General features: G+C 41.0%; 1 protein-coding gene and 1 long non-coding RNA gene across 3 annotated transcripts; one reads left to right on the top strand and one right to left on the bottom strand.

Annotated features, from left to right (window-relative positions):
* Window positions 1-1919: 1919 nt before the first annotated feature.
* Window positions 1920-55186, bottom strand: FAM117A (family with sequence similarity 117 member A). Of its 2 annotated transcripts, XM_001367526.4 has the most exons (8): window positions 54813-55180; window positions 23228-23397; window positions 11658-11753; window positions 9485-9595; window positions 8833-8967; window positions 7883-8084; window positions 6371-6521; window positions 1920-3233 (listed from the first exon to the last, which is right to left on the bottom strand). In XM_001367526.4, exons 1-8 carry the CDS (start codon window positions 55009-55011, stop codon window positions 2933-2935), a joined length of 1365 nt encoding a protein of 454 aa, XP_001367563.1. In that variant the 5' UTR covers window positions 55012-55180; the 3' UTR covers window positions 1920-2932. The 2 variants fall into 2 exon arrangements, with proteins under 2 accessions (XP_001367563.1, XP_007482452.1); XM_007482390.3 differs by lacking the exon at window positions 11658-11753 and having other exon boundaries at window positions 54813-55186.
* Window positions 3450-43387, top strand: LOC103100171 (uncharacterized). Its single transcript, XR_462138.2, has 2 exons — window positions 3450-3827; window positions 42893-43387. It is a non-coding gene; the product is annotated as an uncharacterized LOC103100171 (long non-coding RNA).
* Window positions 55187-72089: the final 16903 nt, after the last annotated feature.

A 72089-nucleotide genomic window follows, 5' to 3' on the forward strand; every position in this document is an offset into this window, starting at 1 on the left:
ATTTGTAAAACTAAATGAACTCACATCCCAATCAGTAATCCTCATCAGCCTACATTTCAGCATCCTCTAACCCACCCTTGATCAGTCCCTTAGCCCCAGAAGTCTGCTCTTTTTTAAGGAAGCCTTCCTGGACTTCACTCTAATCTGATACAGCTGACAGTGACATATCACTGCCTCTTTGTGTAACTGGTTTCATCTATTTATTCTAGCAACTGTTTTCTCTGGGCAGGAATTCTATGGGTCCCAAATACTCTGCGACACATTGGTAATGCTTAAGCTCCAAACCAAATTGGACTGGATCCAGTCCCTGATTATGCCCTGGGCTTCCCTGCCTCTGCCCTTGTTGCTTTTTCATGCCTGAAATGTCATCCCTCTCTATACTTATTGAACACCTTCCCATCTTTTAAAGCCCAATTGGAATGCCCTCTCTTTGAGGAAACTTTCCTTGATCCTCTTCCTGAAATGTTCCCCCTTCTAATAGGGATAACACTTTGTTCAGCACCTCTCTAAAGTGGGTATGTAATACTGGATATTAGTTCTTGAGGAGTACTATGCCCTACCAGACTAAACTCCATACAGATGGGAAGAATCTTATTTAAACCCTAACTACCTCAGCACTTAGCAGTGTCTGGCACATAGCAGGATCATAAAGCATTTCTTTTATTATTTTTCTTTTTTTAAGTTTATTTAATCTAGAATATTTTTCCATGGTTACAAGATTCATGTTCTGTCCTTCTCCTCCCCCCAACCCCCTCCAGTAGCTGACTGACACACAATTCCACTGGATTTTACATGTGTTATTGATCAAGACCTATTTCCATATATTGATATTTATACTAGGGTGATCGTTTAGAGTCTACATCCCCAATCATATCCCCATTGAACCATGTGATTAAGCAGTTGTTTTTCTTCGGTGTTTCTGCTCCCACAGTTCTTTCTCTGGATGTGGATAGTGTTCTTTCTCATAAGTCCCTCAGAATTGTCCTGGATCATTGCATTGCTGCTAGTAGAGAAGCATAGAGCATTTCTTAAGTGCTTACTATGCGCCATGTTTATTGTGCTAGCTTCTAAGGATATACATACAAAAAAAAAATAAGACAGTTCTTACTCTCATGGGGATTACTTTCTAGTGGGGGAAGTAGCAGAGAAGTGAGCTGGAAATATCAAGTTGAAAGAAATCTCAGAGCCTATTTGGTCTCTGTCATTTTACATATGGGGAAACCAAGGCTCAAGGCTTTAACATGATGTGCTCAAGGTCCCCCGGGAAGTAAGCATCAGAGACAGGATATGAACCTAAGACCTCTGCCTCCAAAGTCTGTGCTCCTTCCACTGGACCACACCACTTTCTACTAACCTGTAAGATCCATCTTATCATTTTGACAAAAATGCTAAACAAATGAGCAAACCTTTAAAGGACAATAAACTGATTCTCTTGGAGTTGAAAGTATCCAGTCATTCATGTCTTAAATGAATGGTGCCTTCCTCCATTATTTGTAGTGTGGTATAAGTGCATAGGGAGCTCATTTCATTCCATGTTCCAAAATGTTACAGAAATGAAAGGATAATTTTCTTCTTTTTTAACCCTTACCTTCTGTCCTACTAACAATGAGATAAGGTCAAGGGGCAAAGGAGGTTAAGTCACTTGCCCATGGTTACACAGCTAGGAAGTGTCTGAGGCCACATTTGAATCCAGGACCTCCCAACTTTAGGCAGGGTGCTCTATCCATTGTGCCACATAAATGCCCTGAAAGGGTGATTCTGAAAAGAGATAAACTTCTGTGGGTCTAGACTTGCTGAGTTTAGGTAATTTGTACATAGTTCCTGAATCTGAATGTGAGATGCTTAGTGAGAACAATGATAAATATCTTTTTATCCCTGGATTCCTTCAACCCTCCAGAAGAATCTACCAGGACCCACAATCACTGGGAATATTTATTTATTTGTACTATTAACACCAAGATCTGCAAAAGACAAAACAAAAAAACAAAAACAAAAAAAACCACCTTAAAACACAGGACAAGGAAATTCTAACATTAACATTCCTTTTCAATTTCTCTGTGTAAGCTCTGCGGTACGGAAAATATACAAACTTCAAACAGCTGCAAAAATAGTGTCTTTGGGAGAAAATAGAGTTTCTACATCAATACAAGAAAAATAGGCATTTTTCAAATCCAACCTGAACCTGGGAGAGGCAAGAGGGTAGGCAGCAGCGTACATTCAGTCCTCGGGCCTCACCTTACAAGGGAAGTGCCAACTCTCCCTCCCCCTCCCCTTCAGGGGTAGGCAAGTTGGACCACGGCTCCCAACAATCTTCAGTCAGGATGAAGGCGGAGATGAAAATGTCACCAGGAACACTCTCCATTCCCCTCTCTGCCCATAGCTGGGCTGGTCCTGGTCAGGTTTTTGGCCCTTTGGGATTGCTTGGATCAACTCCTCCAAGGAGTAGGGTGTGGATGAGGGAGGACACATGAGGGAGGGGTACAAGGAGGGGAAGAGTAGGGGAGTTTCCTCTCCTGGCCTTTTCTTCTCTGCAGGGAAAGGGAAGGGATCCTCTCAAGTCCTACCATGCCCTCCCCTGAGCCAGGACCAGCTTCCTTGGTAGGGACAAATGTCTGTACTCACATGTCTGGGATGGAGGAGCCAAGGCCTCAATGGCCATTTCTCTTCCAAGGGGGTATCAGGAATGAGAACACTGACTTGAGGAGTGGTGAACTGCCCAGCCCAAGGGAGAAGGCAGGTTCTCCCCCTCCCCCCATCCCAGGAGCTCATACCCGACAGAAACAAGAACCAGGGCATTTTGATGTGGTAAAAGGAAGATGCTCAAAGGTCAAAGGAGGATGGGATCCTTGGTCCCCATCCAGGGTAGGGGGGAGCCGGCCACAAAGGCACTGGTCTGCGTGGTAAGGTGGGGGGGGGGTGAGAGGAAAGATCCTCAAACTACCAGAGAACTCTGGAAAAGCACAGACTCCTCAGAAGGTGGAGTGCGCTGCCAGGGTTCAAAGGGTAGAGGGGGTGCATCGGGGTCCTTTCGGGGAGAGGTCAAGAAAGGGCTTGGAGCTGTCGATGGACAGGGGGACCCTGGGGTGGTGGGGCAGTTTCGGAAGAGGAAGCCCATACTGGGAAAGAGGGGCTTCACCAAACTGACAGGACAGAAGGCGGAGCCAGTCGGGTTGAAGTGGACTTTGTTCTTGTCGGGGCAGGAAGGCAGGAAGGTCGGGTCAGGATTAAGGGACCTAAAGGGCAAGGAGAGAAAGAGAGATAGAGAGAAAAGCTATGAACAAAATGAGTGAAGCAGTCATAAATCTAGCCTGGCGAGAAGGGAGGCTCATTCATCTCTCGGAGCTGATTGGTGCCTTGGTAAAGATACAGCCCCTGGGTCTTTCATCTTCCTAGACATATCATTGAAACACAGTTCAGAAATAGACTGGGAACAGGATCAGGAGGGATTAAAGTTCCACAGGAAGAACTTCCTGAGACAATGGGCCTGGAACCCTAAGTGATCTCCCCAGCTTCAGGTGACCTGAAATCAATAATATGAATAAATGACATCTGCAGAATCTGCTCATTCTAGAGACCATATGGAAAGGATGAAGTACACACATAGCCCTATCTGAATATTCTTCAAAATCACCAAAGGAAACAAAGGAGAGGCATCTGTGGACAGGCTCTCTGTATCCAGCATGAGATTTGGAGCCATCCCACTGGGCTGCTTATCACTTCTGTGCCCTGGACAAGTCACTTGAGAAAGGGGAGAAAATCAGGAGGGGGCAAGGGGAGAAGAAGGGGAACACTACCAGGACAGCAGATGGAGAAAGAACAGCTCAAACGTGAGTCAGGAAAACAGGCCAGGTGTGGTGAGCCCAATACCTGGCACCTAACTTTTGGACTGAAGCTTCCCTAATCTCATTTTCTCAAGGATAGGGCAATGATGAAATGAAAAAACAGATGAGAAAATGTCAATTCAAGGGATAATTATGATAACCCTGGGCCTTGAATGTAAAGTCCTTTGAGATCCTGTATGAAGCAACTGAGAGAGTTGCAAAGACTTTTCTTGGAGAAAGTAAAAAATATAAAGTAAAAAGTAAAATCCAGGAAGGAAAAGTTCTAACACTCTCTATAATTGGTTATTATTCAAATTCCAGATTTAATCTTATTAATATGACCAGGCTCATATCTAGAGACTGGTTTCTAAAGTACTGAGATAAGAGGAAGAACTGAACAGGAAGGACATGAAGGTCCCAATTTCTGTGGGTTTGAGGGAGGGGACAGGGAGAGTCTAAGGCAAAGGGGTCTCCACTGTAAGTTTATGTGATTCCTGCCTCTACTTTTGTGACAGCCCAGGCAAGGGTCCTCTGAAAAGAAAGGAGCTGGAACAATTCTACGGGTGAGATTAAGATGGGGCAGAAAAAGGGAGCAGCTATATGTATTATAGTTAGGGGGAGAGGAAAGCTAGATTCACAGAACTCAGTGCCAAGGTGTGAGTTATTACGAGCTCACGTATTTCTCTGGAATATGTGGTCAGGTTCAAAAGGAAAGAGCCAAGGAATTAGAAATTATAACTAAATAGGAAAGGCAGCTACAACAAGTTTGAGGAACTTCTTCAAAGAAAGAGTTATGAGCTAATCAGAGGAGAATGTAGAATCTTTGGAATCTTTGCCTTGAGAGATTTTTGTTTGAACCCTTACCTTCTGTCTTAGAAATGATACTATCAGTTCCAAGGCAAAAGAGTGGTTAGACCTGGGCAATTGGGGTTAAATGACTTGCCCAGGATTGCAAAGCTATGAAGTATATGACATTAAATTTGAACGTAGGACTCCCATCTCCAGGCTTGGTTTTCTGAGCCACCTAACTTTGACATATCTTAAAAGTAGAGAGATAGAACTGAATTCTTGCCTAGAAGCACAGGGCCAAATTAGATAACCTCAAGGTGTCTTCTAATTCTATGAGTCAATAAAAGAACAGACAACTTAGTATCCTGGTAGGGAGATCTGTACAAAGCAACAGGTATATACAATTCTAGATTGTAGCTATGTATTCTAATGCTTTACTGAAAGTCAACTGGGAGTTTTTTGCTGTATTAAGATAAAATTTATCAATAAGATTTTTTTTAAATTAGCATTACAAGACCTCAAGAGAAAAACAATTTTCAGATGTATAGGGGCAGCCAAGGCTGGAGGAATAATTAATCACTCAATCGCATCAGCCTTTAAGAGAAGTCTAAGAGATAGGAGACAGCTAAGTCCTAGGAATAGTGGCTTTTGCCTCCAGTCTCTGCTCAGACTGTATCCATTTTTCATTATGACTGTTCCTCCAGCTATTACCACATAAGAAAAAAAAAAACTACCCTTAGGAGAAAGTAAAGAAGTATCACACCTAAATTTTTATGCTCTCTTGTCTCAAAGGCTGAAGTAGCCACCCTGAGCACCACCATTCATCACTCACACAAGCTTTTAAATCCCAGCATTCATTATTTGTTTGTCCTCTCCCCAGCAGGGGGTAAAGCTCTATTGGGGGTTTCACCACCAAAGAACAGCAAAGAATCATCACGTTTGAGTAGAGAAGGTTTCTGTACATAATAGCAGATCTGGAGCCATCCTACTCTGCTACTCACTACCTGTGTGGTCTTGGGGCTGGTCAAGTTAACCTAAGCCTCAGTTTTCTCATCTGTAAAATGACATATTTGACTAGATAACCTTTCCAATTTTGGATATAGGGTTATGGGAATCAAGATTAACTCCTGAGGTCCCAGCTCAAGGGAAAAATATAGGAGCCTAGTAAGGCAGAGCAAGCCCATCTCTCAATTCTCCCTGTAGAGAGAGGAAAGCTGTAGCAAAGATCATCCATTAAGTTCTAGCTCAGCTTTGGAACCTGCTATATTTTATATATATATATATATATATATATTATAACTAAGCTAGTTGCTCTGGGAAGTCATGAGACTTCAAAGGGCACAGGTAGGTAGGGAAGCATCTGAGAGGGGCTGGAAAGCTGTCTCTAACTTCCACCTTGACTGCTCTCTGCTAGGAATAGAAGGTTTCACTTTTGTGGCTGAGCAGAGCAAGCCACTGTATCCTATCTAACCCCTTCGATGAGGACAGAAGGCTAAGAGAAACAAGACCCTTTCAACATCTACTGCCATAACAGCCCTGGACAGGGTATAAGTATTCAGAGAGGAATAACAAAGATCTTCAGTTCCTATAATCTAGGTAATTTTAAAAAATAATGGTTACAGGAAAAATGGCAAATTGGATGAATGAAGGGGTTGAGAGCAGGTGCCATGCTGAGACTCAGTGGGAATCTCCCTCTACCCCATTCCCACCCCAGGCCCCAGGGTCACCTCCCTTCTTCCCATTCCCTCTGAACAACTCACGGAGCTTCTTCAAAGGCCCGGACTTTCTCACAGCCCTCCGGGGGCTCCCGCTTAAACACGTAGCTGTGGTTGGGCCGAGGGGATGAGGCAAAGGCCAACACTGGAGATGGACCATCATCCTCGAGCAGGGCTGCATGGGGTGGAGAGGGTGCTGGAAAGAGAGGAACCTGGCAGGTCAGGCTCAGAGGGAAATGGCACAAATTCTCTTCTATTCTCTTCTAATTCTTAGAAGGACATAAGGGGGTAAGAGACAGAGAGATGGTAAATCTGCACCCACAATGATGCCAGTTTTGCCCAGCTCAAGAGGATCTGGCACTGTCAAAACCTTCTTATTGCCATCTCAGCTTGTAACATCCAGCCTTGATTGCCAGATTGGCATCTTTCTTTTCAATGGCACCTGAAATCTATCACTGCTTCTAGAAATACTAGGAATACTTATTCCTGGACTTCTCAGAAGCAACTGTAAACATAGAATTCTATCCAGTCTCCCCAACCAAGCAGGCAATAAACACTAATTAAGCTCCTACAACATGCCAGAAGCTATGCCTGGGGATACAAAGAAAAGGCAAGAGGCAGGCCTTGACCTTAAGGAGCTCTCAGTCTAATGGGAGAGACAACTTACAAAGCAACTATGTGCAAACAAGCATAAATAGGAAATAATCCTGAGGGAAGCACTAGGATTAAGGGGGATTCGGAAAGGCTTCCTGTGGTAGAAAGGATTTTAGCTGGGACTTGAAGGAAGCTAGAAGATGGAAATGAGGAGGGAGCCTGAAGGCTGGCCTGCAAAAATGCCTGCAGTCAGGAGAGAAGAGTGTCTTGTCTGAGGAACATGAAAGGAGGACAGTGTGCATACAATGTTATAAAGAGCTTTGGACTCCAAACAAGAGGATTTTCTATTTGATCTTGAAGGTGGCGGGGATGCCCTAGAGTTTACTGAGTTGGAGGAATTGACAAGGTCAGACCTGAGCTTTAGGAGAATCACTTGGCAGCTGAGTGAAGGATGCATTAGTGTGAGGAAGACCAACCAATGAGCCATTATAACAGTTCACATGTGAGGATATGAGGACCTACATAAGGGTGCATTGTTTGAGAGATGCCACAAAGGTGAAATCAACAGGCTATGGAAACAAACAGGATAGAGGAGGTGGGCCTGGGTGACTGGGAGGATGAGGGTGTGCTTGATAGTAACAAGGAAGGTTGGATGAAGGGATTAGGGGAAAAGATTCTCCAACTATTCAAAATGGAAACCTATCTCTTTGTCTTATGTTTGTTTGCTGTCTGTCTTCTCTATGTTTGTCAACATAACATGTTGGATGATGTGTTCTTAAAAGGCAGATACACGTCAATTCTCTTTACATAATAATCAGAGTAAGGAGATGAATCATAACTACCTTGAGCTTGGTTGATAAGGCAGCAAGGCAAGGGTTTATGCTCCCTGGAGGATAATGAAAGGGACTGGTGGCCCCTCTCACCTCCATGCCAGTCTTGCCATTTCTTGCCCCGTCTACTTACCCTTTTCCTTGGGGTTAGGTGTCAGTTCCTCAATTACACCTCGGGGTTCAAAACGGCTGGCTTGGCCAGTGAGCTGGGGAGATGCCAAAGGCAAAGAAGGGGAGACGGAAAGGTTGCCTGGCTCCAGGGGAAGGAGGGAGGAATCACTGTTGCCACTCTGAGCAGGGGCAGGGGCTCGATGACCATCAGGGACATCCAGGATCTGGTATAGGAAGAAGTTATGAAGAAAATTCCCAATCCACCAACCCAACAAAGCCATCAGCCTATGCCAAGCACTCCTGATCTCAACATGTGGGTAACTTTAATTTCTTAAATGATCCCCTTGCCTCATGGTTGCTTATCTCAAAGATGATTTGGATCATGTCATTTCTGTTCAAATCCCTTTTCACTCCACTGTCCCCTTTCTCTGACAGCTTAACCTTATTTTTCATCATTGTCCACCATACACTCTCACCACCTCCAAGAAAATAAATTGTTCTTCTAACCCCAAACCAGTCAAATTCTTTCTGGCTAGGGTGTCCTCCTTTCCTTAAGGCATGGTTTCTTACCTACAAAAGATTCAACTTGCCACCAGAAGTTCTTTCCCTGATTACAGCCATCCTGACCTGCTTGGTCAGAAATTATTTACAATTGTTTTTGCATGCTGCTTGGTAAGCATTCTCCCTGCCTCTGCCCATGCCAAAATAGTATGTCCCAACTAGGCAGGAGAGGACCAAAACTCTGCCTCATACCTTCCCCCACACCCTGACCTGATTTCTTATTTCCCAAAACAACTGAGTTTTAGTTGAGCACTCAGGAGATCAATCCCTGGTTTGGACTAACAGTTAATAGCTTCTGAATCCCAAGAATCAGTTCATTATTCATATACTCCTGCTCTTCTCCACATCCCTAGGCTCAAGTTGAGAGGGCAGGGGAAGGGAAATGCTGAAAAGAACAGAAACACTACTCACTCTCAGTAGCTCCTCTTCACCCTGTTCCTTCACAAACACCTCCTCTAGTTCTTGGTTGAGTCCCTCCAGGCTCCGGTGTAGGCAGGGGCTAAGTCGAAGGATGGGGGAATCTGAAGGAAAACTAGGAGGGGAGGCCTAGGGAGAGAGACCAAAAGAATTCAATGAACACTTAGGCCAATATAGGGGACCTAAATAGGGTTTCATCAGCATTTGAGCTTCTGATTCCTCTGCCTGGCTGAGCACCAAAGGTTCTGAGAAGAGCCATTAACAGAAATGCCAACATCTGGCTGGCAAAAGCAAGAACCTTTAAGATGATATGGAGGCTGCTGCTGAAGGCCCTGCTTGTGTCCATTTCAAGTGGCCCAAAGAGACAGGAGGCTTATGGAGAAGGTAGCATCATTACCAACATTTTGCAGGAATGGACCCAAGTTCAAAAAGAGCAAAGAACCTTTCCAAAATCATCTACCAAATCAATGGAGGGACTAATAAAATCTCCATCTTGGTTGGCTATTTGGCCACTTACCCTTGTCAAAGCTATGCAGTATGGTAGGAGATGGATCTGGACCAAACCCACAGCCAAACCTAAAACTATGCCCATGGGAATAAAGCAATGCATCTGAAGAGACCCTAATTGGCTGGCTTGGGCACATACCCTCAGTGCTCCCCGAACAGCATGGTCTCCTTGGATTGGGGAGCTCCGCTCCTTCTCTTTCCCATTCCGGCTAAGTTTTGTCCTCTGCAGCTGTTGCTTCAGCTTGGTGATCTGGTAGCCAAAAGTAGACCAGAGGAGAAAAGTAGGTCAGACATAGCAAGAGAAAGCAAAGCATCCTTCCCACCCATATGGTGACTCTTAGAAGAGGCTTTTGAAGCCTGGGATTGGCCCTCATCTCTGCCCTGGAAGCCCTTTATGGTTGGGGGTGTTCACTTTGCATTTCAGAGCTCTTCTGTAGTGTTAGTCAGATGGACTAAAGTATGGAGTGAAGGCCCTTCAATCTCAACTAAATCAGCTCTCAAGAAGGGGAGTATTATTAACAATGATATTAAAACAGCAAATTGTCTATTTTCCCATATGGTTTGGAAATATATTAACCAAAATATAAAAATTAATTCTACAGTTGCCTTATGTAACATCCAGATCACCAGTGTCCAAAAGAGAATGAGAATCCTACCGAATGCATCGGGCCCTAACATCATATTGCACACAAGTGCTCTTTGATGAAGAAGGCAATCTAGGGTTATTGTCATTGTAATCAATTATCAATTACTAAAGAGGCAAATTCAGGCTGAAATCTCCATCTGACAGACTACAAGACAACAGAGTCTTATAGTCCTACAGATGACAAGGAATTCTTTTGCAGTCACATGCACTCTACACTCTTCAAAGTGTGATCCCATCTGGTTTATTTGGATCATTACTATAGCCTGCCCCTGGGGTTAAATAGGGTAAAATCATTCTCATGTCCAACAGTAGGAGGGACTAAGGTTCAAAGAAGCATCTGGTATAGTGGATAGAGAGGCTATGCTTCAAGTTAGGGTGTAAGAACTGGGTTCAAATCCTAACTTGGACATTTTCTACCATACAAGTCACTTATGACTCTCTGGTCCTTAGTTCCCTCATCTGTAAAATGACTAGGTTGGACTCAGTGGCCTCTGGGACCCCTTCCAGTTCTAAATCTAGGATCCTAGGAGGAAATGACTTAATAGCAAAGTCCAGGCTAGAATTCAGGTTTTCCAAACTTCTAGGCTAAGGCTTTTCCACTAAATCATGCTGAGGAAGGGACAGGTTCTCTTTCTCAAGAAAGAACTTAGGGGACTTTTCCAGCTTCCATTATCCCTAAATAGTCATGAATTGCAATTATCTGTCATAAACTGGTATACTTGGACTGCTTTACTTTTCACTTGCCCACATTCTACCTGGTTGCATATCCCAAAGGCCCCAAATTGCACATACTCAGGGAATTTTGAGTATTCTTTTAAATATTAGCCCAAGCCAAACAGAATTCAGAGCTTAAAGCCATTAGAAAGCACTCCTAAATCCTCCCCAAGTGAATATGGGATCACTTATTATCTTTGAGATCTCGATACCATGACTTCCCTCCCTTGGTAACTAAAGAGTTTTACTGTGATTGACTCTTTTGAGGTAATAACAAATCCCTCACCTATCCTGAATATTAAACACAAATAACAAATACTTAATACCATGTATTTCCATATTTTGTGGACTTTTAAGGAATCTTCATCTCTGTCATACTATATCCTCCACCCTCAATAAAAAAGGAGAGGTCAGAAAGTGCTTTGTTGGAGGATGGAGCTGGCCCTAGAACCCTAGAATCAAAGCCTAAGGCTTTTAATTTAAATTCACAGCTTTTAGCTCCAGGGAGAGAGGGTGGACCAGGGAAAACAGATTTGGTAACTGCTTTTGGTTATTTTTTTCAAGTCTAGATGCACAGTTAAGTAATAAACACCAAGGGGGCTAGTCAGTTTTCAGTGCCCCAATCCCCATCTTTCTTCAATGCTTAGTTTTCTGAAGTGCCTTCTAGCTCCAGCTACAAAGTCATAAAGGGGAAGCCAACTGGGACTCAAAACTCTGTGCTTGGCTTCTAGAAAGCATTAGCTGCTTTGGGCCTGGCCTATGCTTGGCAGAAAGGTCCCATCCTGCCAGTGGGACTAGAGTCAGCTTGTAGAAGCCAGTAGGTGGCCTAGAGCAAGCTAACTAGAATGAGGAATACTTTAGTGATGTGTGATGAAGGCAGAGCACCATGGGACAAAGGTGATGGAAGAGAAGGGACAGATTCCCTGACTTGGAGAGGAAAGGCGACCGTTACCTCTTTTCGGTGGTCTGTGCTACCCCAGGAGGCAGAGCGCTTGTGGGTGCAGGAGCCGGTTTGCTCACCTTCCAGCTCATGCCAGGACAGGGGTGTCTGGAGGGAAAGAAATGTAATGAGGCGGACCAGCTCCAACGGCAGGCTATGGGGAATCAAGAAGAGGCAGGAAGCTCTTCAGCCCTGGGCATCAGGCCCTAGAAGTCAGCTTTAGGTTCCACTGATTATCCTCCCACTTCAGTGCCTCTGTCCTACCTTGGACCCTTACTCCACCTCCTTCCCAAATCACTTCTGAGAAACCTTTTTGGATTCCTTTCAGTTCTCTCCAAACTGTGGGATTCTAAATCATCTCCTGCACCAGAGGCTTGCTAAGTATACTTTAAAAAAAAATATGTTCCAATTCCCCAACTAGCCCAGGAACTCCTCATTGTAGAGGATTAGATGGTGGGACCATGGTTCACTTACTCCAGGTGCCTCCTACTTCCCAAAACACAGGAAATGTTTGTCAGCTCCTTTTTTTTAAAACCCTTACTTACCTTCCGTCTTAGAATCAATACTGAGGATTGGTTCCAAGGCAGAAAAATGGCAAGGGTTAGGTAATGGGGGTTAAGTGACTTGCCCAGGGTCCCACACAGCAAGGAAGTGTCTGAGGTCAGATTTAAACCCAGGACCTCTCTTCTCTGGGTCTAGTTCTCAATCCTTTGTCAGCTACTTTTAAGGCAGACTATGCTAATGAGTTCTGAATGCCATATACCCAGAGAAAAGCTACCAGAATGGTGGGGGAGACTCAAGACATTCCATATAAGGACTGGTTGAGAAACTGGGTGGAGATATATGGGATAAAGAAAAAGGAGAGAGAAAGAAGGGGGGAGGGGGAGAGAGACATGACAGCTGGGATCTGTAGGGCCTGCTATGTGAAAGAAGGATCAGAATTGTTTTACTTGGCTCCAGAAAGGCAGAACCAGGAGCCATAGGTGGAAATGAGGGATATAGTTCACTATAAAGAAAAACTTCCCCAAAGCACACTCAAAATAAGTTGCCTTAGGAGACAATTTCCCTCTTACCTAAGGGTTTGAAATAGGGGTTAGAGGACCACTTGCTGGCAATGCTATAGCAGTGCCTCATGCCCAGCCTTTTCAATACCAAAGGGAAGGAAAACGTATGATGACAAGGTTTGGCTCTGTATATGGGCCTCCTGGTCTCTCTACTTCCAATTCTAAAGGAAGGGTTCCAGTGTAGCCATATGTCCTCTCTACCTTCTTTAGACAAGCTGCCAAAGACATGAGGGCCTTCTTCCAGCACCTCTGCTGACCACCCCCTAAGAGGCTATTGCAAATTCAGAGAAAGGGAGAAAAGGAAACAAAAACAAAACATTCCACAACCCAATAGCCATTCAAGAAAGTTTCACCGAGTCACTCAATTGAAGACATTTAGAAGCAGTTCTCCATGACCATCCTCATGGCAGATGGCCAATTAAGGCAGAGCAAGAGAATGAGGATCAACCACAGCTTGAAATAGGAGTATCTTACCTTTCCTCCTCCCCTTTATTCCCTAGAAAATCATCTATCAGGATCTCATTCAAGTTTGTTTCACAGGGGGCACTTTCCTTAAAACATGTGGGACTCCCCTCACTGGTCGGGATTTAGGAGCTAAGGATGCTCCCCACCCCCCAACCCCCCACCGACTAGAAATTGAGAGGGGGCAGCTGGGTAGCTCAGTGGATTGAGAGCTAGCCCTAGAGATGGGAGGTCCTAGGTTCAAATCTGGCCTCAGACACTTCCCAGCTGTGTGACCCTGGGCAAGTCACTTGACCCCCATTGCCTAGCCCTTACCACTCTTCTGCCTTGGAGCCAATACACAGTATTGTATATCCAAGACGGAAGGTAAGGGTTAATAAAAAAAAAAAAAGAAATTAATTGAGAGCAACATTTATTGAAGCATCCACTATGTAAAAGATACCATCCTTGACGCTGAAGACACAGAGGTGTGTAAATGATAGCACCTGTCCTCAAGAAGCTTATATTATATAATGCAGGTATGTATGTGTGTGAAGGTCCAGACATGTACAGATATATTTAATATAAGGTAATGTAAGGCAAAGGAATATACTAGAAAAGGAACTTGATAACAATCTGAAGAGGAAAGTTAACATTTTGAGTGCCTAGAAAAGGGAAGGGCTCAGAGTTGGGGAGAGAGGAACATGGGAAAAGGATCATGGAAGAGAAGGCTGGGCCTGAGTTGGGCCTTGTATGAAGAGGTGGTAGATATGTTGAGTTTGGAGAGCAGCTAAAAGTCCAGTTTGGTGGACAGAGGAGTGTGGTAAGGGGAATAATACTGTCTAAGAGAAAGTTGGAAAAAGAAGTCAGGCCCAACCAGGTGGTAAAAGGCATTCCTTGCTGGGCTATGGAACTTACACTTTATCCTATAAACAATATTGATTTAAAAAAAAAAACCCTTACCTTCCGTCTTAAAGTCAATACTGTGTATTGGCTCCAAGGAAGAAGAGTGGTAAAGGCTAGGCAATGGGGGTCAAGTGACTTGCCCAGGGTCACACATCTGGGAAGTGTCTGAGGCCAGATTTGAACCTAGGACCTCCCATCTCTAGGCCTGACTCAATCCACTGAGCCACCCAGCTGCCCCCTAATATTGATATTTTTCAAGAAGAGTGACATGGTCAGAATTGTACCTTAGGAAAGATGTTGGGAATTGTGTGAAAAATGGATTGGAGAGAATAGAGAGCTGGAGAAGATAACTGGGCATTCCAGAGAATTTTTGGTATCCCAGGGTTGAGGTTAGACCTGAATACTTAGGGCTGGAAATAAGACACATGGGACACATTTATCCTGATCTCATATCTAATGCTCTGCTAGACTGGACTTTTTTGTTAATAAAAACCTCAGAACTCTTCCTGCTTCTCAGAGCTTAGGAAGTTTCTTTGAGGAGTCTACAAATGACACTTATGAAAGGAAGTGCTCCCTTTTAAAGTAAGACTGGGTAGCCATGCTCTTTCCTGCACCTCTTTAATCCCTGCAGGAATATGATAGTCTCTTCCTGAGGTCTAGGGAGTTGTCCCACCCTGATGATGCTGAGAATCAGAAACCTTGAAGCTTACTCTGTTCTTTTATACCTGGGAAGGTGTTAATGATTTCACTGGGTGGGCTGGTGAACACCAAGGCTACAGCCTAGATTCCCTCTCTCCCAGGTAGCTTTTCCAATAGTGGTCCATTCTGTTCATTATCTACTACAATCTATCCTTCTTTCCTCTCCTGCTATGTTATATGAGAGAGAATGGAAGCAGATAAAGGTTATTAGTAGGAGCTTTGTAAGTGTTTAAAATACAGAATAGTGTCCTCTCTTAAGCACTTTTCTGATACCCATCTACTCTCTACTTAGGAACTGATGATGGCTCCTAATACCAATTGTATAGGTATAAACTCTGCTCTTCAGCCCAGCCTTCATATTCTTTTCCTTTTCCTATTTTTTCTTTCTAATTATTCCCCAAAGGTCTCTTCTTAAGCTAGGCAAAGCTGCCCTGCATCCCCCTTCTACAGAACACCCTCTCTACTCTTCCCACTTGAGATTTCTTCCTTTGTTCTTTTCCATCTAGTCTTGTTCTTCCTTCCTCCATTTGCCTTCTCTAAGAAACCTTCCCTATCCCATCTCACTTGGCTCTGACTTTTCATTTATTCCATCTCCCTTTTGTACCAACAGACTCAATTAGATCATTAATTCCTTATCTTTGTTTACATGTAACTGTAGAAGTGTCTTAAGTCAGTTTTATGTGTATACATTCTTCTCCAACAAAACAGGGGAGCTTCATGAGCAGAAGTTGTCTTTCCTAGAGAAAAAGGATGTTTCTCTTTAGGCTGTTGCCTTCTTCATCTGGGTCCCATGCCAGTGCCCAGCACAGGGATATGTATCAGTGAAATAATGAATTAATTGTTAAAAGAACAACAGGGGGCATCTGGGTAGCCTAGTGGATGGAGAGCCAGGCCTAGAGATGGAAGGTCTTGGATTCAAATCTGACCTCGGACCTTTCTTAGCTGTGTGACTGACCCTGGGCAAGTGATCACCAGGCCTCTAGGCCTTATCTGCCTCAGAGAACTTTGAGGGAATGCTTTCTCAGTGGCTTTAAACCTGCTGGGGTTGGAAAAGCAATTCAGCATAGCTAAAAAAAATTATACTAATCAAGGGGACCAGTGCCTGAGAACACTTATTTTTAACACCAGGGCACAGGGGAGAATTCAGCCTGATCACAAATTGGCAGTGTCTGGCAATGTCGTCACCGTGTACAGATGATGCTCAGATTATGCAAAGCAAGACATGGGTCAGATATTAGATGCCTTATTTGCAGGTTAAGAAATCCCAAAGCAACAGTTCAATAATTGGGACATGTAGGAATTTGATTGAGAGGAGTAGGAGAAGAGGAAGAAAAGAGGTTGGGGTGAGAAGGCAGCATCAATTAATCAACTAAGAAATATTTATTAAGTGTCTACTGTGTGCCATGCATAGTGCTAGGGGCTGAAGACACACATACAGAGAAAGAAACAATCCCACTCTCCAAGAAACTTACATTCTAACAAGAGAGGCAACAACTATATATATATATATATATATAACACTATAACCAGAATCACTGAGCATACTTAAAGCTGTAAGTGACTTAAGAGACAATACAGTCCAACCCACTTATTTGACAGAGGAAAATGCTCCAGAAAGGTTCTTGTCTAAGGTCAGAAAGATAGCAGAAAGGGCCCTGTTGCTCCCCTCCCCTTCTTTATGGTTAACTATGGCAGCTAAGGATATCCCAAGAATGAAACAACTAGGGGCTAACACAATTTGATGCTAAGCCAGGTGATCCAATGAAATCAGATAGTTGATTAGTTTGTGGTCCAGGAAACTGTTTGAAAGTATTAAAGTGCCCAGGTCTCTTAACCCAATAATCCTCCTGATTTTTTAATCTGACCCCACTGCCTCTGCCATGCTATTATCAAAAAAGTCAAACCCACAGAATAACTTGTCATTGCTGCCACAGTGTTAATAAAGGGTGGCCCTTGTAATCTCTTTTCTTGGTTTCAGCCAAAAAGAAAATACCATAGCAATATTGGTTTGGGGGAAAAGAGGTGCTATTAGGGTTGGGGCTGGGCAGAGAACATGGTAAAAAGATGAACAAGGGAAGGAGCATTTCCTAGAGCAAGTCAGTCAACTTTGTACCTCTGGTCTTCCCCTCCCTTTGGGTTTGAGAAATGCCAGATAGATCTATTTACAAGGACCAAATCAGTCTAGAAGCAGCCCAACCTGTGGGGGAACATACCCACATCCTCTAGAAACAACTGGGAAGCGGGGAGCAAGCCTGTGTGGGATGGGGAGGGGTAGGTACCCCAGTGTCCTGTCTACAAAAGAAGGTGGCCAGCAGAGGAACTTTCTGAAATAGTTGTTCCAGCTGTGGTGAGACCGCTTCCTCTCTCTATATAGTACAAGAAGACAAAGTGCTTTGCACAGCAAGAAGGTGGAGGGGGTAACCACAGCCATTGGCATGGGCTACTGCCAACTCTGTCCCTTCACCAGGCTGGACTAGTCCATAGTGGCTGGCTGGACAGCTTCTCCCTAGCTAGCAACTGTTAAAAGGAAGGGATGTTTGGGGGAAGAGGGGCAAAGGGTGAAAGGAGATTCCAATCTTGCTGCAAAAGAGAGATTTTTTGACAGACATATTAAAGATGCCCACAGAAACTCCTTGCAAACCACGATGGTATGTTTCCATCAGTTACTTACTTAGTCAGAGATTCCCTATTTTTGTTATTTGTTTAGCCAAAGTGGTGGGGGGAGGGGAGAGGAGGATTTAGTTGTAGCTAAATTCACACCATCCAAGTATATACCTTTTTAGCTATATAAATCATTCACTATTTCTTTTGTTACATCTGCCTGATCCCTGCTCAATGCTAGTCTGTTGACACTCAAAAAAATTATCAAATGACTTTTTCAGAGTCTAGGGACTTTTCTTAGTTTACAATGACCACACCGTATCACATTCATATCTGACTAGCCTTCCAAGGTTCTACCAAGCTAGATAATTCCTTTCTCATTTGTTCTTAGCTTCTGATTCATTCCTACCAACTGTCTGCTTCATCTAAGTAGATTTCTTAGAATCTCTAGTCCTTCTACTTACCACAAAAAACCTTTGCCCAAGATGTCCTGAATATATGGGAAAATTCCTTTTTTCCCTCTCTCACTCTAATCTAATCTAAGTCTTCTAGGCACACAATTTAAGGCCCATCTCCTCCATCTCCAAGAAACATTGTATAAATCCTATTCATTCCTCACATTGACACACCTACTCCCATGAACTCATCCTGATGTCACTATCATCATGTAATTATTAATAATCACTTCAAGCATATATGGTAAAAATATTCTCTTTATATAGATGGGTTAATGGGCTCAGAAAGAAAGTTGGAATAAATTGTCCAAGGTCACATAGCTGCCAAGTCACCCCTGGGATTTTAACCTGGGTATCCTAATTCAGACTAATGTCTCTCCTAATCAGACCAATGTCTCTCTCCTTAAAGCAATTTATAGTCTGATAGAAGTGATGGAACCCATTCATATGAAAGGCAGTGTGGTAATGGAAAGAGTGATGAATCTACTCTGTGCCCCAAATGTCTAATAATATAGAACTTTGCTCCTGTGAGATCAGGGAGGAAATACCTGCTGACTGTTTTATCATAGCCAAAGTGAGTTGAAAGTTTTTAACCCAGATTGCTGCTCTGAGAGTATGTCTTGGTTACATAACACTGGCAGCTTTGCACACAGCAGGTGCTCAATAAATGCTTGCTGTTTATGTCAAAGCTAAATCACAAGGAACTTTTAGTTGCTTCAGAAAGAATCTGCATATTTAGAGGTGTGAAGAGGGCTGGACCCAGCCCACAGCCACTGCTGTAGGCCTCACTGCAAAGACATGTAGCAGCCAGGAAAGCTGAGGCAGATGTGCTCCAAGATACAGGGTACAGCTGCTTCCTCTTGGGTGGCAGAGGTAAGGCCCCTATTCCAGTTAGTGAGTATAACAGAAGACAAACTATATTGGCATGGGTGGGTAGAAGTGGCAGGGTAAAGGGTGAGAGAGAAGTTTAGGGTGGAGTGGTAACAGCGGCTAGATTGGTTTAAGCAGTGTATCCTGGCATCATTCCCAAATTTTAACAGTTTTTGGCTTTCAAAACTTTCAAAGATTCATGGGCCCTGCCTCCGCCACTCAACCCTCCTCCATCGGTTCTTTTTGGAGCACTATATCATTCAAAAATGATATGATTGAACACCCATTTCTTGGGAATTCACAATACGGACAGACACTGTTGCTACCTTTGACAGGTGTTCACATTCCAATGCCGAGCTCAAGCAAGCTGAGGTCCTTTCACTCAAGGGAAAACCAAATTCCTATCCTGAATAGAATAGGATCTTTTAGCACAAACAAATCCTGATGAGGCCAGAATGCTCCATGGGCAGAGTAGACCTTTTGGTTCAGAGACAGAAGAGTAGGGAATGGATGCTTGTAGTTCCCAAATTCTCCTTCCTTACTGCTGCTGCTATTGCTGCCACACAATATTTACAGGTTGCTACGAGTTCCTAGAGGTCTGGAGCCCATCCATAGGAAAGAAGAGAACTGTGTGGCTCTGGATCCGCCAAGCCTGAGGAGGGAGCATCTCCGACCTCTGTCTCACTGTGGCAGTGAGCCCAGGGCAGTTATATAAAAGATCTGGCCTACAGCTGTAGCTTGACCAAAAACACAGAGAGGCTGGAGCCCAGGCCTTCAGACTCAGCCAAGGAAAATCTAACTCAGCCTTGAACTGGAGAAGAAAGATGTAGCTGAGGAAGGGGATGAGGGCTTCCTCGAAAGTTGGGAACAAATGTTGAAGGGGTGTGGATCGAAGTACAAGGATACCTGTAGACTGAAACAAGATCTCATCAAAAGCTAATAGCCTCTCATGCCTAAAATCCCATTCTTTATGAAAGACCTCCCTTGTCAGGGCAAAAGGAAATATAGCATCTCCTGTATGCTTGCCTGAACAACAGGGAAGATGCCCATGAGTCTGGGGTAGCAGAAAGTACTCTTTCTTAAGAATGGAGGGATAGCAGTGGTTTGATCTCTGGGCAAGGCCTTATGACCTGGCAATGTAGAGATTTGTCTCCAGGACCCCATCATCCTGCCTCACTGTTCTTCTCAAATACCTACTATGATAAACCACTTTGTGGCCAACTCTTCTTGCCAGTTAGAGCCTGATTTCTCTGTCTCTTTTGCTTTCTACCTTCTGGCTATACATCTAATGCTTTGAATATGTGCTCTCTCAGCTTTTCTGAACAAAAACACAAGTTTTTTGAGTTTCAAGCCCAACCTTTTTTCCATAACTGTCATTCCAAAGTGCCAAAGACACTGCTGAACATTCAAATACTCACTAATGGTCATGAGAAAGAGATCTTTTAAGAAAAAGTGAAAACTGGCATTCTGTGTCCTGGAGAAGAGAAAGGGCTATGGAGGGGTATTATATCATTAGAATCTGCTCCCCAGAACTCCAATTCCCAGCATCCCACTTTCATTCTCAGGTTATGTCCTTACATTTGGAGAGAAAGTTTGTTGTGACTCCACCTCTCACTCTTTCCCTGATAATGCAGCTGGGAAAAACTTCTCTTTATTCAGGCTTTTACTTTTGTCTTTTTATTTCCTCTATTTCCAGCAATTATTAATAAATCTTATAAAATATAATTCTTGGAGTTATTGGATATTAATTTTAATCTTACAATATGAAGATGGGATTTAAACATATAAGGGAAGGGATAGAGAAGGTAGTGACCAATTCCTAGTCTATGTCAATTAAGTACAAAAAGGAATAAGCATAACTTTAACCAGAAAGATTTAGGATTAGCTATTGGGAAAAACTTGGTAACCCCAAGAAGCCGTAGTCCAAGCTGTATAAAGAGGCATACCTCATTTTACTGTGTTTCGAAGGTATTGCATTTTTTATGGATTGAAGGTTTGTGGCAACTCTTCATTAAGCAAGTCTATTTATTGGTGCCATTTTCCTAAGAGCATATGTTTACATCGTGTCTGTGTCACATTTTATAATTCTCACAATAAATCAAATTTTTTCATTATTATTATATCTATTTTGGTGAACTGTAATCAGTGATTTTTGTTGTTACTAGCCATATAAGATAGTGAACTTAATCCATGAATGAATGTGTTCTGACTTCTCTACCAAAACACCCATTTCCCTGTCTCTCTCCCCTGTCCTCAGGCACAATATTGAAATTATGCCAAACAATAATGCTACAATGGCCTCTAAGCATTCAAGTGAAAAGAAAGAGGCAATCAGTGTGGCAAACTTCAGGGTTGTCTTATATTAAGAAGTTGCCACAGTGGGCAGCTGGGTGGCTCAGTGGATTGAGAGCCAGGCCCAGATATGGGAGGTCCTTGGTTCAAATCTAGCCTCAGACACTTCCCAGCTGTGTGACTCTGGGCAAGTCACTTGACCCCCATTGCCTAGCTTTTCTTCTGCCTTGGAACCTTGGAACCAATCAATAGTATTGATTCCAAGATGGAAGGTAAGGGTTTAAAAAAAAAAAGGTGCCACAGCCCCTCAATCTTTAGCAAACACCACCCTGATTAGTCAGTAGCCATTGACATCAAGGCAAGCCCTCTACCAGCAAAGAGATTAATGCTGTTTCACCCTTCATACACTACAGTGTAGTGTAAATACAACTTTTATGTGCACTGGGAAACCAAAAAATTCATGTGACTCACTCTCCTGCCTCATTGTGGTGGTTTGGAACCAAACCTGCAATATCTCTGAGGTATGCCTTTAGTATCCAATGATAATTTTAGTTGATAGATAACTCTCTAGGGAGGGTTATACTATCAATTAAATTCAACTAACATTAAATACCTTATATAAACAGACCACTGTGCTAAGTAAGCACTGAGAGGGGAGGAAGGAGATACAAAGTCTAGATAGACAAGGTAGCTGCCTTTATGTAGCTTAGGCAGGAGCTGTGCACATATAGGAATGTATTCTAATTGGTCCACAGGGTAATGGAAGTAAGTAGGATGAGATGTGGCTGGAAAGAAAAGGTGGTAGAGCTTGGCAGGCTACAGACCAAGGAGTTGGAATTGAGTTCTGTAGAAACTAAGGAATTGTTAAGAGCTTCGAGGCTGCTGAACCACATCCATGAATAAAAAAAGATAATTCTGGCATCATGGAGAAAGATGGGACAGAAGGGAGGAAAATGGAGGTGGAAAACCTGTTAGAAGACTGTTACAATGGTGTAGATATGGCAGGGCCTGAACAAAGATGGACCATAGGATTAGATCAGAGAGGATGTATTCAAGAGATATAACAGAACCAGGGGAAGGACTTGGTAACAATTATGAGAAAGGAGGAGAGAAGAAAAAAACAAATTTCAAACATGAGACTAGGTAAATAGTATTGTCACAGACAGAAAGAAAGGAGTCAACAGGAGGTTTTGTGGGAAAAATTTGCTTTGAACATGTTTAGTCTAATGTGCTGACAGGACCGTCAGCTCTTGACATTTTAAGTATAAGTCTGGAGCTCATTTTGCAGTTGAAAAAATTGAATGCCAGAAAGATTAAGTTTTACCCAAAGTCACATGGTTATCAAGTGGAAGAATCAGGCTTAGAACTTAGATCTTCCAAGTCTAAATCCATTGTTCTTTTGCTTTCAGGTAAGAGAGGAAAGTAGGGAACTTGGAAAGTGCAGTATCATACTCCGAAACAAAGGAAAGAATATATGTTCTCTGGAGAACATTTCTAGGTTTATTACTCAACAAAAAAATTATAGGTGAAATTAAAATCAAAGTGCTTACCTTCTCAAGGAAGAGTAAAGGGAGAAAAAGAGAATTTGGAACTCAAAAAAATTTTAAATTATAATACAATTTATATTTATATATATGTAATATATAATATAAATAAATAAAAATATGTAAAATTTTTTACATGTAATTGGGAAATATTTAACAAAATAAATACAATAATTTTAAAATATCATAGAATGTCAAGTGAAAGGAAAAATATTCCAACAAGTGGGGTCCTTGACACCACCAATAATAATTCTCTATTATCTGCATGTGCAAACTTTTTATCTCAATTTAGTTTCTTCCTTTTTCATACTTTTTTACATATACCTTGTTAATTGGCGCATACTCAAGGAATGCAAATAATCTATTACTGTCCTAAACATATCTTCAGGAAGGTAAACTTATTAAAAAAATCATAACTAATTCCAAAGGCAGATGCAAACTCAATTTGGATATCCAAAAGGAATTATTCATGTCAAAATTTTAAATTCCTAGATGACTTTTGTCTTCCACTAATTGGATGGGTATTTAGGAAATGTAAATCATATTACTGTTAATTTAGAAAGGCAAAACATTATGTTTGAAATCCATTACATGAGTCACTATTCTTTACTATTAGTATGGATGACATATGCTTTTGACATATGCTCCCTGCTTGGATTACCCACCTGAGTCCCATACCTACTGGGGAAAGTGAGGGAAAACTCCATTACCTGTGTGGCTTTGTCATTGGTGTAGCAGGTGAAGGCGCCATCAGCATCTCTCGGCCACTGGCCCAGTAGATAGGAGCCAAGGATCGTGTCCAGGGAGAATGTGCGTCGGACTCGGGGTGGTCGGTGCCTATATACTGACTTTTCTGGGGCCACTGAACACGGGACACTGGCTGGAAGAGAGCACAACCCACGTCTTGATATCACCATGGAGGAATTAAATGCAGTAACCACCCTCAGGCAGTCAACTTCCCTATCTCTAACTGACCCTTATCACTTTTTTCTTCTATAATCATCTTGTATTTTTACTATTTTGGATTATGCTGCTTTAAAAGTAGAGGGAAGAGGAGGAAGTGAGAAAGGGACACTGAATGAAGCAAGGATGGAGACTCTTTTGTCATTAGATGCCATAGTATGCCTTTTGTTCTCATTTCTCTATCTCCTTTTCTCCAGAAGCTTGAAGCCTCTGTCTCCTTCAGCTCTATTAGGTAAACCCTCCTTGCCAGCCTCTTTCCAACTTCCTCTTTCCTCTTTTTTCTTTCCTCTTTCCCTTTAATTTGTTGTCTTCCCCCATTAGGATAAAAGCTCCTGGAGGGAAGAGGCTATATTGCTTGCATTTGTATCCCTAGGGCTTAGCACAATGCCTGGCACAGAATAAACATTTAATAAAAGCTCGATCTATGCAGGAAGTCAAGTCGCTCTGAGCAGAATACATAATTATATGTACAATGTTATTGATATCATGTTAAATCTGGTTTGTTTAGATGAAAAGAAGTCTTCAGGTTTTCTCTTGACTTGTGTTTTCCTGAGAAAAGGAACTCAGCCTCTCTTAGCCTTTAGATCTCTCAGTATCTAGTACAGAGGCAGAGGGTAGAGTCAATCTATGTTACTGATAATTTATACTTCTCTCAGAATACAACTCCAGGAAAACAAGAAATCAAGATGAAAATAGTAATGCCTACTTCAGCTATCAAGAAATGAAGAACATAAATTGGATAGCACCCACAACTTGGGATTGATTTCTTTTTGCCCTTTCAAACAGACATGTTGAGCAGTGAAATTGAAGCAAAAGGAATCTGAGAGTCAATCAAATTAATTCATTATGATAATATAGGTTGAGACTAGTGGTAAATTTCCTGAATCATATGAGTTTCAATTATCCAGGTTATCCCAATATTCATCAATAATTGAATCTTAAGTCTCTTAGAATTGTCCTGGATCACTGCATTGAAGCAACACACAGATCCAGGACAATTCTGGGTCTTATGAGAAAGAACACTATCCACATTCAGAGGAAGAACTGTGGGAATAAAAACACAGAAGAAAAACAACTGCTTGATCACATGGGTTGATGGGGATATGATTGGGGATATAGACTCTAAGCGATCACCCTGGTGCAAATATCAACATTATGGAAATAAGCTTTGATCAATGACACATGTAAAACCTAATGGAATTGTGTGTCAGTCAGCTACTGGAGGGGTTTGGGGAGAGGAGAGGGAGGGAAAGAACATGAATCTTGTAACCATGGATAAATATTCTAAATTAATTAAATAACAATTTCCAAAAATCTAAACAAAATCCATTGAATCTTAGCTATTTTATATTGATAAAATAGATTCCTTCTAAAACAGAAATTTCACATTTATAGAAATTTACAATATTTAATCCTATATGGGCATCTACCTGCCATCCAGATTGACAAAATGGCCAAGAAGTATGTATAACAACCAAAAAGAAAGCAATATGCACCAAATCTATAGTAATTAAAGCTAAGATAGAAATATCATACAAGGTAAGTCTTAGAGAAATATTTTCCCTGTTCCATAAATGTCTGAGCATAGACAACACAAACCACTGATTCTATTTAGCCAGTGCCACTGCCAGGAGTTAAAACAAGCCAGCTTGAAAGGAAAGGAATCAAAGGAGTTTACATGATGGTGGGAAAACACTAAGGGCCAGCCCCTTCTCCAAATAGTCTAATTTGGGAAGGAAAGGAAGGGATAGGGTGTGGGGGGGATGTTAAAAGGGATGAAGTAACACTAAAATAGAAATAGTAGGAGCCAAAGTGTGAGGAGGAAATCCACAGATAAGGTACTGGGAATTTTTAAAAAAAGGTTGAAAACAAAAAGCCCACAAGAGAAAGACTAACTTTGAATAGACATCAGTAGTAAAACAAAGGAAAGCATTCATTTAAAAGTATTTTTAAAAGCTATAAAACACTGAACAAGTATGAAGGAAAATGAGCTAAAAATCCCTAGAGAAAAAAGAATTTTGAAGACTCCCCAAAGTGAGAAACTTCAGAAAAGCAAAGGAGTTCAGTCATAACCAAAAATAATAAATGTTGCAATGCTGAATTTAATTATTAATGAAAAAAAAAAGATGGACCTTTAATGAAAGAGGCATTTGAGGCCTCCTTTGAGGTTCACACAATTCAAATTTATCACCCAATCTGGATGCTGGTAGTCTAGTTAAGGCCTCTTCTCTACAACTTCTTACACTAGGGGCCATCAACATAAATGCAGATCTTCCTTCAAACACTCTAACTTCCCATTTCATCAGTCTATTTGTTTCCCAAGACCCAAGACCTAAAAATCCTCTTCCATAAATGATCATACACTTGATCTTGCACATGTGTGAACATGCACACACAAATTTCAAAATTCCTTTAAACAATCATCGCCTTTTATCATTCCATCTCTCCCTATGCTTTACTACCCCTAATCCTATTTTTTGTACTCACCTTGACCTCTAAACTCCTCATTCCTCCATACTTTCCCATGTCATCATCCCTGCGAGGTCTAAACTTTCATCATTTCTTAATCTTGACCCTTTGGTGGTGAATTTGTTCATTCTACTTTATTCTCCACTCTTGAATCCCTTGCTTCCTTATCCTATTGCCAATCACATCTTGCCAAATCCCAAATCTGTATTACTCCTAACATTTGCCCCTCTTTGCTCCTACTCATATGTTCCTGAGCAGAGCTGAAGGAAGCCACCAAACCACTGAGTGGCTCCACTAAAAATTATGCTATCTAATCTCATTTTAGCTCTCAATGCACTAAGGAAATCCTCTTATACCTGCTTAGTTGACTGTCTAGCTCATTCATATCACAAACAGCAGTTGTTCCAAACCTTTTCTTTCCTCAAGCTTCATATAGCAATCCCCTCCCAGCTGAAGACCTAACATATTTCAACAGAAAAGTGGAATTCACCAAAAAGCCCCCATTACTCCTCTTCTTATCACATGGCATGTTGAAATCATCATCCAGTATCTCCTTTACTCTAATGTTTAATGAAGAAGTAGTCCTTCTTCTTTGCAAAAGTCAGCTTCTTTATGTGGACCCCTGATCCCATTTTTCTCCAGTAGACTACCCCCACAAACATCCCCACTCTAATCTTCAATCGCTCCTTTTTAAATGATACTTCTTTCTCTACTGACTACAAACATGTCTGTTTTTTTCCCCATCTTTAAAAAATCTTCACTTATTCTACCATTCTTGTTAGCTATTATGCTACCTCTTCCTTTAATTTAAACTTCTTTAAAAAGACCTACTACACTGAGCATCTCTAGTTTCCATCCTCTTACTCTCTTTTAAATCTTCTGTAATCTGACTTCTAACTTCATCATTCACCTGAAAGTGTGCTCTCCAAATTTAATTGTCAAATCCAATGGCCTTTTCTCAGACCTCATCCTTGACTTCTCTGCAGCCTCTTACTCTCTCAATACCTGTATAGCTTCTCCTCCTTGGGTTTCACATACTGCTCCCCACTTGGGTTCTCTTCCTACTCTGACTGGTCCTAAGTCTCTTGCTAGAATTTCTTCCATGTCCTTCTTAGTAACTGTGGGTAATCTAAGGCTTTGTCCTTTACTCTCTTTTATCTCCACAGTCTCTCCCTTGGTGATCTTATCGCTCTCATGGATTCAATTATCATCTCCATGAAAATCCCAGATCAAATCCAGTCCTAATATCACTTCTTAATTCCATCTAGTCTTGCATCACTAACAGTCTATGGGGCATTTCAAACTAGGATGTCTTATAGGCCTCTCATCATGGAATATGTCCCAAACAGAATTCACTGTCTTTCCCTAAAAAACCTATTTCTCTTATAAACTTCCCTATTACTGTCAAAGGCACTAGGATCCTTCATAAATGCTGATGGATGGATAATAATACCTTCCTTGTAGCAGGTGCCTTGTGCCTGAATTGTAAAGCTCAACTTTTTTATTCTTACTTAACCTAGACTAAATCTCTCACATACATGTTCCTTTATTTCCACCGACACCCACCATCATAATTCAGGCAACCATTATCTTCTTTCAATCAATGCAGTGGTCTTCCTGCCTCAAGTCTCTTTCCCACTCCAATCTATTCTTCTCTTGACTGCATAAATGATTTCCCTAAAGCACAGGCCTAAAGGTTACCACCTATCCCAATCCTATGACTCTCTTCCCCATATCCTTCCACCCAATAAACTTCAAGGGCGCCCTATTACTTCTAGGATCAAATACGCACTTTTCTCCTTGATATTTAAAGCTCTTTACAACCTGGCTCCTTTTCCCCAATCTTCTGACATTTTACACTACCCCTCTCCAACTAATCTGTCTACAGTGGTATATTACTGTTCATCACACAAGATACTCCATTTAGATGCCTTTGTATTGGCAGTTCCCCATGCCTGGAATGTTCTCCCTAATAATTTTCACCTCTTAGAATCTTTACCTTCCTTTAAGACTCAGATCAAATGTAGGAAACCTTTCCTTATTTGTCCACACTATTTGTGTTTCCAACTACTCTACATGTAGTCAGGAGGGAAACTCATGAGGGACAGGAAAAAAAGGAATAAGCAAGGGTATACAGCCCATGAATCCCAGAATAAAATTCATAATAGACTAGAAGTGATGGAAATTAGAAGAGCCTAAACTTACTTAAAAAAAAAAAGTACCACAAAAGAAAGTTATTTAAGCTAAGAGGTCTGGGGCAGAGAGAGGGAGTGGAAAGATTTTGAACCACAGGCTTATCTGAGTAGGAAAGGAAGGGCAGATATTAAATATATACATAAATAGGGAGAAGATGAAATTAACAATGTGAGTAAATCTAAGCAATTTGGTAATCCTGGAGGAATAGACTAGGACCAAAATTAGTCTAATTGCAAAAACAAACCATGGGGATAAAGTACTGACTTAAAAAAAAAGAATATAAAGTCAATATAAAAGAGGTAGAGGAAAATACAAATCTAACCATCACAACTTAAATGTAAATGGATGAGATAATTCAGAAAAATGAAAGAGAATGGCAGGATGGATATAAAAACAAAATCCAACAATTTCCTGCAAATAAGAGGCATGTGAAAATAAAATATGAACAGAATAAAAATGAGGCATCAGATTATTTTTTAAAAAGCAGGAATTATAATAATCTCATTGCTGAACAAAGGTGAAAATTCAATGTCAAAAGAGAAGCAGGGAAAAAATCATCATGCTAAGGTAATACAATTAATTTTTAACATTAGCCTAATAAATTTCCATAGGAAAGTAAATCTGCTATTAATCCAAAATCCTAAAGATAATACTTTAAAAATTAATGGCTACTTAGCTTTATCAGAACCATTAGTCTCCTCCCTTAATAAAGATAATTTAAGATTTGATTATATATACATATATATATGTATATATACATATTTATTAAACCCTTACCTTCCGTCTTGGAATCAATACTGTGCATTGGTTCCAAGGCAGAAGAGTGAGTGGTAAGGGCTAGGCAATGGGGGTTAAGTGACTTGCCCAGGATCACACCACTGGGAAGTGGTGGGAAGTGGCTGAGGCCAGATTTGAACATAGGACCTCCCACATCTAGGCCTGGCTCTTAATCCACTGAACTACCCAGCTGCCCCCTTGATTATATTTTTTTGCTTATTATCCCAATGAAACAGGAAAAAGCAGTAATTACTCTCTGCATTTTATAAGCTAAAGCTGTCATTGGTTTGCCCTAAGTCACAAAATATATCAGTGAAAAAGTATTTTCATCTCTTGGTCTTTATCTCTTCCACATTCCCTTCTTATATAATTTCATTCTGGGTATAGGATCAATACCTCCAAGAGCAATTTATTACCAAATGTTATCACCTCATTCTACTAAAATCATACAAATCCACAGATGAGGCAGAAGTTCTGAAAGGCAAATTATATAAACCACATGTCAAGGAACAAAAAGGCAAATAGAAGGGCAAGATATACAACACAGGGCAGGGGAGAGATTATGAATGTCACAATTCTAAAGTCTATTTCATCACAGTTTGGAAGGAAGATGTTTTCAAACCAAAGAAAGAGGAGAGCTGCCACCACCAACCCTTTGGGCTATGCATCACCTCTCTGGAGTCTGTACCAACCATATATTACTTTGATCTCTGGTTCCATACTACCTTTCCCAATAAATTACACTGGATATTTTTTCTGTTTAAGTCAGTTTTCTACTCACTGCACTCATGACAGATGAGAAATACATACTGTCCCAAAATATGTGAAGAATATAACTACACCCTGGTCCTTCCCTAATGCTCTGGTCTGTGATTGACTGGAATTCTTTTCCTTTCCCTGGATCCTGCTGTTATAAAGGGCAACACTAACAGTCAAGAGGTAGAGAACAAGGAAAGAAATCAGGCTATTTCCCAGTTAGACTTACTGGCCTCTCTGATTCACAGTTGGCTAAACTCATCTGTAGAAAGAGTTCTGACCTGAGGAATCAGGTCTAAATTCTGACTCCATTGTCATCAAGTAATCTGAGGGGTCTACCTAGATCCTTCCACCCAGAGATGGAGAAATAGTTAACTACTGGTCCCTGGACTCTACATAATCACCATCCTCTCTTGGTGCAGTCTATGGCCAAGTGCAAGATGAATTACCTTTCTTTGTCACATTCTTTTGTCAGACTCTCTTTCCCCTTCAAACTTGGCATAGGTAGGCCCTTCTCTGGGTAATGCAAACAACTACAATACCTCTTTTGGGCCTGAAGGAGAGGGGGAAAAGAATGAATTTCACTGGAAAAAGTTCCCACCTCACTGGTTAAAATGAGGAGCAAATAAAAGTGTATTTGTAGAGTATTTTGCAAGCTTTAAAATTATGTATGTTATTTTGTCCACATGTCCCTCAGCAAGAAGGGGAAATGGCAATTATAACTCAAGCCATTGACCATGTGCTATAGTGATCCTTATGAAAATTATATGGAATTCTGGTTCATTGTTACCAAGAGTGTGCATTGAGGAGGTTGACTGTCCCATTTATAGCATGGTAGTTATATGTATTATAACTATCATTATTATTATTATTATTATTATTAAAAGAGAACCAAAATAGTTGAAAAGACATCAATAGCTAGGTTCAGGGCCCCAGCTCCAATCAACTAGATCTTGGTCCCAGTTAATTAACCTGAATGGGTACAATATAAGGTTGGGATCAGTTGAGCTTCATATCTATCCCCCAAGGATTTGTCAGACTTCCCAAGAAAGACTTAGTGGACAGAATTAGGCATTGGACGCTAAGCTGCAGTTTCTGGTCTTAGGAAGAGGAAGAAAAGCCACAAGAGGAAGTCACCACAGCTGTCTGTGATTAAGAGGAATAGTAGATTCATTTAGGGAAGAGATTGAGTACCTCCTTCTTTCAGATTTGGGATGGGGGAGGAAGAGGAGGATAATCAATATGTAGGCAAAGAAGCACATACCACCAGAACCCTTAGGCCCAAAAGCAGAGTTTTAGGCTAGGACAGGCTGCAGGGGCTGAGGCTGGGCCACTGAATAAGGGTGGAGCGTCCTGTTTACAAGCACCCTGATGGTATTATCAACCCATCGCAGGCACCAGTCTCCATGGCCCTACCACCTGTCGAAGAACCCTGGCAGGAGGCCAGGCCACTTCACCCTTTAGCAAAGCAGTGGCAGGGGTTTTCAGCTCTTGAGCAACGGTAAAGAAAAAAGGCATCAGAGATAAGAGGCCTCAGGTGCTATCTTCCAGGGCCACTTGGCCCTGTATCCCAACTGCTCCCCCTTGTACAGTTTCCCTACTGGGGCAAAGAAAATGTCAAGTGTCTTGCTATCTTGGAGAAGTAGAGTAAGGAAGGGAATACAAATGAACAGTGAATCACACAGAAAGACACAGGTAGGTCAAAGCCAGCTTATGTATAGTAGGTCAACACCTTGCTCCATCCAGGGGCAATGAGGACCCTGAGGTCAGATTCTGCTAAAGAAAGGTCAGCCTCAAAACCAATCAAGCAAACCCCTTGGTAAGGTCACTTAGTAGGTCTTAAAGGGGGCCCAGGGCAGCCATTCCCTCTCTCTGTCAGAACAAGTCATTGCCATCTGGCTTTTAGAGGCAAATATCTACTCAGGAATCCCACTTGCTCTCACTCCATTGGCTTCCTTCTAGAAATTCAACCAAGGCCCCACATGGCCCTACCTTTTACTCTTTGTACTTTCTTTTTTTTAAATCCTTACCTTACATCTTGGAGTCAATACAGTTCCAAGGAGTCAACCAATTGGAGTCAATTGGTTCCAAGGTAGAATAGTGGTAAGGGCTAGGCAATGGGGGTTAAGTGACTTGCCCAGGGTCACACAGCTAGGAAGTATCTGAGGCCAGATTGAACCAAGGACCTCCTGTCCCTAGGCCTGGCTCTCAATCCACTGAGCCACCCAGCTGCCCCCTAGGCTTTACTCTTTATGACTAATTTTCTCTCTTCTCTCACCCATTCCTGCCCTGGAGAGAGAGGAAACAAGAGACACAAACAGGGTTGGGTAGGAGAGAGTAAGAGTATAGATGATATAGAAACAGTGGCTGTTGTTTTTAGCTAGACTAGTGACTCATTGATGGGGGATGGAGTCTCTGAAGCAGGAGTGGAAAAAACAGCTCCTGGCCAACTTAATTTGGGCTATAGCAATTTAAAAAATTTTTTTACAACACCTTCATTTCTGAATAGATCCCACCCACATAGCTCCACCCCCAATCTTTACAACTAAAAAAGATAGGGGGAAAAAGTCAAGCAGTTCACCAAACGTAACACATTAGCTGAGGTTGACAGTATATGCAATATTATTTACTATTATTTCCCCACCTCTGCAAGGAGGGTTCCTAAATACATTTTCTTGTTTCTTCTCCATTATTAAATATAGTGCTAAGTTTTGGAGTTTGGGATTGGTTTCTTGGAGGTGTGTGTTTTGGGGAGGGTGTTGGTTCTTTCCATTTATAAAGGAATTTTATATTTTTTCCCAATTCTGCCCACTTTCCTTTGCATCAGTTCAAAATCGTCTTTCCATGCTTTTCTGAATTTTTCAAGTTTATTGTTTCTTATGGCAAATGTAGAAGCTGAAAGAGGTAACTTTTAAGATCCATTCCAAATCTAAATCTACAAACTCGTGATCTTATGTACCACAATGATTTAGACTGGGCAATAAAAAAGATGAATTTCACTTATTTTACTATCTTTGACGCTTTATGAGAATAGGTCCAGAAAAGGGAATAGGGTTATTCTCAACAGTGTAAACAATTCAGGAAATTCCACTGTGGGCAATACTGAGCAGCTAAGGCAGGGCTGAATGGAAAGTAGAATGGCTGAATACTCAAGAAGAGTTGTACTTAACTGGGTATTTGTAAACTTTTTTTTTAATCCTATGTATTTGATACATTTTTAAATAAAAATTTTATTTAATTAGTCAATTTAGAATATTTTCCCTTTGTTACAAGAGTCATGTTCTTTCCCTCTCCTCCCTTAACCCCCTCCCATAGCTGATGCGCAATTCCACTGGGTTTTACATTTGTCCTTGATTTGATACATTTTTTAAAAGCCTCATTGGGGCACCTAGGAGACTCAGTGGATTGAGAGCCAGGTCTAGAGATGGAAGGTCCTGGGTTCAAATCTGGATCTATACATTTCTTAGCTGTGTGGTCCTAGGGAAGTCACTTAACCCCCATTGCCTACCCCTTACTGCTCTTCTGTCTTGGAAATGATACACATTATTGATTCTAAGACAGAAGGTAAGGGTTTAAAACAAATGAACAAACAACCAAAAAAACCCCTCATTATTCTGAAACCCTTGACTTTACCAAGCAGCCAGAGAAATCCATGACATACAAAATCTCTATAAAGCCTTGCAAATAGATGTTTAACAATTATTTGTGGAATGAAAACAAAAGTAATTACAAATCACTTTTGCACAGTCAGGTTTTAAAACCTCATTGTCCCTGCTCACATTGACCAAAGGTACCTTCATCACATTATTTTTTCCTTTTACAGTGCCCTTTTTGCAGTCAGTTCAAGTCAAAACACAAATATCAGTTTACAAAAATTATGAAGTGGATCTTTCTTTACCTCTCCCTACAATCTTGACAGCACTCATAAAAATCAAATGGGAAATTGTTTGGAATTCTCATACCTTTTGACCTGAAGATCTTACTGATTTCACTGCTAGGCATATATGTACCTTCTGGACATCAAAGAAAGGTTTCTAGTCATAGCAGCACCATTTGTAGCAGAAAAGAAATGGAAAGAAAGTGGGTACCCTCTAATTGGAGAATGTCTAAATAATACAACTGTACCTTTAAAAAATGACAAATATGAAGAATTCCAAGAAACATGGGAAGGCTTGTATGAACTCATCACAAGAACAAAGTAAGTATAACCAATTAAAGAAATCTACACAACCACATAAAGAGAACGAGCAAGAAGAAAACAAAACTAAATGTAAGTATATTTGTCATGACCAAACTTGGCACTGAAGAAGAGCTGAGAAAACAAACATGCCTCCCCTTTAGTGGGGGCAGGCAATGTTGCATACATTGTCAGAACTAGTTGAGGTGTAGGTTGGTTTTGCTCATCAGTTTTTCTCCTTTTTCTTTTTAAATCTTTGTTACAAGGGAACAAAGGTAAGGGGGAGGAGGATATATTTGGAAATGAATATGATATAGTGAGACATAAAACAAAAGGCATCAGTTTAAAAATAGAAATCAAAATCAAGGAAGATAAAAGAAAGGTCAAAAAAGAGCTTTCCTCCTTGAGTGACACTACCTGATTTCTCTTAGGTCTTAAGCACATGGCCCAGACACCAATTTTCAGAGCCATAACTCTGAAGAGAGATCAAGGCAAAAAAAGAGGGACCCAACTATGGTTTCCCTCCTCCCTGCCTTTCCTCATACTGTTCCCTCTACCTTGAATACCTGCTTCTCTCCCTTCCTTCCCATGTCTAACAGTTGAAAACCTGCCTCTTTTAAGATCAAGCTCAGTTGCTTGATCCCCCATGAAGCCTTCCTTCCCTGATCTCCAGGTAGATGTGATCTCTCATTTCTCAGATTTCTTATATCACTTTGCCTGCCTCACAAGCTTTTACTCTGCATTCTGCTCACTCTATTTATATCTTCAATGCCTGAAACATAGTAGGTGCTTAGTATTTATTGAATGATTTATGCTGGATAAATGATCTGGATAAGTCACAGAGTATTTCTGGGCCTCAGTTTCCTCATTTGTTAAATAAAGGAATTGGACAAGATCAGTAGTTCTCAAACTACGGTTTGAGACCCTGTGGGGTCTCTAAGAACCTTTCAGGGGGACCCCAAGGCCAAAATTACTTTCATAATAATATTAGGATTTCTAAAATGGCAAATATTTGTAGATATAACACACATAAAGAAAAGCATTGGGGGGGGGCATGATCCTTAATAATTTAAAGAGAGTAAAGGGGTCCCAAGACCAAAATGTTTTGAGAACCATAGAACTAGATAATCTCTAATCTAAGACTAGATAGAAAATTCCTTTCCTGGTCTAAATCCTATGATCTAATAAAACTTATTTGTTCTGTGTGTTCATAGAAGCCTGCTAAACTGGTAAATTCCATAAGGGCAGAGATGGTCTTATTTATTTTTGTAACATGCTCCAGTATCCAGCACAGTGCCTCATACAGAGTGGATGCTTGACAAATGTGCCATCTTGGCTATCCAGAGAGGCATGTGCCTTTTTAAGATTTTTTTGCAGGATTAAGGGGGGGGGGGGAAAGCAGCTAAAAGCATCAGGGAAAGGAGCTCAAAGGGGTTTGGAGGGAGGAGGGTGTTATGAGGACAGTTATAGCTCTCCTGGAGAATACTCTTTCCCCCCACCCAGACACCTGCAGTTGGCAGCTGTGATAGAGATATAAGAGCTAGAGCAAAAGAGGGGGTGGGATTTGCTCAGTGTCAAACTGCAGGGTCCTGCCTAAGAATCTTAGTATCTCAGACAAAATCAGTGTGGGAAGAGAGGGGGCACCATTCCCCACAGTTACCTCTGTTCCCTTCAAGAGAAGGAAGGTTGACTTTAGAAGGAATAATCCAACCAAAAAACTCTGGGAGAGAAAGGAGTTTTCACCACACACCCTTCTTCCTTCTCCCCTGACACCTGCAGCAGCTATCCCCCTCCCCACCCCTATCTCACATATTCTGCAAGCCAGTGGAATACCTTGAGGCACAAGGTATAAGAACAGTGGCCTTTAAAAGAAAGTGTGCTTCAAAAATGTTGGTGCCTAGGATAAAGCTCTATTACCCTGCCCTAGTTTGGCTCTGACAACAGCAATTTGGAAGAGAGCAAAGAATGATGCCTAGGGATTTGCAGCAAGCATAGAACAATACCACCAGCAACTGCCTTTCCCCCCTTGTTTTATACAAATGCTGGCATAAAGAAACAGTGGGGGGTTTCAAAGCCCTCATGGTCCAACTTGGGAGGGGGTGTGGCATGAGAGTTGTAGAGGAAGTGTGCTCTAGGGAAGTTGTGTTTAAACTAGTCTCCAATTTGACTGTCTAGCTACTCTTAAGTGATCCCTGGAAACAACACAAGGAGTCCTTGTGTTCCAGATGAGAATACTAAAAAGGGGATTCAGACATTTCCTTTAGCAACAAGTAATAACTAAACTCAAACACCATAAAGAGAGAAAATAATCAGAATAAGGAGACAATTCCCTTTACCAAGAAGAGTTATAAATAGAGAAAGAGAACTGACATTTGTTGTATACTCACATGAAAAACTTCTCTGAAGGGCCTGAACTCATTACTAACGCCATGTTGTAGTTTATAGCTCAGGATAGGGGAGCCAAGTGAAAGAATTCCTGGCTTCACAGTCATTCCCCTGAATAAAGCTTGCCTCTGCAGGCAGCTGGAGAGACCCATCTGGAAATGTCATTGTGGGAAATCACTCAATATAAGGAACACTAGAGCATTTCAATCCAGCAGGGAGGAGAGCATCAACTCCAAAGACAGCATGTGTATTCAAACCGACATTTGCTCAATTCTCAAGAAGTTGCAGTTAGAAGAAAAGGAAGTGGTGTGAACTTTTCACCTTTAATCTAAATTCTCTGCAGGATTTCAACATCCTCTCCCTCTCTCCTCTCTATGTCTCTATGTCCCTCTCTCCCTCTCTCCCTCCCTCCCTCTCTCTCTGTCCCTGACCAAAGCACATTTTCCTTTGGAAATTGCTGGCCCTTTGTATTGTTAACCATAAATAGTATAACTGAACTGTTTTCTAATACTCTACTCCATAGGTATTTGAAAATAAGAGATTTAGGGTAGTCTGTAGACCCAGAGAGCTGACTGACACAAATGTTCTAGTATTATCACTAACTACTTTCTAAGACATCCAAAATAAGTTTTAGTCAACTTTTGAGTCAAAAAGTGAGATGAGAATAGGACCAGCAAAATGGCTGGTTTGATTATACCACCATCTTGGATTTTTATTTTGTGGGTTAAAGCATTATCCCACCCAGTCTCATCTTTGTGTTGTTGAGATAATAGAAGATTGTTGTGGGAGGCAGAGCAATATATAAAGTGGAAAGAGCATTTGATTTAGATTCACAGGACCTGGGTTTGCATCCTGATTCTGCTACTTACCATGTGATCTTAACAAGTCACTTAACCTATTTGGGTCACAGTTTCCTCATGTATAAAGAGAGAATTGGACTACGTGGTCCCTGGTCCCATTTGGTTCTAAACGATCCATCAGTTACATATAGATATGACTCAGAGAAAAGAAGTAAATTCCATGAGATTATCCAACTGCTGAAACTTAGGTCTCCCTCTTCTGAACTGAACTCTTTTGAAGTAGTCCTTGTCCTCCACAACCTGTCTCCCTTGAGAAAGAAGAGAAGTAAACTGTATCCTGAGGACCAGATGGAAAAAGCCCAGGCCTCAAAGAATTCTAAACTGCTCAGGTATGTCTCAGGGGGAGAAGATCCCAAACAAATCAGGTCATAGGGCTTCCTTTTCTGATTCAGAAGAATGTAGAATAAAGGGAAAGAAAACAAATGTTCCTTTAGGATTGTAGTCAATTCAACCACATGGGAATTATTGGCTTTGTGGCCCAGTCTGACTTCCCCTTGTGTCTCTCCCTCTATTCCCAAAGGAAACTTCTAGGTTGCAGAGTTTAATATATGCATAAATAATGCAAACATGTTCTATTAGTTAAAATAAAACAGAATTTTGACAAGCTTTAGGTAGAATAATGCTAGTACTTTCCTTCTTCAAAAAAAGTCACAATACAAACCCAACAGAAACTATTTTTAGGTTATGCATCATATGGTATTGTTCATACCACTGCCCACCCTCATTAATGGGGATAAGGAATAATTGCATTTCAGAAGGCACATGCTCAAACCATTTCCCCATTAGGATCTTTGAATATTTCTACCTTCAAAAACTCTGGCTAAATTTGAGTGAATACAAGGTAGGCTCTTAGACTTGGGAAGGAACTTTGGAAGCCATCTAATACAACTTTCAATTTATGAATGAGAAAAATGATCCCTAGAAAGCAAAACTGGCTTGGCCAAAGTCATATGGTGTGAGCTGGGATTTGAATTCGGGTCCTCTCTACATTCAACATTCTTATAGTCAGACTATGATCTCTAATTGGAGAAAAGGGAAATGAAAGAGAGAGAACAGAACAAAGTGAGTGATGCTTCCCCCTAGATAGAATCTGAACACACAAAGGACTAACAACCCATGTATGGGTTAGACAGTGACAGAATTCAAATTGAAAGGGCAGTGATACAAATTAAGACAAGGTTTCCCATCTCGTATTTCCACTTACTTCAAGACGGGTAGCAAAATACTAAGCCCAGACACAACTTTTAGGTGGTTATTCTAATTCCATGAATCTGCTATGTTTTGAATTAGTTCATCTCTTAAAAAGGATGTGTGGGAGACTGATGAAAGAAGGTTAAACATGCACAAAGGAATAGTAAGTCACTCCCAAGGGGAAAAGCTAAAAGAGTTGTGCTAGTTAGTTGAGGGAAGGGAGAAACCAGCTAGAATGTAATCTTAATGCTGTTTCTCAGGATCTGAAAAAAAGGTTCCCCCCCCCCCATTTTTGGGGGTGGTTGCTATATTGCTTACTTTTATAATGAGTTTCTGAGAACTTTTTGACCGTAAAGATTTCATATTAGAATGTGGGAGAGTCAGATCAGGGAGATAATCAAGAGAAATGGACAACTATGTGTCCTAAATGGCTAAATATTCACTGGTCTGACTTGTCTAAATCTCTTTCTAGCCCTATAATTCTAGGATGGTACTTAAAACTGAAGAGAGTTGGTAGATAAGAAATAGCCACTGAAAAATTCAAAACACCAAGCGGCTTCTCCTTTGGGAAACCAAGGCTCAAAAAAGAGGGTCAAGGTAGTATTTGAAGAAGGATAAAAAAAGATTTTAAAAAACACCATACAAGGTCATGGGGAGAATTTGCTTAGTGGGGTGTATCAGACAGCTGTGCCATGAGCTCTCCAATAGTGCCCTCCCCAACAGGTGAGAAGCATAAATAGATCTCAATTTACCTGTGGCTCACCACAAGCAGGGATCAGCAGGGGTCATATCACATGATCAGAAGGCTCTGGTCAAGTCAGGATTAAATACAGCATAGGTACCACTGCCCCAAGTACAATGTTTTACTCCTCTGCAATGCCTCAGTAGGTCTGTGACTGAACAAGCACTCTTTCATTTACCCAAGAGGAAGGGGGGAGTGTTGGAAGGGAAAGAAGCATGTCTCACTGTCATGTACCCACAAAACTTACTCTATTCCCTCCTCAGGGCATGTATATAGCATTTTCTTTCTTTAAAAGCCCTTATCTTTGGTTTTAGAATTATTACTGTGTATGGGTTCCAAGGCAAAAGAGCAGTAAGGTCTAGGCAATGGGGTTAAGTGACTTGCCTACAGTCACACAGCTAAGAAGTATCTGGGGTCAGATTGGAACCCAGGACCTTCAGTCTCCAGGCCTGACTATCCACCTGAGCCATCTAGGTGTCCCCTTTATAGAATAGTCTATTATTTCTATATACCATATCTTCTGCTCTTCCCTTGCCTCATTTCCTTAGATATAAAATTAAAGGATTAGAGTCCATGTTCAGCAAGGTACCTCCTCATTCTAACATTATAAGTTGAGACAACTTCATTTCCTTTAAGGTCCTGCTTAAAATCTCCCCTTCTCTAAAGGAAATCATCATCTCTGATCATCACCATCTGTTGGTGCTTTTGTTTCCTCATAATACATGTAGTTTTATGTTTTTATACATTCATTTTCACTTGTCTCTGTTTCTGTACCCTTTGTTCTTCATTCAAATGGGAGCTCCTTAAAGATGCTATATAGCATATCTTCATATACATATAGCTCCCAGAGATGAGGCTATTAATACAGAGAAGGTGACCAATCAATGCTATTTACTGACTCATGGTGTTCATCTTGTTCTATTCCACAGCTTTTACATCGCTGAGGTCCCATTCCCTTGCCCCCAATATTTTGGAATTGACCTACCAATGATCTCAAAGTAATGACAAATTCTCAACCCAGGCAAAATTCCCAAGTTTTAACTGATACAAATTAATAGAAAATTAGAGTCATTCTTCAATAGATAAGCAGTCAAAGAATCTGTATGGTCAGTTCTCAGAGGAGGAAACTCAAACAATTGACAGCGATCATATTAACTGATGTTTCAGGTCACTCTAAGGGAAATGCAAACTAAAACAATTCTTAAGATTCCAACTGGGACCCCAAAATAGTAAAGTGGTAAATGTTGAAGGTACCATGGAAAGAAAGGCACACTGGTCCAAATGTTCTGGAAGAAAATAATTTGGAATGACACTGAAGAAGTCACTGAAGTCACTGTAGAAATCCTTTGACCCAGCAGTTCCATTACTAGGCTAAACCCTAAGAAGATCAGAGACAAAAGAAAACTTTATAGCAAAACTTTCTTTAGCAATAAAGAATTTGAAGGAAAGTAAGTGCCCAGATTTGGGGGAATGGATGGACATCCTAGTATATGAGCATAATGGATTATTATAGATTATCTAATAAGAATTGATGAAAATGAAGGTTTCAGATTAATTTGGCAAGATATATATAAACTGCAACAGAAGCAAGCAAAATCAGGACAATTTACAAATGTAAATTTGTTGTAAATGATGGAGGAACATTTTTCCCATCTCTCTGCAGAGGGGTAGTGGACCATAGGTATAAAGTAAAGCAAGCATTTCCCAGTCAAGGGCAGGGTTGATTTGTTTTTCCTGACTGTTTGGGGGGGTGGGGAGGGTTCTATGAGGGTAAGGAGAATCAATGGTAAGTTATAGGAACAAAAAAAAAAGAAAATTAGTGAAACTTTTATAAATTATAAATTATAAATTTTCCTGGACAATATCTCAGGGTGGCTCCCATCTTGAAGTCCTACTTTTGTCACTCATTCATATATCTTGAGGGAGATTCAAAAGTCTCTCTCTCTTTTTTTTTTAAACCCTTACCTTCTGTCTTGGAGTCAATACTGTGTATTGGCTCCAAGGCAGAAGAGTGGTAAGGGCTAGGCAATGGGGGTCAAGTGACTTGCCCAAGGTCACACAGCTGGGAAGTGTCTGAGGCCATATTTGAACCTAGGACCTTCCATCTCCCAGGCCTGGTTCTCAATCCACTGAGCTACCCAGCTGCCCCCTGAGATTCAAAAGTCTTAAGGTTGATCTAGGTCAAGTTCAGTCTAAGAAACAGACCTGAGCAGCCCCTCAGGAAGTAATTTTTGATAGAGCCTGTCACTCAGGGAGATTTTTCTAACAGTTTGTGCCCCAGACCATCAATGGCATCTGAGCAGATGCTTGCCATTCTGACCTTTTAACACCTGCATCCAGAGGAAAGAGAAGAGACAAAGGAGGGTGTGGCAGCTCAACATTAATGGAAGACATGTTCTACCATCTCCTGCTGCATAAGACAAGTTGTGGACCTGCCCTTCCTTATGTTAGAAGCCACAACTAAAACTTTACCATCTTTCATACACCTGGTAAAGAAAAAGCTTGTGCTCCTGAGAGCAACAGGGAATTAATCTGATCCAGGGAAATAGTTGGGATGTCAGTTTCCAAGACCTCCCTCCCTTCCCCCACAGCCAGTTTCTAGGGCCAAGTCTCTGAGAGCCACTTGAGGGCAACCGCTCAGTTCACATGGCATACATACTTCAAGCAGATCTCAGCAGCCGTTTACACAGCTGCTCCAGCACAGGCCTTCCAGCTGCAATCAACAGGGGCCCAGCAGGGATTTGGGGTAATGGGCACCCTTTCATGGCTTTGTCATCTCTGAGAAGGATCAGAGAAAAGAATGAAGCAGTAATAATCTTTAACTACAAAAAACAAAAACAAAAAAACAATGTACCACCTCTTTGAGCATACAAATTAAAAACTAAATGTTTGTGGCCTTCAATGGCCATGGTTAATGGGAAAATACACCTAAGGTTAAAGGTTTTTTAATCTACATAGTCTCAGCTAGGATAAATCTAAGAATAGGATTTCCTAAGGAAAAGATGCATGAAGCTAAAGCCTTTAAGGATAACCCTTGTGAATATATGGAAAAGTTAGACAGGGAAGGGAAGAAGAGAAGAAAAATAATGAAGCTGCTGCTTTTTAGGGCAAAAGCAGATGTAGGCCAAAACACATTTAAGTATAAAATGGTGCCTAATATGTAGTTTTGGGGGTCAGTTTGCAATGGAAATGTTCCTAAAAATGATTAGCAATGGTCACCAGAAAAGAAATCCATTGTCTTGTGTCCTGTGGCTAATGGAGAGTTCTCACTAAAAATGTGCTAGATTTTCCAAATGGGAGGACTCTCTTGACTCACTATGTGCAGGATATATTAGTTTACATTTGTAAAGCATTTTCTTGTTACAAAGCACATAATGGAAATTAACTTATTTGATCCTACAAAACCTTCTCAAGTAAGAAGAATAAGTATTATTAACCCCATTTTACAAATCGGGAAACTGAGACTGAGAGGTTGTACACTGCCCATACACCCACTTGAATTACAATTTTCACATTTGAAAGCTAGAGATCTTCTCAGTATACTAGTGTCCTTTGATCATATTTACTTTTCTAGGAGTGGAGAAAGGGCTATGCTACCCATAATTCCTTACCTGGTTTCCCTTAGGTCAAAAGACTTACATCTGCAGACAGTTGGTTAGGATAGTTTGGAGTTTCTTTCTGTGTAAACCTGAGTCATCCAATGAGAGTAGGATAAGACCTGCACAGTTGGCCTCATTAACATGTTCTTGACCAACGATCTCCCAGGGATTTCTATGAGCACCACACCTGCAAGTACTATTTCTCAGATCTCATCATAATAAAATTAAAAGTGATATTATTCCATTGTTTCCACACAAAGGTTCTTATGGTGAATTTACAAGAAGACATAGATGGGATACATGCTGCATTTCTAGAAGATGTAACCACAGAGCTTAGATTGCAAAGTACTGGCCACAAAAGATCATTTAGACCTCATCTTTCTCATTAAGGAATCTACAGTGAATTTCAAGAGAGAAAACAGGACAATATGGAATGATTCTTGGAACAGAAGTTCAATAAAGTTCAATAAAGGAAGCTAGCTTCCCAAGAAGATACGTGGACATCCTGACAGCATTCCCTGAACTTCAGCTGACTGCTGCAAATTTCCCCTTTACTGAGCTGTTTCCAAAAAGACTCAAATACATGATATACACCAAATTCATAACCAGGATCTGAGGTAAACTCTTTCCATGTTGGAGCAAAGACAAAAGGTTGAAAGGTAGCCAGTTAGGCTGAGGAGAGTTGAGATCTGGGTTCAAGGCTCAGCCCCATTCTCTTTTGCTTATGTAAATTCAAATAATAAGCAATGTCTTTATTTCTGTTTGTTTTCAGTAGTTCCACCTGACAAGTTGAAAAATTTAAGAGATTATTGTGATCATATATACTGATAAAATCCTATCAAAATGGTCTCCATAAGCCACTAAAATTGTTTTGTTGCAAAATCATTTGGTTACAATTAATTGCAGAAATCACCTTCTCAGATTACTGAACTTGAAGATGAAGCAAAGCTGAAATTCAGTCTTCCTTAAGTGAGTTAGCAAGTAAAAAAGAAGTCGTGTCTATTAAGGGTGAAAAAAAGGGTATGAAACTACCACTACAACATGATGGTTGGTCCAAATGTTTTCTTCTCCCTATCAACAAACACATATAGCACCCCATCAATTCCTTTGGTTAAAGAAAAGCTAGTCTATAGACATAGGCATTAGAGAAAGTATTTGTTATAAGAGCTTCCTAACTTTTTAGAATTTAAAAAAAAAGCACTTCTATGATATTTCATTGTAGATCTTGTCAGTTCTACAAACCTAGAGGGATTTTTTTTAACATAGGCCCATTGAGAGGCTAAGTTTGGAGAGGCTCATTAACAATTAGCTACAGATAAATTTTTTTTCTGTCCAAAGTAACTTATGAAGAGAGCTTCTTAAAAGATAAAGGGGTTAGAATCCACAGAAGCAGAAGGAAAACACCCACTAATACAAATCATGGCTGCTTAGTTTATTCTGTGAAAAGGTGGAGAATTATGGTTATGGAATACTGCATATACAGTCAGAATAGGTTGATATAATGCTTAATTTTACTTCTGGGCCTTTTTCCTTTTTTATTTTTTATTCTTGATTGCAAGGGACAGTTCTCTAGGTAGGCAAAAGGGAAGGGATATTTTGGAAAATGAAGATGATAAACCAAAAGATAGCAATAAAAAAATTTTAAACCACAGGTCCCTGAGGTAGTGAAATAAGTAACAAAAGCAAATCACTGTTTCCATTAGCCAAAGAAATGGTTTTATTATATAGAGCTTTCTTTGTAATGATTAAGTATAACAGAATTTTCCTTAGTTTCATTTTTTTTTACTTCCCAGAGCACCCAGCACAATACCTCTGGACATTCAATTCCTTAAGAGCTGTGAAAATAATTGCTGAAAAAAGTGGTTACATAAATGTGACTGAAGAATTATTCCACATTCATCCTATATTGGTAGGACGAACTGTCCAAACTATAGCAAGTATCGTGGGAAGGTCAGATAACCTCTGTGAAATAAAACAGGAAAATCCACAGGTGAAATTTCCTAGGGTCTCACTGCTGCCCTTCATAGGCAAATTCCTGAATGATCTTTTGAGAGTCCTACATTGTAGCCCCCAAACTCCAACCCTAACTCTAATCTAAAACAAACAAATCTATTTGTGAGTATCTTAAGGTAAATGATCTCTGTGTCTGACCACCTTCCCACAAGGATATATGGAAAGAAAGTTGGGAGTGGGAAGGAAGGCAGAAAAGGGTACAGCTGAGGCAAGGAGGCCAAGGGCCTTGAAGGAATGGGATCTAGGCCATGTAGCAAACATGCCATTATTCTGCAAGACCATCTTTTAAACCTGAAAAGTAAAGGAGCTATTCCTATTCAATGCCAAATTCTGTTTTGTTTTGTCTTGTTTTTCCCTCTGGGGTCCTCAGTATTTCCATCACCATTCAGCAAACACTTCTGACTTCCTCATTCAACCCCTTCTCCCTTTGATAAATTTCAAGACAGACATATAACAGCATCTATCTTCTTGCTCCCTACTCCATCAAACATGGCTAGGGAATCACTCTACATTGGAAATGCATGTCTAAACAAAACACAAGAAAGAACTAAAGGGGCTCTCAAATGATCCCCTCATGTTGCTCATATTCATTAAGCACAGTCAACTCTATTATGTACAAAGAGATCCCTGGCATTGATCTCAAAATCATTTATAGTAGGCTTCAAAGCTTTATTAAGCAATGATTAGATCTCTCATTAGATTAGATTACTCTCAAAAGACTTACAGTTGAGTTGGAGTGATATGTATTCAACAAGTGAATTTCCCTTGTAGTCTGTTTTGCTTCTGCTATTTAAATGTATTTGTATTTGGAGACCATACAAGATGCCTGGGAATACTGGGCTTGAAGTACCAGAGGATGGCCATCTTGGATCAACAGACTACTAGAATAAGCATCAAGAGCGAGGCTATCCCACTTACTATGTGATTTTGAATATAACCTTTTAAACCTCAGTAGTCCTAGTTGTTGTTTTTTTTTCCTAAACCCTTACCTTCCATCTTAGAATCAATACTGTGTATTGGTTGCAAAGCAGAAGAGTGATTAGGGCTAGGCAATGGGGTGCTAAGTGACTTACTCAAGAGTCACAAAGCTAGGAAGTATTTAAACTCAGAACCTCTTGTCTCTAAGGCCTGGCTCTCAATCCACTGGGCCATCTAGCTGCCCCCTCTTTAGTCTCATTTTATAAAGAAACCAATACCATCCTACCTACTCCTTGGGATTGTTATAAGTATATAAAAAAGATTATGTACGTGAAAATGCTTTAGAGATCTAAAGTACTACAGAAATGTAAGATATAACTAAGATTGGTCATATTTCCAATTTTGCTACAACATAGCTAAGTCTGTAGGTCTTTCATAGGGTTGGTTTATGCAATTATTCTACAGAAGCAATTGTTTCAGGAACACTGAACTATAAGATTATAGTTGTAGTGAGAAAGGTTCCAGGTGCCACCCTCTACATCCCAGACACATACATACACACCCCAATAATCTCTAAACCCAGACCATGTGCTATTTTGAGATCACTCTGGCTGCTTCCCCTTCACTCCCCAAATGCTAAACATCCCCCACCACTAAACACTGTGCCAAATCTGATTGGGATTGGCTTTTTGGCTTAGCTCTAAGCCTAAATGGGGGCTATGAAGCAGTGTTTCAGGAAGCATGCAGCTGTAGGGAAGGGCACAAGTGTGTTATCAGTGGTGGTTCTATCAATATTGTGTAGGCGATCAAATATGCACAAAGTGAAGAAAGGGAGTGTGTGGTAGGGGTGGGAAGGGAGACGAGGTGATTGAGAGAAGTGGCTTTTCTTCCAATCATATTTTCATTCTTGTCAAATGTTACACCCAGCCTGGCAGGCTTATAAAACCACTTCAGTCATGCCACCAAAGGCCTGGCTTCTGCCTTCACCTCTAATTGAGACAATTAAAGGCAGTGCAACAGGAGAGGGCAGAAAGGCATGTCAGAAGGAGGGGAAAATCTCTACTTACTACATATTTGTGTGTTTCTATATGTGTATAACTAAGAGTTAGGATGGCAACAGATAACAGCAGCAGTCTGAGTCCCAGGATACCCTGCCAGTGACCTGGCATCACAAGACTATGCCTGGCTGGCTTTGGGGAGGGTGTCCCACCCTGATCACAACTATGATAACCTGTACAATTAAGCTGAATTTTGATTCCTGATTAGGGGCTATCTTAGGAAAGTCACAAGTTCAATTCTATGTCCTTTTCTTTCCTCAATCACATAGCATCTAGTAAAAATTAAATATAATCCTAACAGAAGCTAGAAGAAAACAAACAGCCTCTCATCTGTCTCCTTGCCTAGGTATAAATCAGGGTAGCTTTGCTGTTTTACAAGAATGAATCCAAGACATTTGTGGTTTCCATGGAATGACCTGATTATTGCCCAAGCTCCCCCCATCCCCTCCATGTTGAAAAGAGACTATCTAGTCTTAGCCATGAAACCCATGGAAATGGCATGCCTTTGAACTAGTTAGGCTTTTTGCCCAGGAACCAGAAGGAATAGAATTGCTTGCCAGTAATCTAGGTGATAAAAGTAAAAGTAATACTTGGGAAGGTAGAGAAAGGTGTGGGATGAAGGCCCATGAAGTTTGAGTATGATTGGAAGAGTTCAGCACCCAGGGTGACTTGAGGCAATAGTGACTGGCTCTTCTTCTGCCTTCCCATCCCTGCTCCCCACCTCCAATTCAATTTTGCCATTATTCACTGAACATTAAGAACATTGCCCCAGCTCTCCCTCTACAAAAATACTAAAAATCTGTTTAAGCTGCAGGGTAAGCTTCTCTGCCCTTGGATTCAGAGTGCTGGGCCTCCTTCTGAAAAAGGCAGGCTGCCTGCTATCCCCAGCACTCACTGTGAGAGCAGGGCCGGCAAGAAAGGGGGGCTAAAGTTTAAGGGAAGCAGGGACAACAGCTGGTCAGATAAGGCCAGAGCAATCATGATGGGTCTTAAGGAGGGTGTTGGTAGAGAAAATCATTTTCAGTCTTAGCTATGGGGATCTGACTGCTAGCCAAACAAAACCCTATTTAACTCACCTCCTCTACCTAAGTAACCAGGCATAGTAAAGAAAGGGGATTGGGAGTTAGGAAGATTAGAGATGGAATCCTGCCTCATCAGTTACTAGTCACTTATTAGCCCTGTGACCCTATGAGAGGCATTTAACCTCTTGGTCTCAGTTCCCTCAACGGTAAAATGGTGCTAAAAATGGCAGCTATCTCACAGGATCAAATGTGATCATATAAAGCTTTTTTTTTTTCCAGACCTTAGAGTTTAGCTATTACTATTCTTTACTGTGTCCCTTGGGCACTCATGTGCTCAGTTTGTACTTTATTTGTGTATTATGTTGTTTGCTGGTTCTTTTAAAAGCCTATGATCTGTCTCCCTAGTTGTATCTTTGCTATTTAACTAGAAGATGCTACAATATCCACCTGCCATCTCTTCATTTATATTCAGGCACCAGATGATTCAACTGGCAGGCCAAATAGGCTGGGGCTATTAGAACCAAAAGCCTCCCTCTAAACAAGCACATGTTCCCTAGAAGAGAAATGTAGAAGAAGCACGGTGGAGAGATGAGTGACAGTAAAGAAGCATCTCAAGCCATCACAGCTGCCCTGCCAAATGCTGTCCATCAGCTAATAAGCCATATCTAAAAATAGGTGATGGCTTCTAGGCAGCCAACAGAAGAAAATTCCCATTCTCCTTAGAAAAGCCTTGCTGGTTCTTCTACCAGGGATCAACAAAAGCTCTTTGAGGATGCCTTTCTAGGCCTCCCCCTACCCCTTTCATTACGCAGCTGAAAGCATGAACAGCTAATCCACAAGCAGACACAGTTGAAGAAGTTCCATCCATTTCCACCCCCAACCCCCATCCTCATCCCACAGCCATCCCCACACCTGTCAGCTTTCTGATGCTTGTGAGCAAACCCACAAACCTGTGTTTGTCTGAGGGCAGGGGAAAAGTCTGGAGAAGGTCCCAGACTTCAGTTGCAGGGTCTCTAGGAGATTGAGTCGTTTTCTTAATAGCAAAATACTTTTGATATTCCTTTAAATTAAAATCACCAATAATTTGCTGTGGTATTCACACACAGAAAGCAAACAGGCTTAATGTAGATCAGGAGATAAATATTTTAATGACTAAAAAGCTATATATTCAGTAATAATCTAAAAGGGAAAGACTAAAAATGAGGAAAGGGAAGACAAAGCACTAAGAAGTGTTAATAAGCAACAATTTTATGGATAACAAGGCCTAGAGGCCACAGGGCCACTCACCAGTCATCTGCTGTTTCACATGGCAATAACAATTCTTGGTTTCTTCAATGCCAAGAGAGGAATTATGTCAGAGACAACTCATAAATTGTGGATAATCCCAAAATCGTTCTATTTGACTTTGGAATGTTTTTCATCTTACATGTGAATACTGTAGAGAATGAGTGTTCTAAGAAATACACCACTAATTAAACAATGAAGTTGAGCTGTCAGTATCCAACTCAGGCAGTTGAAAATAGTTTGACTTTTTTATAGCATGTCCTTGGTTCTTTCCTCTTTGTTTCCCACCAAACTATAGGAAGAATGTCATCTTTCAGATACCTCTCTAGCCTATTCTGGGAAAAGCTGTTCTAAGTTTATCACCTGCTTGGTTCTCATTTTCTACAATAGGGGCTAGAAAGAGAATGGAATGTTCTAGATCTTTCTGCTTTACAGAAATCAAGTCAGAGTACCAGAATCATACACATGAGGTGAAAAGAAAAAAAAAAAACCTGACCCATAATGGAGGTGGGTGAATAAAGAGCTGGTACTATCCCACCCTGAGCAAAAAATCTGTTGTATCTTCTTGCTGTATTTATTGCTTGTATTCTAGGAGGAATATTAGGATTCTTAAAGAAGACCCTCCATTCTTAGTGGTGCCACTTGGATCAAGGGCTGAGGTAACAGAATAACATAACTATGCATCAAAACAATGCAAACCAATGATGCCTTGGGAACATCTTGGGAAGATCTGAGTTGCCATTTGAGCTATAGAGGTTTGTAATTCTTGCCTATATCTGGAGGTCAGAGAGACTCACATTCCCTTTCCCCACATTCTATCACCACAGCTCCTCACCCCAATCTGTTATCCAAGTTGTCTTAAAATCAAAATCTCCTGGCAGACTGTCTTTAAGGCCTGGAATGCATTTCTTCCTCACCTCTGCCTCTTGGCCTCTCTAGCTTCCTTCAGGGCTTGGTTTGTGTACCACTCGATACAAGAAGCCTTTCCTGATCTGATGCCTCTAATAGTTAAGGTCTTCTCTCTCACTCCTCAAACTATCATGTATATACTCATATATGTACACATTGGGTGCAGGGCTGTTCTTTGTTTTTTGTATCCCTAGTACCCGGATAGCACAATGCCTTGAATATATAGGTGCTTAATGCTTGTTGGCTTTCATTACTATTTAAGAATTTCACAGCCTACATTCTTTCTGTTATTCAAATATGGAGCAACCATACAACACAAACACTCTCTCTCTCTCTCTCTCTCTCTCTCTCTCTCTCTCTCTCTCTCTCTCTCTCTCTCTCTCTCCCCCCTACCTCACAGGAAAGGACAAAATGATTATGCAACTTAGTCCCAAATTCCAAAGATGATAATATTTTAAAGAGTTGGACACTTCACCACTCCATTTCAGGCGACAGGGTGCTTTGTGTTACTAAAGCTATTTGGAGAAACAGATAAATTGAGCCTGGCTGGGAAAGTTTTGTTTTTAAACACTCCCCCTACAGAAACTGCCTCAACTTCTGATCTTGGAAGTGACAATTGTAGCTCTTCTGAAGGGAGAGTTTAAATGTACCCCAAGTCAAAATGACAACAGGGCACTTCCCCAGAATAGAAAAGCTATTTTCTATTTCAAACAAGCTATTCCATGAATAGGTTCCAGTACCAGTAGCTAAAGATGGATTACATATTAGTGGTTCCTTTTCTTCAGACCTATTGATTGATGAATTTCAATAAGCACTCTCCTCTATGTAGTTCACAGAGGGTGAGTGAAATAATAATTACTGTTGCTGGGGGAAGCTGGGTGGTTCAATGGATTGAGAGCCAAGCCCAGAAATGGGTTCAAATCTGGACTCAGACACTTCCTAGCTGTATGACCCTGAGTCACTTGACCCCCATTGCCTAACCCTTACCACTCTTGTGCCTTATCAATTGATTCTAAGACAGAAGGTAAGGGTTTTTAATAATAATAATTACTGCTACTGATAATAACCATGAATAACCATTCATATTCAGATGGCCAACCCAGTTAGGCCAACCAACTTCATCCACAATAATTCTCCCTATGAGGGAGATAGGCCTTTAGGGCAGCTATCAATTTGCTCAACTCAATTATGTGCACATAGTGACAAATGCTAATATAAGTATATTCAGAACAGCAGACTAGCCAAAAATAATTTCTTTAAAATTCACTTTATTATAATATAGAACAGGGAGGGTTAGGGAAAGGGGAAACCAGGAAAAGAGATATAGAATAAGGAGAGGACCAATTCACTAATGCTATTTCAGTCTGTCCAATAGACAAGATAAACACACACTGCAGCTGACACCTAGGGGGATAATAATGGTAACCTCTAAATACCAGGAAGGAATAGGGAGCCAGAATGGGACTAGACTTTTACTGTGGATCATCCCCAAGCATATGGGGAGAGCTAACTGAAAACAGATGCCCCCCAATTCCCCTAAAACTTGGCTAGGTGATTACATATAGTGGGTCTCTACAATAAAATTTGGTGGTTTATTAAGTATATTTATTAGTTACTGGTCTTCATACCAGAATAATGGCCAGCTACCTTCAGAGTAAATTTTGGTGGGCAAAGGAAGTAAACAGAAAGCACTGGCTACTCTGCAGCCCAAGTCATCATTTACAGGATTGGTAGGTTTGAGGGAAATTATTTACAAAGTTAAGTGTTATGTTGATTTTGGCAATATGGAAACTGAGGCATCAAATAGTGGTTTTACTCAGGATGAATTAGGACTAGAATCTAGGTCAAATCACCTCCTGATCTAGCTTTGCCCATCATTAAAGATCCTGGAGGAGCATAAGAGTTAAGAGCTTCCAGATGGTATAAATGCACTAGAATATAAAAAGGGGGTGGGAGGATAGATAGAAATCTACTCCCTTAAATCTTCTATCATGGGTCTACATTCCCCACTAGTAGCATTTTTGCCTTTTCTGAATTCATCTTAATTTTCCTCTCTAGTCTGTCTAGTTTGGCCTTCATACGAGACTGGATTTCTAAAATGAAATAAGGCACTAGGGGTAAAAGACTAAAATTTTCTCAACTTTCAACATGACTGAAAGAAGGCATCCCATGCAGATGAATGGTAGCCAGAGGTAAATCCCCCTCTTTACATAACCTTTTTACAAGCTCAGATCTATCTCGTCAAGAACAGGACGGGGTGTGGGGCAGGAAGATAACTGCCCAGCCTGGAGTTAATGTTACATCACTTGGAGATGGGAGACTGAAACACTAACACTAAGGACACTTAATTGTTCTTGAAACCCAGTCTCAGGCTCACCTGGTTTTTAAACAGATGGGTTTCAAAACCTAGTTTAAAAATGCTCATTTTAAAAGACAGGGAGTAAGAGAGTGCAAGGGGAGGCCCTGAAATTCTGAAACCTGCAGTACTGGTTTCCTACCAACCTGAGTTTGCTCTTTGAAGCCTGAAAAGGCAATGGGGCTCTGGCCAACAGTGCTCTCAACTTGGTTGGGGGGAGGGTGTGCGTGGGGAAGGCTGTTTCCAAATGAAGGGGGTTTCCTTCTAAAACAAATCCTACAGTCCTTCAGTAAACTATCTTTGCTGATTCTCAAGGCCAAACTATGAAAGTGCTAATTTGAGCAGCCACTGGGTAGAGGCAATGGAATTCCCAATGTTTAGGAAGTACAGAGGGAAGGGGAAAATGTCTTCTTCCACCCCATGGCAGAGTAGGCACATACTCAGAATGCCTGGCTACTAAGTTTCAAAGACCCTGGCCTTTGCTACTGCTTCCTCCTCCCTTTTCCCTTTCCTAAGATTAATGGACAAGTGATCACAACAACCACTAGGCAAATTCTTTGAGAAAATCCTATCCTGCCATTTTGGAAGTCTTTTCCACTTCTGACTTCATTTTTTAAAAATCCAATGAACCTTCCTTATCAAGAGAAGGGGTGATCAATCCAGTATATAAGGAAACTTTACAAGAGTGATAGCTATACAACTTGCTCCAAATCATCTATCAAGTTAAGAGAGCCCTCTATTCTTGTTTTCCCTCCAGAGCATCAAGAATTTTAACTTGTGGAGACCAAGCAAAGAACCCAAGTACAGAAGTTGACTCTCTCACCCCTCTCCCATATATCCACCATTCTCATTCCATTTAGATCTAGTTACTGACCACCTCCTCCAAAGAATATGCCAGGGGAAGTTGCATGAACATTGTTCTTAAGATATGACTGCAAGAAGGTTTCCAAGTAACATCCAGGCTCCTGTTTATTAGTTTCCAATTAAAACAACTAAGGTTCTAATACCTGCTATTCCACTAATTTCCTAGGGATCTGAATTTGGAGGAACCAAAACATAACTAACAGGTTTCAAGTCCTATGGTTTGTTCTACAAAAGTAAGGAGCATGAGTTAGTTTAGGCATTGCTTTTCTCTTCTCTACTGGATTCTAGACATAATTTTTACAACTAAGTCATCATCTTGCTAGCAGATGGGATAACTTTCTTTTCCATTCTAAGATTAGATGGTCACTGATGAACATGATCCAAAATAGACCAATTCTAAGTTCTCTACTTCAGACAAACTCTTAATTCCAACAGAGAATCTGGCTAGTAATAATTCTACAGGTTAGGGTATGAGGTATCAGAGGCATAGTATTTGTGAAAATCTAGAGAAAGCTGCTAAAGCCTAGAGTACAGGGCCTACAACTGTACAGCCTCTGATGTGCCATAAGTGTTCAGTGATGCTCAATTGATGAGAATCTCCACTCACATCTGGAATTAATCAAATGCAAGGCAAATAACTTTCATCTTGAAGCCAATCACCTTGTGAAAGTGGATTTCTTTCATCCTTCCTAGCAGACTGTATTTGTGGAGCTAGTAACAGCTTTGGGTATGGAAGAAAAATTGACTTATTACTATCTTCATTCTATATTCCTTCCACCAGACTCCCCCAATTTCCTCCCATTCCCAGGTCTCCAACTCATCCTGTTCATGAGACACTACTTTGCAGGCTGTGCTCAAGAGGAAAATGGAATGGGCAAATATTTGTCAGTGTATCAATGACAAAATCCACACCCTCCAGTCAGGGTGCCCAGGAAGGAGAAAGAAACCAATGAGATAAGAGAAGAGAGTGCCATGCCTAAGTTCCACACACAACACAACAGCATGCAGGCACACACACACACATACTCAATGTGAAAATGAGGCAGCCACACTAGGTAGAGATCATCCTGGAATGAAAAACTTCTAGGCCAGGCTCTACTTCTGGAAGGTAAAACGGAAGCAGGAGGAAAAACTTGGGGAGGGAGGTGAAAGCAGCTAAATTAACGTAATCCAGCCATTTGGATGGAATTAATTTAAGGCTGTCCAGTGTCAGGAATGGGAAGGAAGTGGTATAAAAGGAAGCTCAGATGAAGTGGCAGGCAGGGGAACTATATTGAAGAAACCGGCTGGACCAAAGTGGAGTTTGGAGAACAAACGAACACACGAACACACACACACACACACACACACACATACACACACGCACGCACACACACGCGCGCGCGCGCGCGCGACTCCAGGGTGTTTTAATTACCCGTCCCTCCCCCCATGCAGGCATCAAATCCCAGACCAAGCAACCAGACCTCTCCGCATCACTCAACCCTTTTCAAACCCCACCGCCACCATCCAGTGACCACCCCCTCTGCACCCCAATCCTCCAACATCAATTCCCCACTGAGTCACTCCCACCAACCTGGCTCCTCTGTCGTACTAAGTCCCCAGGGGTCACTCCCGTGGTCACTGCCCCCCCCCCGCGCGTCCTTTGCCCCCGCCCCATACCTCACGGGTCCCCCTCCCCCACTCTTGTCACGCGCGTCTCCCCCAACGGCTCCCCTCAGACTCCGACCCCGGCCCCGGCCCCCCGGCCCGGGCTCACCTGCGCGGCCGCCCCCGTCCCGGCGCTGGTGCGGCGGCGGCTGCAGCTGGAAGGGGACGGTGGCCCTAAGTGGCTGCAGCCCTGCCCGGGGGGAGCCGACGGAGGCCGGGGGAGAACAGCCCCGCCGGAGACCCCCGGCCCCTCCGCGCCCCGGCCCCCAGGCCCCTCCGCCTCTGCCGCCCGCTGCAGCCCCCGCCATCAACCCTCCCGACTTGGCCCCGCAGCGAGCCCCACACCGTCCCCCGCCCCCGCCGCCACAGCTTATCAGTCTTGCGGGGCGGGGACCGGCCCCCTCCAGTCCCGGGCTCTTATTGGCCCGTGCCCACCAGGCCCCGAATTCTGAGCCCAATCGAGACTCTCAGGTTCTCTGATCATAAGTGATTGGGCGAGAAGCCCGTCCATCCTCATCCAGGACTCCTCCTTCCCTTCATATTGGCGCTCCTGGAAGGGGGCTGGTCTTTAGCTTCTACCAATGAAAGGTTGCGAAGAGGGGGAGCGTCACGCCCAGCCCCAGGTAGTATGCAAATGAATTCTGTGACATCAAATGATGAAAGGAGTGGGGGAGGGCAGGGTAGCCAGGTTCTAGTGACATCATGACGTCTTCACAGGCGAATCTTGAGTATCTCAATGAAGGTTATGACATTAAATTCATTCCCAATTAAGAAATTCTTCAGTTTCACCCAGTGACATCCTCTGAATCTGGTTCTCTATCCTCAGAGATCTCACTCAGAAGTAAGCCAAACGTGCTTATTTTTGCAAATTTGCATGAAAATAACAATGAACTAAATCTGCCAAGTTCACCATCACACACATCAGCCTGTTTTTCTCCAACTCTCCCCCAGCTCCTACATTCCAAGCGAAGTAGCCCAACCTAAAATTAAACATTAAAGAATCAGAATTTTAGAGTTTGGAAGAGGCTTCAGTAGTCTTCCCGTATAACCCAGACCTGAAAAGTAATTTCTAACAGAATATACACCCCTGCCCTAGCAATTGGCAGTCCTTCCTCTGCTTTAAGTCCTCTGAGGAGAGAAAATCTACTGTCTCCACTAGCAGTCCATTCCATTTTTGGACAGCTTTCATTATTAAGAAGTTTTCCTGGTGTCAAGCCTATATTTGCCTATTTGAAACTTACAGCCATTTCTCCTGGTTCTGCCTATGAGGACCAGACAGAATAAGTCTGATCCCTCTCCTACATAGCCCATCTTAATAAACATAACAACCAGTTCCTTCAACTAGTCCTCATATGGCATGGACTCAAAGCCCTGCATCATCTTGGTTGCCCTCCTGATTCTAGTCAGAAAAACTACTCCTGGATATGAGTGTACCATGAGACTAGTTTGGCCCTTGCTTTCCCTCTCAGACTGCCAATTCTCTCTCTCTCTCTCTCTTTTTTAAACCCTTACCTTCTGTCTTGGAGTCAATACTGTGTGTATTGACTCCAAGGCAGAAGAGTGGTAAGGGCTAGGCAATGGGGATCAATTGACTTGCCCAGGGTCACACAGCTGGGAAGTGTCTGAAGTCAAATTTGAACCTAGGACCTCCCATCTCTAGGCCTGGCTCTCAATCCACGGAGCTACCCAGCTGCCCCTGGCCAATTCTCTTTCAGAAGACAGAGAAACCTGTTTTTCCCTCTCCCTCTTTATCCCCACCAAATGTAGTGGAATGACAATTTGTGGCAGAAGCACATTGCCTACTTCAAATGCTTCCCCAGGTGGCCTGGGAAGGCAAATCTTAGACCTCAGATTCCCAGGCAACCTCTTGAATCTTACCAAATGATTCTGCCACAAATGCCATTGACTGTACCTTTGGGGTAAACATTGCCAGTATAACCCCTTTCCCCTCAATGCTCCTCCCTCCCTTTCAACAATGATAATCTGTACTATTTGTGGCCATACTATCCAGCATATTTTCTGAAGATGGGTTTATTATCCATCTGTGGGTATTTATTGTCCACTTACGAATTTAAGTCCTAAAGCGCTGGTAAAAAGGAAGGATGAAACTGATCTCAGGTCATTTTATATACTACTGGGAGGGAAGGATGCTCTGAATCAATCTTGTCCTCACTTTCAGGCAACTGATAATCTTGAGAACAGCCTTTTCCACTACCACTGACAAAGCATCATTGAATATACCTAGAGAGGTACCCTTTGGATACTTTCAAATGAAAACACACACTCAATAATCCTTACATTTCAATTAGGGAACTCATCAAATTGATCAATGATTCTCTGATCACCTCTCTAATATGAGGTTAATATTTGAGGCCAACAGCTTAAGTCAAGAAGCATTTATTAAGCAATGATAATGAATCAGACCCAATATGTGATAAGTAATAGGAATATAAAGAAGGTCTAAAAATGCAATTCTTCCTTTCAAGGATCTTGCTATCTAACAGGAGAGAAAACATGCATTAGAGATAATCTTGGAGGGAAGGCACTAGCAGAAAACTAAGAACTGATAATAAGTTGGTTGTTTTTTAAACTCTTACTTTCTGTCTTTTTAAAATTTTATTTTTATTTAAGTATTTGTCCATGGTTACATGATTCATGCACTTTCCCTACCTCCTCCCCACCCCCTCCAGCCAACAAGCAATTCCACTGGATTATACATGTAATATTACTCAATACCTATTTCCATATTACTCATTTTTGTAATAACCTTTTAAAAATGGATAGCATTCTTTCTCATAAGTCCCTCAGGATTGTCCTGGATCATTGCATTGCTATCAGTAGCAAAGTTGATTACATATGATCATCCCACAGGGTTTCGATCTCTGTGTGCAATGTTTTCCTGGTTCTGCTCATTTCATTCTGCATCAGTTCCTGGAGGTCTTTCCAACTTGTATGGAAGTCAAGCAGTTTATCATTCCTTATTGTACAATGATATTCCATTGCCATCACATACCACAATTTGTTCAGCCATTCCCCTTTCAAGGGAAACTCTGTTATTTTCCAATTTTTTGCCACCGCAAAGAGTGTGGTCATGAATATTTTTGTATAAGTATTGTTTTTCTTATTTCTTTGGGGGTACAAACTTAGTGGTTTACCTTCTGCCTTAGAATCAATACTAAGTATCATTTCCAAGGCAGAAGAATGGTAAGGGCTAGGGAACTGGAGTTAAGTGACTTGCCCAGGGTCACATAACTAGAAAGTATCTGAGATCAAATTTGAACCCAAAACTTCCCCCCTCCGGACTTGTCTCTCTATCCACTGAACCACCTATTTGCCCCTGAGTTAATTACAAGTTAAAAATCAATCATAGGATCATAGACTAAGAACTAGAAAAGGCCTTAGAGGTTATCTTGTCTAAACTCCTCATATTATAGATGAGGCAAGGGAGGTTAAGAGACACATCCAAGGTCACACTAGTTTTGTAAGTGGCATAGCTTAGATTTGAATCTATGTCCTCTAATGACAGATCCAGTGACCTTTTCACTGCATCACATGTCCAGAGGAAAATCAGATATGACAACATGAAGGCAAACTACCCACATTTGCCATGGAAGATGCTGTTAAGGGTGTAGTTTAGTTTTTAGTGGAGTTGAAGTGACTCTTTTTAGGTTTGTCATTTGGAAAGTTTTTAAACTGACCAAGAAAATGAAGAAATCTTTTCCCAAGAAAGATGAAACAGACTCATAAAAGCTTGTCAGGAATAAACTAGTTCATCTGACTTTCCCCTTAAGCGCTTTAAAAATTTAAACTCCATTTTCTTTACCTTATTCTTGTAGAGTTCCTTTATTCCAAACAGTACATAGTTACAATAAAAAAAGTTTAGACACTGTATTCCTTGCTAGATGAGGTCTGCCATTTTTGGGAAGCCCCAGGGATATCAACAAATGCTATAGGAGTATGTCAAGCATGTGGCCTATGTAGAAAGTTCAATCAAGGTCATTTTAAGTGCAAGGCATTGGGAGAAAGACCCCTAGCTTATACGCCTTTTCAATGTCTGCAAATTGATTACATCAACATGCCTAGTGATAAAGGATACAAATATGTGTTAGTTATAGTGGACAGACTCACTCGATGGACAGAAGCATACCCATCAAAAACAACACTGGCATGGTAGTGAGAACACTGCTTAAAGAAATAGTTCCTAGATATAGCATTCCAGACACCATTAATTCATACAGGGGAAGTCACTTTACATCTAGCATTTTACAACAAGTCTATAAGTCACTGGGAATAAAGGGAAATTTCCATAATGCATGCATACCAGAAAGCTCAGGACAGGTGGAAAGAATGAATAAAGAGTTAAAAACCACAATAGCTAAACTCTGTGCCCAACTCAACATAAATGGACAGAGGTTCTTCCACTTGCACTGTTCTATCTGAGAACAAAACCCAGAGGAGACTTACACATTTCCCCATATGAGATACTTTATGGACAACCAGCATGGATGGGAAGGACTGCTAAACCATCTTATGTTTCCATCCTGGGAGGGTAATGCCAATTACACACCTGTCACAGATACAGGATAGGCTGGAAGAATTGAGAAGATTAGGATTACTAGTGCAAAGGGTCCCACTAGATTTCTCACTACATAACATCAAGCCAGGTGACAAAGTGTATGTGAAAAATTTCACCAAGGAAAAACCTACAGAGCCCAGGAGGATTGACCCATACATCGATCAAAGTAATAGGGAAAGATTCATGGTTTCATGCATCCCTCATGAAACATCATTATGCCCACGATGACACACCAGAAGAAAACTTAACTGAAGACCCAGAATCCATGCAGACACAGACACATCAAGAAAAGCCCTTGATAAACAAACAGAAAGCCCATGAGCCTATCCAAGATACACAGGAAGGAACAGAGACACTGAACAGAGACAGCTCCAATGACAGTGAAAACAAAACAGAATAATGCACAGCACAGATAGTAAACATACATACAACTCTCCATCTCAGACCTAGACTAAAATATCATTAATCTCTACAATTAACCACATAGGAAAATAATATTTGCTTTACAATCACACATTAAGAAAGACACCTACAATCATTACAAAGAATCTCATTTGCATGCATCCAATGAAAAACTCACTCTTACACACACGCATCCAGATCTGTGACAACTTCAAGCAATACCAAAGGCTGGAAGATATGCTAACAACTGGTAAGAACTTTAAATCAAGGACATTATGGGGAGAAAATTTCAGGAAAATGGGTCACTAAGATTAATGGCCAATCATGTTAATTTCACATATAGGGAATTGCATCCACATACACATAAAAGTCAACATAGAAAGAATGAAGAATACATCTTCAGGCAACATGAGAAAAGGATTTCCTGAAGAAGAGTAAGTATGCAACAATCACCACATATTTAGCACACAAACCATGAATTCACACTGTCCTTAGGGGCTGTTTCATAAATAAGGACAGCCCATAAACTATATATTTGTAAATAAATCTCTATTAGGACTCATACAGATGGGAAGGAAATTATTTTCCGGACTGGATGACTTCAAACCAGAGAACACACACACACACACACACACACACACACACACACACACATATATATATATATAAATAAAACATGTACCATATGTAAATGTATAGAAAAACCAGACATGTACATATGTAAAGTACTAATTATCTAATCAACCAATTTAGGATAGGCAGAAAATTAACACACTAACCCCTTAACCAACAGGTACAGAATAGTTTAGGGACAAAAATGATTTTGTAAATCTGAGTGGTAGCATTGGGACAGAATGCATTATACTTCAAAAATATAGAAAATAGCACAAAGCTAAAAAAATTGTTACAGATAGATAGCATTAAATGTAAGACAAAGGATAATTTATTCTCAATGAAATAGTTAAATATTACATGATGTAAACCTCAAAATTTCTCAGACTTATGAATGTTAGGGGGTTCCCCATTGGGGAATCTTCTACTTTAAAAAATTCCCTAGCAGATGGTGAGTACTCTACTTGAGTGTGGGGGCTCCTTGCCTTGGGAATATCCCTACTCCACTCTACTTAGGACTGCTTTAGGACAGAGAGCTCCTTGAGAACAATGAAAAGTACTTTGATCCATGCTTATGGAAGGGACAGGAAGTTCTTTGAGTCATGACTGATTTAGAATTGATACAATGAGATATGAAGTACCTATAAAGGTGGGGCAACTTGTAAACTACTTAAACCTAAAAGGGTGATAACTTATTCAGAGGTTTTTTCTAATGAAATTTGTCGACACACCAGCATTTTTTTCCTGACTTACTAAAGAGATTAAAACTACTCAGCTGTGAATTCAAAATGGGCGGTCCTTTAGAAACATCTACAGTGATTGGTAAATGTAAGGACTTAGGGGAGGTGACAGAGAAGATTTTGTCCTTAAAAATAAGAGCTCAGGGAAGAGCTGGGAAGTCATTCTGAAACATTCAGATTGGAGAGACTCATTCTGAGGAGACTGATTCTGAAACATTCAGATGTAGGAGGGAGCTGGTGAAAGCAGCTGAGATGCTGCTGGCCTGGTGTCATTAGAAATCCTTACTTAGACAGATCTTATGGTGAGTTATAAAAAACTGACTGATTTCTCTCTTTTTTTTTTAATATATTTTATTTGATCATTTCCAAGCATTATTCGTTAAAGACAAAGATCATTTTCTTTTCCTCCCCACCACCCCCCATAGCCGACGTGTAAGTCCGCTGGGCATTAGATGTTTTCTTGATTTGAACCCATTGCTTTGTTGATAGTATTTGCATTAGAGTGTTCATTTAGAGTCTCTCCTCTGTCATGTCCCCTCAACCTCTGTATTCAGGCAGTTGCTTTTCCTCGGTGTTTCCACTCCCATAGTTTATCCTTTGCTTATGAATGGTGTTTTTTTCTCCTGGATCCCTGCAAATTGTTCAGGGACATTACACCACCATTTATGGAGAAGTCCATAACGTTCGATTATACCACAGTGTATTAGTCTCTGTGTACAATGTTCTCCTGGTTCTGACTGATTTCTCTTTTAAGACTCAGGTCTAGGCCATATTGGCTTGAGTCCCTTCATACTTTTTCCTTTCTTACTCTCTCTCTCTTTCTTTGATTACTCATTGTATTGTTAATTAAAAATCTCTATAAAACCCAATTGACTTGGATATTTGAATAATTGGGAATATTTCCCTGGCGACCATCTTATATTTGATTTAAAAACCCAAGACACTGTAGTGAAACATATTTCTGTGGTCAAATTTGCTCACCCTCTCTTATATCTATCACAATTTACAACTTCCACTATTTTAATCACTACAGTTTAAGACCTCAACCATTTTAAATCTCACAATGATTAGTATAGACATGTGCATTATATTTGTAATTGAAAATTTATTGTATTCATGAATTGTTACATGCTACATTGTAAAAACTCTTTATTTTTTGACACATGTAATCCTAACCCTCCTTCCTGAAATTCATTCCCTAGCATAAGATAGGATATTAAGATAGTAGTACATAGACAGATTAGGATAAGATTTATTATTTTGGGAGGGGGAGGTTAGGTGGGATCAGTAAATAACATAGATAGTTTAGAATAGAAACATATAGAAGGTAAGTAATTAGCATGGGATCATGGTGACACCAAGCTCACAACAGGAAATGGAGGATTGTTTTTTTTTTATTTAATTAGATGATTTAAAATAACTTTCCATGGTTACAAGACTCAAGTTCCTTTCCTCCCCTCCCCCCACAGAAATGGAGGCTTGTGGTAGAATTTTTAAACCCTAGAACTGGAGTTACAGTTTGGGGAATTGACAGTCTCAGCCACAGCAGGGGAGAGGCCCTGGAGGAGTTGTTCTAGAATCTTGGGAGAGAGCAAGAGTTTCTGTCAGAGAGAGGCAGTTAGCTCTCTCAATCCTGAGACAGCCTATGGAAAGGTCTGGTCAAGACTTTGCTCCTGAGGAAAGACATCTTTCTCCCAGTGATTAGACACCTTTCCCCCCACCAATTCCCAACTGAAGTGGTGAGTGTTTGAGAAGACACCAAGTAGCTGACAAGATCACCTCACAGCTCCTGGTGCCCTAGGACTGGATGGTGCCCAGTGGACCACTACCAGGGACATCCAAGCCTGAATCTCTCAGGGGCCCAACGCTGTCAAGGCCTGGGTTCCACAACTTGAGGAGGGAGGTAAGGGTAGCTAGAATAGCTTTTTCCCTCTTTTCCCCCCTTTCCTCACAAAACCCTTCTTGAAGCCATTTCCCTGTGTTATTCCCAAATTGATCAGTTAGAATAAAGTTTGTCATCTTTCCCTCAACTGACTCTAATGTGAGTGGAAACCAGTTCCAACTTGAGGGGGGAGGATAACTCTCTCTCTCATAGAGGAGGGTATCTCTAAACATTAGTAGTAGAGGGAAGTCAACAGGCAGTTTGGGGTTGAGCAGCCATAGCTAAGGGGAGGCTGAAGGGGGGAACTACTCACTCCCCCTCTCCTCTTCCTTGGCCAAGTTAAACAGCAGCTGTCTCCCCTGAACCCTGCTTTGAGAAGGGAGATCTCTACTCTTTCTCCTTCTTGCTCTTTACCACCAGACTAACCCTCTATTACAATTCCAAGAAACCATCAAGGAAAACTGCCCAGAAATTCTAGAATCAGAAGGTAAAATAAAAATTGAAAGAATTCATCAATCACCACCTCAAAGAGAACTAAAGATGAAAATGCACAAGAACATCATTGCTAAAATCCATAGCTACCAGTTAAGGAGAAAATACTACAAGCAACAAGAAAAGAAAAAACAACAACATTGTAATACTGTGGAGCCACAGCCAGACTAACACAAGTCTTCGCAGCTACAACATTAAAAGAACAAAGGACATTGAACACAGCATTTTGCAGAATAAAAGAACTAGGTTCCAAACCAAGAATAATATATATATAGCAAAGCTGAACATAATCATAAAAGGTAAAAAAATGGATATTCAACGAACTAAAGTAGTCTCAACTATTCCTAGGGAAAAAAACAGAAAATTTTATCTATAAGAAACATACATAAATAATGAAAGACTAATCATAAAGCAACCCCAAAGGTCAAATTATTTTACTCCTATAAGGAAAAATGTCCACAATGGGCCTGGGAATTCATTGTTACCTGGGTATTTTGAAGGGAGCATGTATGCATGAAAGACTCAAGGTTGAGGTGAATGGAATGGAATGAACCAAAATGGTAGGGGAATAGATCCAGAGGGGATCAGATAGAATGCCCATCTCAGATGGAAGGAGGAGGAACCTATGAATGTAGAAACTACCATGGATAAGGGAAGAAGGGTGTGGAAGACTGGTAGTAAAAGAATCCTATTCTCATCAGACCTGGGATAAAGAGAGAACAACATACACAATCAGAAGAGTAAACATTTTCTGAATGTACACAGAAACAGCAGGAAGGAAGAGGGATAGCCTGAGGGAGGGACTAGAGAAGGGAGTACCTATCAAGACATAGTGGGGGTAAGGTGAGATGATAGAGAGAAACTCTTAGGACAAAATAGGGGAGGGATTTTTAGAATCAAATTCAACTTGGGAAGTAGGAGGGCATGGTTGTGGAGATAAAGGGATTTTTGAAAGGTGGATAAAATAAGAATGAAAAGGGAGGACTTTTGAAAAGGTGGGCCAGTTTGGAACTAGGATGGCAAAGGGAGGATTTTGGGGAAGGGGGTGTAACTAGAGAGACATTAAAGGAAATTGAACATTTGAGGAAGGATACAGTGGAAAGAAAGAGGGGGACAAATAATGAGAAGGAACAGAGTAGGCGGAAACACACAGCTAATAACTATAACAGTGAGTGTAATGGGATGAATTCACTCTTGGAAAGAAAATGGATCAAAAACCAGAATTTGACAATGTGTTATTTACAAGAAACACACTGAAAATGAGAGACACACCTAGAGTAAAGGTGAGGGTCTGGAGCAGAATATACTACACTTCAGCTGATCCAGAGAAGGTAGGAGTAGTAGATATGATCTCTGACAGAGTAGGGGCTAAAATGGATATAATTGGAAGGGATGAACAGGGTAACTATATTATGTTGGGGGGAGAAGTTCTATGGATAATGAAGCATTATCAATATTGGACCTGTATGTACCAAGTGCTATAGCTTTCAGATTTTCAAAGGAAAAAGTAAATGAGATATAGATGGAAATAGATTAAAAAAATAATAAGAGCAGAGGACTTTAATTTTCCCCTTTCAGAACTAAATAAAGCTAGCCAAAAAATAAACAAGAAAGGAGTTAAGAAGATGAATTGAACCTTAGATAAATTAAATATGATAGATGCCTGGAGAACCTACACATACCTGAAGTAGTAGATCTAAGCCTGACCATACACATAATCCAAACATAGTTTCTGGTGGAACAACAGTGGCTTAAAGAGCATAAATATTATGCAAAAAGTCTCCTTTAACACTCATCATACTATGAAGGTATTCCTGCATTCCAGAGGGGTTATAGCATTGGAACAAAAGTTCCATTGGGTATGAACAATATGGCAAGACTTGGTTTTGGAAACAATATGGTCTTGGCAACAGATTGTGACTTGCTGCTTAAGGACCAATCTAGCTAACCATGGTCCTAGTAATGTAGAACAGAACCAGATGGGTTAAAGTGATCAAATTAAATATTGATAGGAATATGGAGAAACATGCCCCAAATTACATAACTAGAAAAACAAGATGGAAATTTACATTAAGAGCTATAAAGCTATTCACATACATTGATCCATTGACTAAGATTAGGCCATAAGGGCATTATTGAGTGGGTAAAAAGCTGTGTATCTGTGAAACTATATATGGATGCTTTGTAATGATGAAATAAATGGGAAGAACACAGATGCAATGAATGGGAGAAATGGCTGAATATATTATGACATTTAAATGTAATATATTGTATTATGTTATTAAAATGACAAATACTGAAAATTTAAGGAAAATAAAGGAAACATGTAGAGAAAAAAAGAATAAGAATAATACATAATATAATTAAATTTTTAAAATAACAGTCACCAAATCAAGAGAAAAAAGTATCTAAGTAAAACAAATCCAAATGGAACTCAAAAACAGAGGATGTTTATTTAACACACATGTATAATTTATACATATGTTTAAACAAACTGTAAGCAATGTGGAATTTGTTGTTTTGCAACTTTTTTTTTTACACACTTGTCTAGTTAAATGTTTTTTGATGGTGGTGGAGTTTATTAAGTATACAATAAAAAAAATTACCTTTGGCATCATATCACTTCCCCAAACCTCAGTTTCTCCATCTTAAGGTGACCAGAACCTTCATCTACTCTAGAGAGTTTGTTAAGAAAAATAACAAGAAATAACATTGACAAAGCAGTACAAAATAAAACATTAGATAGATTCTGGAAGGAAGTCTCCCTAACTGACTGCTATCATGGAAGAATTGGATCATATCCAAATTGACATGGTTTCTCTTGATAAACCAAGGAGTTGGCAAAAGACACAGAGCTCTACTCCAGATAGAGGAGCATAAAGGATAGGGGATAAGAAGCCTTTCCCTCCTAGGTATCAAACCTAGCCAGCTGCTCTTTATTTTCTTTTCTATCAATGGATCTTGTCCCATTTATGGGTATGATGAAAGGATGACAGGGTTATATGAATACCAAGCACTGTCTGCTTTCTTCATTGATGGGGATTCTATTTTGTAGAGTTAATGCTGAAGACTCAAGAAAGGGAATCATACATCATTCTGACATGAAAGTCATCTTTACCACTAATTTCATCCCCATTTTTGTGGACCCATCATCATCACCACTATCATCAACCATGTCAATTTTCACAAATCATAAAGCCCTTATCTAAATATAGCTCTAAGCTGGTTGCTGGCCAAAATGAATAACAGAGACCCAATTCCTACTGTAAAGATAATTTTAGCTTTGTGACTTGAAATCTAAATAATTGGTCGCCAGGGATGATTCCCTAATAATAAAACACCCAAGTCAGCTGAGAATTATGGAGATTTTAATTAAGAGAGAGAGAGAGAGAGAGAGAGAGAAAGAGAGAGAGAGAGAGAGAATTAATTTAAACTGCTCTGGCTCAGGTTGAGCCAAGCAGTAGTTAAAGGCCTTGGCCAAAGTGGCCTTCCTAAGTCAAAAGGAAAGGGAGTCAGTCTTATCCCTCACCACGAGACCATCTCCAAGGAAGCTCCAGTCCTCCACTGAACTCAATCTCCTGAACTGAGTTCTGACTCCTGAACTGACTTTTAGCCTCATTTTTTAAAAGAGAATTTTCTTTTATGTCACCTCCCCTAAATTTTTATGTCTATCAATCACAGTAGACACTTTTCCCAGAACCGCCCATTCTTAAGTTCTCACTACTCTTTAGTTCTCACCTTTTCTGGTTAGATTATATCTTTTGAGTACTTCACACTTCTTTGTTAAGCTTGCCTTTTGTGAGTTACTTGACCTTTTTGTGATTAATTTAACCTTTATAGGTACTTAACACCCTTTTGTATTAGATCTAAAAATAGACTTAGCTTAAAGTTCTAGCTTCACTATAAAGTATGAGTTAAGTACCTTCATTGTTCAATCAGTTTACAACTTTATCTTCCCCTAAAGTCTGTCTAAGTATGGGTGGAGTAATATAAAGTTCCCAAGACATTCCTGATTCTGTTAGACCAAGTATCTCCATTGTTACAGTAAGGAAATAGCTAAATCAAATCTTCTAAAGTACAGTCTGAGTAGTTTTTAAGATTCACACTACCTACTGAGGTCTTTGAGACTGAGACAGACATGGAAACAAGGATGGAAATGGAAGCATAAAGAACTGAACAATAAACTTATAGCATACCAATACATCATTTTGATCTACATCTCATTTACTTTGTATATCTTGTATATAGTAAAATGTCCAAATACCAGGAGTATGTCCCTTTTTCTCCTCTGACTCTTGCCACCACTCTAGGGCAAGCCCTTATCACCTCACAACTTGATTACAGCAACAGCTGGATGGCAGGTCTGTCTTCCTCAAGTCTCTCCCCACTCTGATCCATTCTCCATTCAAGCATTAAAGTGATTTTCCTAAAACACAGGTCTAATCACATTGCTCTCACACATACACACACACAAGGCAAATACACATATACACACCACTCAATAAACTCCTATTGCCTCCAGGAGAAAATAGAAAAATCTTCTGTTTGACACTCAAAGCCCTTCATAACCTAGCCCTCTGCTATATAGCAGAGGGCTAGGTTATGAAGGGCTTATATATATATATACCTTATCCCTCCTGCCCCCCAGACACTGGCTCTACCAGACAAAACATACTCCATCTGAGTATTTTTTCTGGCTGTCCCCTACACCTGGAATAATCTCCTTCCTTTGCTCCAATTAATGACCCCCTTGGCTTTCTTTAAGTCCTTGCCAAAATCCCACCTTCTACAGGAAGCCTGCCCTAGTCCCTCTTAATTCCAGTTTCAATTATTTCCTATATTTCCTATTGTAAGAAGGGAAGAAGAGAAATGGGTTGCAATAAGTGAGAGAGATTTGCCTGTCATATGCCAGGAATTGAGTGGCAGGGGATCCTGGACCGTGGAGAAGGGATAAAGGAAGAACACCAACAGTTGCTCAGGGCTCTGGAGTTTCCTGTCTCTGGAGCTGAGGAGAGCTTGACTTCCTGTCCCTTGGAGCTGAAGAGATCAGTTTGTTCCTGACTTGAAGAAAACCCTACTATGAAGAAAATTAAATGGTTCCTGTCTGCTGAGAAGAAGATTTGTGAACTGCCAGCCTGATCTAAGCAGACTGGGTTGGTGAGGGCCTGAGGCCAACTCTGGCCTGGTCCAACTAGGGTTGAACTCAGCCATAAAGAGTTCACCCTGAAGATACTAGAAGTTCTATCTCATCTTATAACCAATCAGGGAGGATTAAGTAGAGTCAGGTTAGCTAGTGAAATTTGGGGAATCTAGTCAGATAGACCAGGGTCTAGGGAGCATTAAGAAGAACAGGAAAAACCTCCATGAGGGGGTGTAACAAGGGGGGAGGCTAGTGAGAATTTCATTAGAGCTAGGGAATCCTATTCCTTAATCCTTCCTTCATACCTCTTTGCTGTTTCAAAATAAATCCTGTGTTTATCAACCTGTCTGGGGACTTAGAGCACACTGGTCATGGTGAGGCAGGCTCACAGGCCTACTTCACTGAGAGGTACTGAGGAATCCAATAACCTTAGTATCTCACCATCCTATTATCACCATCTTTATTAATATCCATTATTTCAATGTGTATAGGTTGTTTCATAGATACTGTATTTGTTTATATGTTGTCACCTCCATTAGATTTTTAGGTCCTAGAAGGCAGGGACTGTCTGGCACATGGTAGAATTAAAAAAAAATTTTTTTAAACCCTTACCTTCTGTCTTGGAGTCAATACTGTGTATTGGTTCCAAGGCAGAAGAGCAGTAAGGGTTGGCAATGGGGGTTAAGTGACTTGCCCAGGGTCACACAGCTAGGAAGTGGCTGAGGCCAGATTGGAACCTAAGGCCTCCTATCTCTAAGTCTGGTTCTCAATCCACTGAGCCATCCAGCTGCCCCCACATAGTAGACTTTTAATAAATATTTATTAATTTACTTTCTCCCTCCTTCCCTACCGGGATTCTAGGTTAACTCTTCTTGTTGAGCATCTTTTTGTATTTAGAGAATGTAAGTTATAGGTGATATGGCATCATCAGTTGAGGACTGGACTTAGAATCAGGAAGACATGGGAACAAGTTCTATCTCTAATACTTTCTAGTTACAGAACCACAGGCAAATAACTTAACCTCTCAGAGCCTTGACTTCCTCATCTGAAAAATGGAAATATCAAACCTATCTGTTGAATCGATAAAATCTACCCAATTGTTTCAAAGCTCAAATTAGATGGAAAATGTAAAGCTCTTTGTTTTCTACATACATGCCAGCTATCTTGTAAATTCTCTAACATATAAGTCTGAGTTATGGGTATACCTTCTGCTTAGATTGTCCCTGAAAGCTTAGTCTTGCACACCAAAACCAGCAAAAGCAATGAGTATGGCACTGGAAACAATGATAGAGATTTAGGGTTCTAGTAGCATGTAAGCTCCTTGAGGGCAAGGACTGATTTGTTTTTGTCTTGGTATCCCCAGGGACCAGTACAGTGTCTTGCACATAGTACATGTTTGATGAATGCTTGTTGAATTGAATGGCTAGAGGAGCCAAGATGGAGGTAACACAGTAAGATCTTCTAATTATTTCCTCTCAGCCCCTGGATTGAGAAGGTTGTGATCAAAGCAGCAAAAAGCAGCTTTTTGTTATACTGGTATGTTGGGTATTCCTTTTGGGTTGTACCCAGGGCCCTTCTGTGTTAGCTTCCACCCTATTACAATCAGTAAGCAGTTTCACATCCTTGTTTGTATCTACCCCTCTGCCCAAATTCCAACTTCAGCAAAGAATAAAGAAACTGGTTCTATTTGGTCAGTTCTTTATCCCAGGGATTAACTACAGATTTTCTAGTGAATCCCCAAGCACCTAAATTTTTCCTTGTTTGCCAAGTATGTGAAGCTTTTCCCAGCTACCTCTGAACTCCATAATTCTTAAATAAAATGGAGGAGACAATGAAGAACCTTTCTCTACCCCTTGCTTTCCCCAGCCTGTCTCTTTTACATAGTCTCTGTCTGAAATGCCAAGCTCTTCTCCTCAGGGAATGAAATTCTGAGGAAATGGGGTCAGAGCTGAAGGAGCTGAGCATTGAACAGGAATGAGAGAACCATGGAACAAATGAGGTTAAGGGAACAGCATCTCCTACAACTCTAGACTGGTAGGTTATTGCTCCCCAAGCTGCTTCCTTCTACTCCCAAGGTAGCCAGATGACGTGCACTAGGTGGGACAGTTCTGAATTTGGTTCTCCAGTTCTTTTTGATATCTACCCCCACTGACATATTTTTCACTATGCTCACTGGGCTCTGTTCCTTTCCATCTTCCAATTTTCCTCTCCCTCCCCTATCTCCCTCCTTCCCTCCCTCCCTCCCTCTCTCTTTCTCTCTCTCTTCCTTCCCCCCCCACCTCTCCCAACCTCCCCTCTCGTCCCCTCCACTTCCTTTCTATTGTCAGGCTCCATGTCTCTCATTCCTTCCCTTTTCCATTGTCTCTCAATGAGTCATACTTAACTTGCTAAGCTATAGCCCTTTTAAAATTAGCACTTCTTAGGCTAGAGAGAGGAAAGGATAGGGGCTATAAGCCAAATAAAAGAAACTGAGTTGTTCTGCTCAGTTCCTAATTCTGAACTAGTCAATGTGAACCCAGATCCTCTGGGGAGAGCTAGCGCCAAGAAATGGACTTTAAGATGCCCTGATCTGAGGCACAGGAGCAAAACTCCATTATATATTCTCCTGTGATTATTTCCTCTCTGTTTTTGTGTATGCCTGTCATTCTGTATGCAATATCTTCTTCCCATTCTTTTCCTTGTCTTTGCCCATGTAGTGCAGGCTCTGAGACTTAATTTCTCACCCTTCCATTTCAATTCCAGCTGGGTCCCCAGAGAGTATCTTATCTTAAGGCTCTAGATTTATCCCTGAGGGGTTGGGGGTATGTTCGTTCCTTCCTTCGTTTGTTCGTTCGTTCGTTCCTTCCTTCCTTTTTAAACCCTTACCTTCTGTCTTAGAACTGATTAATATCCATTTTAGAGCAGAAGAGTCACACAGCTAGGAAGTGTCTAAGGCCAAATTTGAACCCAGGACCTCCCACCTCCAGGCCTGGCTCTCAATCCACTGAGCCATCTAGCTGCCCCAGGAGTATATTTCTAATGTTTATGAGTCCCCACTGGTGTCATTCTGGTCACAGTTATCAATGATATCAATCAGTCAAAAAGATTTACTTAGCTTTTAGAATATGGTAGTATAGTTGGTTAACTCCCCATCCCCACCCTGAGGTCTTTGATATCTTCTTTCACAAGCATGTATGGAGGCCAGGGGAAAATGAGACCACATGAAGCAAAGCGGTAACTCACAGGAAGTTTCTAGAAATCCTTTTGCTGGAATCCTCAAGATATTCTTCTTAAGTATTATGTAGGTTTTTCTGTTGGGCTCTTTGTATAGCCCAGAATTTGCTTTCCTTATCACATCTCTATCCTTGGCTCCCCATGCAGACAGTGCTCTTAGCTGTTCCAGAAACACTGCTAGGACACCAAGGGAAAAGAACAAATTCTCTGGATCCTTTGAAGTTTAAGATAGGTGAAAGCAAAGGGGAGCCAAGTCCTTCAGACAATCAGAAAGATTTTCTGTCACACCTATCGAGGTATCCAAACCCTGTTTGCCCTAAAAAAACACC

The sequence above is a fragment of the Monodelphis domestica genome, chromosome 2 (assembly GCF_027887165.1).
Source record: "Monodelphis domestica isolate mMonDom1 chromosome 2, mMonDom1.pri, whole genome shotgun sequence".
Taxonomy (NCBI): Eukaryota; Metazoa; Chordata; class Mammalia; order Didelphimorphia; family Didelphidae; genus Monodelphis; species Monodelphis domestica.

Excerpts from the sequence above, each read along its gene's own strand:
- FAM117A (XM_001367526.4), bottom strand. The coding sequence starts at position 55,011 with ATGGCGGGGGCTGCAGCGGGCGGCAGAGGCGGAGGGGCCTGGGGGCCG. Across the intron at positions 11,754-23,227 it reads CCAATGACAAAGCCACACAG|ACACCCCTGTCCTGGCATGA; the intron begins GTAATGGAGTTT and ends CTTTCCCTCCAG. Across the intron at positions 8,968-9,484 it reads CTGTTCGGGGAGCACTGAGG|GCCTCCCCTCCTAGTTTTCC; the intron begins GTATGTGCCCAA and ends CTCTCTCCCTAG.